The sequence below is a fragment of the Talpa occidentalis genome, unplaced genomic scaffold (genome assembly GCF_014898055.3).
Source record: "Talpa occidentalis isolate TD23 unplaced genomic scaffold, MPIMG_talOcc4v2.1 talOcc4.8, whole genome shotgun sequence".
Lineage (NCBI taxonomy): Eukaryota > Metazoa > Chordata > Mammalia > Eulipotyphla > Talpidae > Talpa > Talpa occidentalis.
The window spans coordinates 92,938,900-92,999,847 of NW_023605194.1; the positions used below are offsets into that span (position 1 = coordinate 92,938,900).

Consider the following 60,948-nt stretch of genomic DNA (forward strand, 5'->3'; position numbering starts at 1 on the left):
GAAGTCCTAAAACAGAAAAGTCAAAAAGTAAATTTCTACTAGACTAGAATGCTACAAAATATGGGAATATAGAGTATGTTTTATTGAATTAACATTGGATCATAATACTGTATAATTTTGGTATTATTAATAATAGGCTCTTTTTGTATTATGTTCTACAAAATAAAAAGTGTTCACACACATTGTATTGTCTTATTTGTGATTCAGCAAAACCCTGAGATAAAGTAGCCTCTGCCATTTGGATATTTGTTCCTACCTCCAGCCCTAGAAGCCAATGGGAATGGCCCACATAAATCAATGAGCAAACCTTTGCGGTCACGTGACCCTTGTGTGCATGGGAAGCAGCTATGGTCACATTTCCAATGCCATTCCTGGACCTGCGAGAAGTGACACACATTCTACAAATAAAAACTTGGGTCACTTGCAAACACGAGAAGATTAGAAAGACAATCTTATTTTCCCTTCATCCATCCCATCCCCCAAACTGGCATAACTTATCATCAAGAGGGAACTCCTCATTGAGAAAGAGTTCCCCTCACCCAGAAAGGAAGAGCAGAGAGCACAGCCACTTTATATTCCTGGGTCAGAAGAAATGATATTGTTAATGTCCATGCTACCTAAGGTCATCCACATGTTCAATGCAATTTCTATCAAAATCCAATTGTACTTTTTAATTAAAATATATTGACTTATAAATTATGTAAGTTTAAGATATACAATGGGTGTATATGATGCATTTTTACATTTAATAGGATTATACAGTGACATTAACACGCCTGTCATGTCACATATTTATCATCTTTTTTTATGGTAGGCACAACTATGATCTAATCTCCTAGCAACTTTGAAGTTTAAAATACAATATTGCTGACTAAAATCACTAAGCTGTGTAGTAGTTCTTCAGGATTTATTTATATGCTACTTCCCAGTTTATACTCTTAAACAACATTTCTCTAATGCACTTTGGCACTCCCATGCCCACAATTTGTGGTAACCACCATCCTCTGTTTCTGAGTTCAGTTTTTTTAACTTCCCCATATAAGTGATATTATATGGTATTTGTCTTTCTACGTGACTTATCTAACTTAACATAATGCAATTAGGTTCCATCTATCCATATTTGTGTGTGTGTGTCATAGCACACAAATATACCACAACTTTACCCCTTAATCTATAAACTTTGGTGTTTCTATCACTTGGTCATTGAGAATTAGAGGAGTGTGTATATCTCCTTGAATTCCTGTTTAAAGGCATATGAAAAAATGTTAAGGGCACCCTCATGTTTATTGCAACACTGTTTACAGCAGTCAAGACAAAGAAGCAAACTAAGTGTTTATCTGTGAATGAATGAATAATGTGATGTGTGTGTGTGTATTTGTGTATATCTCTGTGTGTGTCTGTGTCTGGTGCACGTGAATATTATTGAATCATTAAAAAAGAAGGAAATTTTGAAACAACCTGGATGAAACTTAAGGCATTCTATTAAGTAAAAAAATAAGTGTGAGAGAAAGACAAATACTATATCATCTACATGGAGAACCTATAGAAGACAAGCTTATGGAAACAGAGAGTGAAAAGTTGGTTACTAGAGACTAGGGAGTGAGAGAATTGGGAAATGTTGGCTAAAGCATACAACCTTCCAGTTATGAGTAAGTTCTGAGGAGGAGCTAAGATCCCCGTATATAATCCCTTGGTGACTACAGTCAATAAAGTTGTAATACTTAAAAATTCTTAAGAGATAAAATCTTAGTTCCTATGGCAATAGTGGGAATTATTTCTGTAATGTATGTGTATCACATCAATACATTGCACCTGTTAAATTTGCACAGTAATATCCTGATAAAGCTGTAAAATAATGATAAATACATGCCATACTTAAAAAAATTTTAAAAACCTGCAAAAAAAGTCCCTACTGTATACAGGCCCAGGCCAAGCATTACAGGTGCATCAAGGGTATGTTCCTTGACTCTGGATTTCATGGTCTAGAAAAAGAGGGGGAAAAAAAGGAAAGTTTTTTATGATCTACAAAGCCCCATAGGGCAGTCACACTTATTTAAGGGAGGTGGGACAGACTGACCTAGTTCAAATGTCAAAAGTGAGAAAAAAAGGAAGTGAATTCCCAAAGGTCCTGTCTTGGGGCCCTGACTCAGCTTCCTGTGTGTACTTGTCGCTCGAGTCCTAACTTGGACTTTCATGTGTAAAACAGCTGCAGAATTAGACGAATGATCACAAACATGTTATGTAATCGAGTTTTTATGTAAGTACAGTTCGAGCATTTTCCTACTTCAGTCATGTGAACTCTGGGGCAAGGCCCTCTGTGGTCCAGGGAATGAAGCAAGACCCATTATTCTCTACTCACAACACCATCCCCTCAGCTTTCCACAGAGTTGAGCTCAAAATGCTGGCTGAGAATGAGGTGTGCTGACGTGAAGATGAAACTGGCTCTGATCTCCCCCAGCATGTAAAGTTCTCACAATGCTCTACTCACACGTCAGACTTTTATAAATTTGTGGAGTGGAAACATGTAAGAGGAAACAGAGAAAAGAAGACATGTGGAAGTGGCTATAAAGGTGAAGAAATAAAGCAGAAGTTGAAACAAATACAGCAGCTTAGTACCTGTTTGTATCCATGGCAGGGTAGCTGCTGCACCGCTGGGCTCCAGGCCAGGCCTTGGAATGCGAAGCAGCTATGTGATTTGGTCACAGCACCAGGTACCTCCACCGTTGCTGTGCAGCAAACTGCCATGGTTTGGTAAAAAGATCAATAGAGTAAGAATCAGGAGACATGACTTTTAGCACAACACTGTCATTACCTTGGCAAGTACATGCACAGCTCGGGCCTTCACTTCCAAATGTGTAGAATGAGTGAGATGCAACAGATGATGTCCAGGAGTCCCTCTGGCTAGATAAGCTTCAGAAAGCTATGATTCAATCAACATAGAATTGTAATAAAATGTCACAACTCCCTAGTTTTATGGAAAATGTAGTAAGCTTTTATGACCCCTGGTTTCCTCATAGATAAAATGTGAATAATGGTTCCTGTCAGTGTATTGGAGGGATTAAGTGATAGAATGCATAAAAAGAATTAGCATAGCATTGGTAGCATAATAGGGGATAGTTCCATTTCCCTCTGAGGGTTCTTTGATGTATGTCCCTATTAAACATTGATTCAAACTCTCAGTGTATTCACAGGGGGCATTTCACAGAGGAGCCACGGTGCGAAATGGCTGGGGTTCTTGTTCAGTCACCCACTATGACCTCATGCAGTCCTGAGTACTGGAGAGCTTCTCTTTCTCCTCATGTAAAATAAAGATACTATTTATTACTTGTCCTATTTAATCTCTTGAAGCTATTGTGAGAGCAAAAAGAATGAACAGGGGATGTTTTATAAACTCTGAAGCACTACCCAGGTGTCAGAGGGAGAGTGGACAGGGAGCAGCATCCACACTTGCCAAACAACCTCTTGCTCACTGTGGGAAGCAGCTGCCCAGCGCCACCAGACTGCATTCATGCTCAGGTGTTGTGGAGCTAACTCAGACTTCTATGTCCTCTAATCCACTTAATTTTTGGATACTGAGCATATTTTTTTCTTTAATTCTCATCACACGAGACTCCTAAGAGCAGAGGTGCTCTTAGTGCTAGCTGTGGGAGGAAATTGCACCCAGGCTGCCTTCATTCTGCTTGGGCAAGTGACATAATTAGGCATCAAGAGTCACAGTTAGATTGCTTTGAACAGACCATGTTCCTGTGTACAAAGATTTTATGTGGTGATTACACTATGGTAGGCAGAGGTTTATGTTTATAACTATTGTCAAGGGTTAATAAAGAATATTTTTCATTATTTTCTTTTTCTGAGAGGCTGATTGTGTTTCTGACATGAAAAGTGTGTTCTAAGAAAATACAGTTTGTCCCATTCTGAGCTCCAGACCTTAATTCCACCCATTGTAGATTTTCCTCACCAGTCTTAACTCCATGGCTTCCTGATAATGTGCCTCACCAGTATGAAATCCATGGCATTCCTATGAGTGCCAATGCATTCTCCATGCATGATCCTTGGAAAAAGTTACTCATTAGGTCTAATCACGTACACACACAAAATTGCAAAGCAAGTCATCACATATACTTTCTATCAAAGATCAAACTTTCTAATTTTCTTTAGACACCAAAAAGAAAAGGACTATAGGAGTGGGGATGTAGTAAAAAAGTTTCAGAACCTTCAAAACTGGAGACAGTTACCTCACATACATTCTTAATCATATTAGGCAAGAAAATAGGCATCTGTTAGTGTAATTGAATATCTGGGATGACATAAAAAGGTCTATTCATAAAAATGAACCTAGAGCTAGATCAGAATTGATTCATTTATTTGATTGTCTTCTGGCTATTTTGAAACATCCTGCAGATACATATTTATACCTCAATGGCAATTATGTAATAATGATATGATGACAAAATATATAATTACAAATATATAATGTCTAGGGTTTCATCATGGAAAACTGATTATGTACTATGACATGTCTGTGTTATACAATTAGTCATCATCAGGTAGCAGGATTCTTTTTCTTTTTTTAAAGATTTATTTATTTATGTATACAAGAGCTGGGGTGCAGGACAGAGATACAGGGGGATGAAAGGATTCACCAGAGACAGAGCAGGGAACAGAACAGGCAGACTGACTGAAAGACACTGCTGAGGGGAGCAGCGGGCGACACAGGAGAGGTCTGCTACACCATGTGGGTTGCTCCCTGGCCGGCTGGGGGTCAAACTCATGCTGTAGAGGCTGCGGATTGCTTCATGGTGAGGTGCTCAACCCCTTGCGCCACCAGAGTGGCCCTGTTTTTATTCTATTATTTATACTGAGATAACAATGGTTTACAACTTTGCATATAATTCCAGGGGTGTATGCCCACACCTCTTCAGATATCTAACACCACATCCGCCAACAAAGCACCCAAAATCATTCACACTTTCCTCTCCTTCTCTTGTTTCCCTCCCTTGCTGGTAGCTTAAGTTTACAGGCAGGTTTCTAGGTTTTGTTTTGGTTTAGTTTATCTATTCCTTTTATTTTTCCCACTATATTTCACATATTAGTGAAATTGCCTGGAATTTGTCTTTCTCCTTCTGCCTTATTTTGCTCAGCATAACTTTCCTGTTCTATCCATGTTGTTGCAAATGTCAAGTTTTCAGTTTTTATACCTGAGGTGTATTCCACTGTGTACATATTCCAGTGGATAACTCATCTGTTGTTGTGCATTTAGTTCATGTCCATAACTTGGCTATTATAAATAGTGCTGCAGTGAATATAGGAGACCATCTGCCATCTGTCCTTTCATATTAATGTTTTTGGAGTGAGACTGCTGGGTAATAAGGTAGATCTGTGTTTTAAATTTTGAGAAACCTCCATCCTACTTTCCATGAGGCCTGGGCTAGCCTACATTTCCCACCAACTGTGTAAGAGGGTTCTTTTTTCTCCAATTTCACAAGCATGTGTTGTTTTGGGTCTTTTTGATATGGGCCATTCTTAGAGGTGTGAGTTGGTACTTCTTTGTAGGTTTTTATTTGCATTCCTGTGATGACAAGTAACGGTGAATTTTTTTTCATGTGTATGTTGGCTATTTGGATGTCTTCTTTGGAAAACTGTCTATTTAGCTCTTCTGGCCTATTTTTGATAAGGTTCTTTGTTTTTTTTTTGTTGAGTTGTATGAGTCTTTGTACATTTTGGATCTTAGAGCCTATTGTACATATAATATACTGATGTGCAATTATTTTTTCTGAGTCAGGAATGTGTTTTTCCACTTTTATGATACTTTATTTTATTATACAGAAACTTTTTTGTTTGATGTAGTTCTATTTGTTTATTTTTGCTTTTGTTTTCCTTTCCTGAAGACATCACTGAAATCAAAGTCATGGAGTGTTTTCTCCTATGTATTTTATTGTTTCAGGTCTTACCTCCAAGTCTTCAATCCAATTTTAAGTTAATTTTTTTAGATGGTGTGAGATAGTGATCTAGTTTCATTCTTTTTCACGTGGCTATCCAGTTTTCTCAGCACCATTTCTTAGAGAGCTTTCTCTATTGGACACTTGTGGCTCCTTTATCATACATTAACTGCCCAAATACGTGTAGATTTATTTATTTCTTATTTATTCCTAGGGTCTCAATTCTATTACATTGGTCAGTGTATCTATTTTCATTCTAATACCATATTTTTAGGTATTTTTTGGCATCTCTATTCTTTTGTCAGGATTGCTTTGGCTATTTAAGTTTTTTTGGTCATTCCATATGTGTGTTGTTTCCTCTATTTTTTTTGTAGAATACATTGAAAGTTCATAAGGGTTGCATTCAATCTTCTGTCAGTATTCTTGTATTGGGCTTATAGATAGCACAATGTGTCAGGATAAAAATTGGAAAAAAATTACCAGATTGCAAATATATGACTATTTGACTTTGTAAGACAACACATCTGAATAATATCTTGATATCATGTAGACAAACTAGAAATCATGAGGTACTATGCTACTGCAGAATTCTTTTAACTCGCAATTGCAAAACCAAGATAGTAACACAGAAAGTATTTCTTCTTATTGACACCAAGGCAATAAAATATATAATACAATTACAGTTATTCTTTGAATCTTTTTAGAGTACATCTTCCCAAAACAAGGGCTAAATTCCATTGAGATACAGTAAATTATAGAGACTTCCCTGATAATTTGCTCAATCCGTTAAGTCAAATCATGGTAAGTAGGTACTACATTTTTGCATCAAAAATTACAGCCATTAAAAAATAAACTCAAGGGCCTCCCTGGTGGCACAGTGTTTGAGCGCTGGTTTGTGAAGCTGCCCGCAGCCTCTGCAGTGCCGGTTCGATCCCCGGCCGCCAGGTGAGGGTCCCACAAGGCCGCAGACCTCTCCTGCTGCCCGCTGCTCCCCTCAGAAATGTAATTCGTCACTCTGCCTGTTCTGTTCCCTGCTCTGGCTCTGGTGAATTCTCTCACCCTCCCACGCTTCTGACTGTACCCAGTGCTTGTATAAATAAATAAATAAATAAATAAATAAATAAATAAATAAATAAATAAATAAATGAATGAATGAATCTTTAAAAAAAAATCAACTCAAGATAAAAAAACAAAATAAATATCAACTCAAATTCATAGCAGTTGTAAAAATTAATCCTATGTAATTAAATTTCCAAGTGCAAACATTTTCACAGTGAAATATTTCAAAGCATAGAATGACTCTATGGACACAGCAAAATAAATAAAATGGGCACTCTGAAAAATTCACAGAAAATCAGAACCAAAACTCAAAACAACAATAAATCTTACTATATTTCTAAATAAATTTATAACTTTAAGTTAATACCAACTTTGCTTTATAAAAATTTTAAGTGCACTTTGTTTTCAACTAATGTAGTTATTCTTCACTTTTTAAAAATGATTCCATATTTATAATACTGATATTCAACTAAAAAATTATTTCTTCTTCTCTAACATTGTCTTGTCTTATTGAAGATGATTAAAATGTTTTATTTTTAAGATAATTAAAAGGATATATAAGTACCCAACAGGAATATAATCGATGGAGAAATAAAAGGCTAGATTTGGGAATGGAGGGTATTTACATCTGTGGGAAAAAAAACTCCCAGCTCTTCTCTCCTGACTGAGCTTACATTCTAAGAATTTAGAGTTTGGATTATTTGTATTTTATATTTAGATTGCAAGGCAAAGCAGAAGAGAAAGGTGGAAGAAGTTTGGGTTATGTCCAGAATATGCCTCTTTGCCTATGATATCCTGGTATAGAGTTCAGACCAGTGAATTACATTTTCTAGACCAATGTATACTGAGTTGAGCTGCCTCCAAAATGAAGAGACAAAGGTCAGTGGTCACTGTTGACTACAAAGTTCTTTTGAAATCTTCACATTCTCAAATATACTTTAGCAGATGCCTTCTGAAAAGCTTAAATAATATTTCTTTGGAAGTTTAGGTGACAAAATAGACTTGTTTTCTAATTTACTCTTCGTAAAGGACATGAACACATCAAAGTATAAACAGAGAGATTCTGACCGCTTCAGACTCCAGTAGATTCAGGAGCACAGAAATCATGTAAGGACCTTAAGGAGTGACATTCAACACACAAAATACATTGTCTCCAGCATTTTTCCTGGTAAGCTCCATAAAGAGAAGTGGCCCTGGACTCTAGGTACCAAGGTTATTTCCTTATGCACTTATTAGAACTGTGACTTTTAAAGGGTAAAATTCTGAGAAATAGGAAAAAATATTGTGGTGCCAGAGTACTGGGTTAGAACAATTCTGAGTGAAATTTACTTTCCGCTCAGACATAAGCAGTTTCAGGAACACCATAAATTTGAGTAAACATAACTTACTATTGGTATTTTTAGCTATTTCTTATGATTTTCAATCTTTGGCATTGAAAGTTTACTTTTGGGGCGTAATATAACATTTCAAAATACTATTTCAACCTTAAAAAAAAGCAACATCAAGAAGCTACAAATTATACCTGTAAAACAATGCCTGAGACAAAAGCTTGCTCTTTCTTTATTGGGAGATGACACAAGTCATAAGAGTGAGAATGAAAAAAGGACGTGAGACTGGGAGGAGGAAAAGCAAATACAAGGAAATACATTATGTAACTGGCAGAACTGGTTGTTTAGTCTTGCCGGGTTGTTTAGTCTTGCCGGTATCTCCTGAGAATGACTTAGAACTCCTACATCCAGAAGTGTTCAGTCTAGGGGGAGTCGGGAAAGAAAAATTACCAATTTATGTGTGAGTTTCTTCCCGTTTTCCTCTTCCATTGGTTAATATCTTCCCAGTAGCACATTAGTTCCTGCCCAGAGGTGCAGAGGAACCAGTAGGTTACCTGGTTCCTTCAAGCATCTTCTGAGGTTTCGAACTAGCCTAAGCGAAACTATAGTGGTCTCTCCTTACCAGTGGTTCTCTGATCAAAACAATAACATGGGCTATATTCAGGACATTCCCCTAATCAATTTAGGGGCTGCCTGAAGAATCTGCTATCTGTTTCCCCTAACTCAGATCCCATGAAAGGGTCTCAGACAAAGACAGAGAAAGATTAAAATCCACAAATATCTGGAGCAAGAGATTAAAGATAAAGACATACAATAGAGCATCAAATGCAGCAGCCTAATTTCTGATCCCTCTTTCAAACTAAAAGGAGCAAAGAAATTGTACTTATTGTATTCTAACCTATCGGAGGTCTTGAAAGACTGATTTCAGTTCCACCGCACTCAGGCTCCAGTAGAACCAGAATCAGGTGCTGTTCAGGAATTTCAGGGGGACACACACAGATACACAGGGCAAGAGATTACAAAGGAAGACATGCAACAGAACGTTGAAGAAGAGAAACTGGAGTAATACTTTACGCACACTAGGATGGGTATTACTTGGGGGAAAAGGCAGAAAATAACTAGTGTTTGTGAAGAAGTTGAGAAATTAGTATCCCTGTGTATTGCTGGAGGGGGTGTCAAATGTTACAACTGCTGTGACAACAGAGTGGCAGTTACCCCACCCCCCACCCCAATAGCATATGATACCATATTATTGGGAACAGATGTTAATAATGCATAAGAGGCAGAAACCATTTAGATGTGAAGCACCTGTAAGATTAATTTCTAATAGGGAAGTATTAGCAATGTTTATAAAGTAGCCATGGGTTCTTCCACTAGGAAAGGAGAGAGCAATTATAGGGATGTCCTCATCAGTTTCACCACTGGAAATATATTTTAGTCTTAATGAGTATTGCCTATGAGGAAGCTTTACTTTCTCAAGGTTTTCACCAAGGTTTCTCAACTTCAGCCTGATTGACACTTGGATCCGAATAATTTATTATGTGGGTTTGTAGGAAGATATTTAGCAGCATTTCTAACTTCAACCCACTAGGTGGCACTAGCAACTCCTCACTCCTCCCACTTACAACCAGAAAAAAATGTTGCATACATTTTCCAATGTCACCTGTGAGCCTGGATCAGGCCACTAATTTATATATAGGCTTATCTAGAGTAGGAATAACTGGTATATTGATATATATTTAACAGCCACGTCTTGGGTAAACAAACTCTAGCTTCTGCTGTTTGCTGATTACCATGGTGTAAATAGTCCCTCAGGGGCTTATTTCAACCTGCTTGCCATCAACCTTGCCAAGTTTCTAAAATTTTAACAATCAGCTTTAATAAGCCAACATCAGCCTATTCATTATAGGTAAGGATTAACAGTACTTGATAAACCAAGTATTCCATCTTAGGGCCTCTGTGACTGCTGACATCACAGTGATCCCCCAGGACCAGAGTTCTCCTAACCAGGAATAAGCCAAGAACTCCAAGTTTTGTGGTCTCCTTCCCTTTTATTGTGGACCTTGCCACCTATTCTCAATATTCTCTGAGGTTCAGTGACACATACTTTCCTTGGAACGTTTAACTGAAACTGCCAGCACTGCACTGTGAGAAGATAAAGGCCACCTCATTCAGGCAGGACTGAGTTGATGAGACTGCCTATTTCCTAGCCAGTCAAGTAGACAAATTAGGCTCAAGGTCTCTAGAGAAAATTCTCAATTATGTAGACTCAAGGTCCTGGCAAATTTATGCCCCTCTTACATTGCTATTAGGTAATAAGTCAACTGGGTTGACCTTCTGTAGCCTAAAAGGATCCAAAGAGTACATCTAGGGTAGGGTAGGGTAAGTGCATTAGATTTGGGATGACTGTGTAGAGTTTTGGACAAGGTTTGACCCAACCCCTGTGTAGTGAAAGGAAATGTGTTAATTAACACGTGAAGTGAGAAAGCAGAACTTTTAGAAATAATTCTGAAAATCAATTTGTGTGCTGATTTTCCTGGGTGGTTCTTTGAGAATCATGACAGGTCCAGGAAAATTCTTAATGCTGAGTATATGTAAAGGGCTGCCTTTACAAGTCTGTCCACATGTGATTCATTGAATTATCATTAGGCTGTTCAAATAGCTCTAGTGAGAGATATTGGAGTTGGTACCAGACAAGCATATATTTTTTGATAAAATAGTACTCTAATTTCTCTAACTTTACCAGCAATGGCAAAGAATTCATAAAAAATGACAATTAGTAGGAGAATAAAATCACCTATAAAATATGTCAGTTCCTATGACATATCTAAGTCATATAATAAAAATAAAAGTCACTACTAACCATATACTCACCATAGTTCTAACAATTCAAGTTCAGATCTAGATGTCTTGACATGGTTCTGATTTCTTGCATTTACCTTTACTTCATTTGTGAATAGCATCACACTGTCATGTTTATTCATATGTAAATTATTGCTTTAATTCTAGCTCTATTATTTAACACTGTTGCCAAAAAAACCCTAGAAAACAAGTTGTAAGATAAATGTAAATACCTTGTATTATATCCTGACTTTTGGAACTTTCAAACTTTTCCTTCCATCTTTCTTCTAATCAATCATTTGTTGACATAAATGTTTGATTGCTTACTCTGGTATACAATTCTATGTTTGGTACAAAGACTGGGATTCTATCTCCAACTTTGTGAGACCATATTCTCATACAATAAACAGTGAATAATATCACAGTGAATAATAATATTCTGGGAAGCAGTCCTCCCTGGTCTTGCAGGCAAGAGAGAAAAGTCATCTGCCTAGATTTTAAGCCATAACTGGCTTATTTTTTAAAAGAGCTACGCAAAAATCTACTGCATATGGGTAAAAAAAAAAAAAAAAAAAAAACCACAAAAACTTTCAACCACCACTAATGACCAAGGAGTCAGATAAACATTTGAACAATGGAACCAAGCCTTTGCATCTCTCCAATGTGTTCTTTATAAACCTGGGAGGTGATGAAACCCCAACATTTGCCTTCTTTTTTTAAAAAAGATTTATTTATGTATGCCAGAACTAGGGTACAGGCCAGAGGTGTGGGGGGTGAGAGGATTCACCAGAGACAGAATGGGGAACAGAACAGGCAGACTGACTGAAATACACTGCTGAGGGGAACAGTGGGTGAGTCAGGAGAGGTCTGCTGCGCCATGTGGGCAGCTCCCTGGCTGGGGAGCCAACTCCTGCTGCAGTGGCTGCGGATAGCTTCCTAGGTTGCTTGTCTTAATCCCCTGTGCCACCAGGGAGGCCCAACATTTGCCTTCTTTTATGCAAAGATACCATCAACATATCTTCGGGTTCAAGGAACTTAAGGTCAGTATCCCCACTTCAAAAATACCTTCATTTTTATATTAAATGACTCACTGTTCCTATCTATGTAAACTAGACTCAAACTTGCAATTGTTACAACAGTTCTCATAGTAAACCTCATTTTGACACTCTTTAACTATTATTGAGACTTTTATTTTAAGTATAATAATCAAGACATGAACACTCTTTTCTTTGCAACACGTGGAGGTGGTAACAAATTCTCAGAGGGACTTCTGGGAAACTCAATCAAGAAAGAGGTACTTAGGGCCTCCCTGGTGGCGCAGTGGTTGAGCGCTGGGTTGCGAAGCTGCCCGCAGCCTCTGCGGCGCCGGTTCAATCCCCGGCTGCTCCCCGGCCACCAGAGGAGGGTCCCACATGGCGCGCAGACCTCTCCTGCCGCCCGCTGCTCCCCTCAGCAGTGTACTTCGGTCCTTCTGCCTGCTCTGCTCCCCGCTCTGGTGCTGGTGAATTCTCTCACCCTCCCGCGCTTCTGACTGTACCCAGTGCATGTATAAACCAAACAAACAAACAAACAAATAAATAAATAAAAACATGCCTCTATTAAGAAAAAAAAAAGAAAGAGGTACTTAGCATTTTGGAAGTTTCTCAAAGAATTAAACTTATAGTTACCATATAACTCTATGTATTTGTGAAAATTAAAAGCATATTGTTCCCACAAAAACTTGTAAATGAATGTTCATAGTAGCATTATTTATTCATGGTAGTCAAAGAGTAGAAACAACCCACATGTCCATCAAGTAACAAATGGATAAATTACATGAGCAATAGTCATACAATGGACATTATTTGGCAATAAAAATGATAGAAGTAACAAGTCATACATCAGCATGGATGGATCTTTAAAATATTAGGCTAAGGGAAAGAAGTCAGTCACAAAAGCCACATATGATTTCTTGTATAAAAATGTCTAGAATAGGTGAATCTCAACAAAAAGTAGCTTAAAGCTGAGGGTGAGGGAAAGAGGAATAGAGAGTGACAGCCAGTGGATACAGAACTTCTTTAGGCATGACCAATATGTGCCTTTGAATCATTTTAATACAACTCTATGAATATACACAAAACAATTTACTCGTTTACCCTAGAGGGATGAATTGTATGATATGTGATTCATATTTTAATAAAGTTGTTTTATATTACATTAGTCATATATGTAAAGCTCTTAGATTAATGCCTGGAACATAGAAAATGCTATGTAAGTTAGCAGTTATAATTATTTTATTGTTATTATTATTTAAAAGGAAAATTAAAACAAGAGGCTATTTGTATTTTCTAGGTTGGTAAAATTACATAGAGGATCAGTGGCTTTACTTTATTAGAATAATAAATAATCAAACTTTTGGCCTCAATAATATCAAAGAATTTTGTCTTTGTTCATGGTTTATATGACCAAAAGTCCAAATAAATATTAACAGATATCTGTTTTGATAACTAATGATACAATCATATAAGGAAGCTAACATGGCCAAGAAAAAAAAAAAAGATTCTTCATTTTGTCATCTCTAAGTTAGATTATTGGGTGAAAAAATGCAGAACAGTGCTTGTGGTATGCCAATGTTACTATGAAAATAAGTTGTATATGTATGGGTGAATATACACTCACACATGCACACATTTACAAACACATTTGCACTCTCAAATCCATAGATTTTTCTGGAAAGATACACAAGACAGAACTACTTTCTTCTGGAGAGACTAAAAGAGTAAAACATCTTAGGTCAAAGAAAAACTTTTGCTTAGTTGTACATACTTTCATGCTATTGAAATTTTGTCTTTTGTGGGGATTTTTTCATCAAGTGTATATGTCATTTTTAAAGTGTATATTTCATTGTGATCATAAACTTTTCTGGGGCCCCACACCCCCTTGGTCTAGCAGGCAAGACAGCAAAGCCATCTGCACAGACTCCATCCTGTCTTTAGGAATCCACTGCATGAAGAGAAAGCCAGTCTTTTTACAGCCACTGGCACCAAGAAGCCAAATAAGGAAGATTTAACAATGGGTACCCAGCCTTTGTGTCTCTGCATGCATTCTTTGGAGAGGAAGGAAAGAATAAAATCCTGCATTCCCTTCCATTAGATAATCACATTTGTAGGTCAGAAAAATTTAGAAGTCCCTCCCTTCAAGAATGCACATTCTTGATGTCAGTGACTCACTCCTACTCACATAAGCTAAATGTAAACTTGTGTGTATTGGAACACCTCTCACAGAGTAAAATCGGTCAGACTACATCTTGGGTTCAACTTTTTCTCTTTGATTATCAAATAAACTCTGTCTAACTATCGTTGAGACTATTTTTAGTTAACAAACTGAAAAGTTAATTAAAAGGAAGATATGAAATATATGAGGCCAGGGGGAATAAAACCACCCAGTTATATGAAGTTGTCCTCCATTTCCCTAAGCCATATTTCACCTACCTAGACTATAATATGACAAGGATGTGTGTGTGCATGTATGTGTGTGTGCGTGTATGTGTGTACGTGTGTGTTCAGTTTCATAGCTACTAAATCTAGTAAAAAATCTTAAATGAAAATATCCTGGTTTCTCCTCCAGTTAGCACTGGATCATTATTTTTAATCAGTGTTATTAAATCTTAGTGTGTGCTTCCCATACAATTTCACGCTAAGGACAGTACCACAGAGGTGAGAAAAACAAAATGCCACTTCATTCACGTGACATGTAATTTTACAAAAGAAATAAGAACAACTCAAAATAAATGCAAGATAGCAAAGACATCTTCACAGACTCCATCCTGTCTTCAGAAATCCACTGCATGAAGGGAAAGCCAGTCTTTTTACAGCCACTGGCACCAAGAAGCCAAATAAGGAAGATTTAGCAATGGGTACCCCGCCTTTGTGTCTCTGTATAATGCAGAGGAAGGAAAGAATAAGAGGAAGGAAAGAATAAAATCCTGCATTCCTTTCCATTAGATAATCACATTTGTAGGTCAGGAAAATTTAGAAGTCCCTCCCTTCAAATGGTTAATCCAGCTGATTCTGTTTCAAGCCTGTTAAAATGTGTTTTTTGAGAAGTTGCAGTGTCTTCAGGAAGGCAGCAGAGGGCACTTCAAACACGTCACTACTAAGTGCACCTCAGCTCATTTTCAATCTGGGGCTTTGCTGTCCTGTCTGAAGTTCTCTCTGAACATGAATCCCTCAGCAAAAAAAATTCACCATCCTGCATACTCAAACCATTAACCAGATCTCACACAAAGTTTCCTTTTATATCCTACATGGGGCTTAAGTTTTATTTTGTTGAAAGATGAAGATAGATTATAAATCCATTCAGTTATTCGTGGGACATTCTGCTTAGTTTGTTTGAGTTGCCTTCTAGGAAAGGCCCGTATCTTTCTCCCCCTTGGCCTGTCATAGTTTCTGTGACAGCATCTATTTTTCTGGCATGTTTCTATGGGTCCCTCTCACCATAAAAGCTTGTTCTAGGACAAGTCACAGCAAAGCATTGACTTTTTTATTTTTGATTCTTATTTTTAAATTATCTTTATTCTTTTTAACTTAGACAAATCATTTCATGCTAATTTTACAACTTAATATTTCCTATTTCTTGTTTCCTTTTGTTTTTGGAAGCAGAGAGGGGATGAGTATTCCCTTCTCAAGAAAACCAAAGTCCTTAAGATATGTCTAGATTATTTAACACCATGCCATTTTCAGAAGCAATTTCCCCCATACCCTACAATGACTTTGTCTGCAAAGAACAGAAAGTAACCTTAATTCCTTTCCTCAAGCAGTAGTAAATGGACCAAATATAACAGTCATCTGTACTTTAAATTTTGTACAACACAACACCCAACTTTGCCAGTGGAAAATTATGTTCTGTCTGAATTTAATCCTCCCTTGAAGTAAGCTACTTGGAATTTCTTCAACATAGCTTTGCTATGTTGTTAACATTTCTTATATTTATGATTTTTGTATTTGTAAATGAATAAAAGAGGGTAATGAATAAAAGAGATTCTGCAAGACCAGCATCTGTACTCAGCTGCCCAGCATGAGACCTCCAGCTTCCAATACCATACCCCAAAGCTAAGACCTCAACCTCATCCTCACAATCAGTGACATCACCAGCTCTGTTCAGACTCAGCGTGAGCTCCTTCCTACCAAGAGTTAGTGCTGTAATATGGGTGGGGACCAGCATAAAGGTTTTTTTATGGCAATTTTTAAGTACACATCTCTTTTTTAAAGATTTATTCATCTATGCATATAAGAACTGGGGTACAGGCCAGATGTGTGGGGGGCGAGAGGATTCACCAGAGACAGAGCAGGTAACAGAACAGGCAGATTGAAATACACTGCTGAGGGGAGCAGCCAGCCAGCCAGGAGAGGTCTGCTGCACCATGTAGGCAGCTCCGCCGATGTGGGCAGCTCCCTGGTGGCCGCTGCCCGGCGGCCGGGGATTGAACCGGTGCTGCAGAGGCTGTGGACAGCCTCGTAGGCTGCATCTTAACCCCTTGCACCATCAGGGAGGCCCTTTAAGTAAACATCTTGATTTTCTTATATTTATGATTTTTGTATTTGTAAATTTTATTTGTATTACTCATGTCTTCTACATTCCTATGATGATTCAAAGGAGACCAGAACCTCTTCAGTGCTGATGTTCTCCTAGAGTGCATTAGATATTTTGACATATTTCAGCAAAAAAAAAGTCACAAAACAAAATCTACACTGGTCTATATATGTACAAAAAGATCTGCTATCCAGACTTTTCCAGTCTACAGTTACACATTAAAATATAAATATCAAATACATTTTTCTTCCTTCATGAAATAGCCAAAGGAAAAAATACTTCATGATTGTGGTTACTATTATTTAATATTCCCCATGTTTCATTTTTTCTCATTTATACAGTGACAGTGGGGTTATTAAGCTGGCAACATATTTGTAATGATTAGATGTAGAAAGGGATGAAAATTATTCAGTGTGTACAAATAGTAGGCCCTCAATCAAAAAAAAAAAGGATAGATGATTAATAGATAGATAATAGGTAGAGAGATGACTGATAGATGATAGAGAAATGATAGATGTCAGTGGGAGGTAGGGAAGGGGAGAGAGAGGGAGGGAGAGAGAGAGAGAGAGAGAGCCATTTCCTTATGTATGGATGTGGAGTTCTGGAGTTTCTGATCATTTTCTTTAGGTATAACCATTTAACTTTTTACTTTCATCATTTAAATGTATACCAGGTGCAAGTGTCCTACCATAAGAGTACTGATTTTTTAAACGTTTATAAAACGCTTCTCTTGAATCTGATTTGTTACAAAGGAAATGTCAGTTAGGGAAAATGTTAGGCTTCACGTTATTTACGATCAAATAACCTTGCTGAAGTTCTGGAGGAGGCGCGTCTCTAATGCACATGCCTGTCTGTACAAGACTCAGGCACCTGATCTTCCCAAAGCAGCCAATCAGCAGAGTTCATTGCCACCACACCCACCGGCCCACCGGCTGCTCCCAGGGATTGGAGCCAATTTGTCTGCTTTCCTACCAAGTTGAGTTGCTGTGAATTAATTCTTCCTGGAAATTTCTGCAAATCGAATGGACATGCAACATGTCCATTGTGCAGACCACTCCCAAACCAGTTTCATATTAAAAACATAAAATAATGACTCTAACTCTTGATTATTTTGAATTTGATGTCTGTTAACCTGGGAAATCATTTTTAAATGATTATAAGCAGCAGCCTTCTCTTTAGCAATTACATAATTCTTTTTTTTTTTTGGCAGTTCTCTAGAAGGCACGAAAGTGCAGGTTGGCTTAGTTGTCTCAGCAACTGTTACTTATCTGTGAAAATAAGATGCATGTATTATACATAAGAATATTCTATGTAAGATAGTAGGAATTTTTGTACTATCATTTGTTTATATGTCATTTACACCTTGGTCACATCCAATGCAACTGTACTTCTCGTGCTATTTTTTTAAATTTAGAATTTACTACATAATTTCTGAAGGACTGCCAAATCATAGTCATTCACCCCCTATATCGTCTGTTTGGTCACTTCTAAATTTCTGAGCCATTTAATTTTGGGCAGGTTTCAAGATTCCTCTACGTGCTTTCTAGGATAGAATTAAGGTGTATAATTGTTTGATAATTGCACTAAAGATGATATATTGTGGCTGTAGCCTTTAATGCATAAACTTAAAGATAGAATTCTATCTATAAAGCAACAAACTTTGAATTATTGGGGTTTTAATAGGTGTCTTTCATTTTTGAGAAAAACTTAAAATGTAAGCCTACTTAAAATTGTATAGTTTTTCATCCTTCAAGCTACAAATGTAGATTTTGTGTGTGTGTGTGTGAGAGAGAGAGAGAGAGAGAGAGAGAGAGAGAGAGAGAGAGAGAAAGAAAGAGAGAGAGGTGAATAGAAGAGGGCATTAATGAAAGTAAGAGAAAGAATTCAACATAGAAAATGAATTAGAGGTTTTGATATAACTGTTTCTCAGATGTAAAGTGGAGAGTGATATACTTAGTCCTTCCTGGCTAATGCAAATTTTTAATATTTAAAAAGATATTTGAAAATATTATGAGAATTTTGGCAAAAACCAAATAGCTAATGTAATTTCATTCTTATTATTTATTATACTTGAATTCCTCAACACATTTAAAAAATATTTCACATCCCATAAAGCCTACCCATTTAGGGTGTACAAGTAAATATTTTTTTGCAATTTACCCTGTTGTACAACCATCACAATAATGTAATTTCAGGACACTTTCATCACAAACCCCCAAACACTTGTCCATTCTCTCCCTTCGCTAATTCCCAGTTCCAGGCAACCATGAATCTATGTTCTGTCTCTACAGATTTGACCATTTGTGGATATTTTATATAAGCAGAATCACACAATGTGTTTTCTGTGACTGGCTTTTCTCACTTAGCATAATAATGCAGTTTTAGATTATGTGACTTCCATTTTCTGCCTCTGAGGATACAAAGATATCTTTGCACTCCTTGATGAGTTTGAGTGTTGGGTAGAATATACTTGAGGCAAAAATCAGAAATTAGAGCAAGAAGCTTTCTCAACCACATTTTGCCAGTGTTAAAATACCAAATTGTGCAAGTACAAACTCCAGAACAATGTGTGCCTGTGAGTGTTTAAATGTGCACTGTCCAGGAGAATTTTTCATGGGGGGGGGGGGAGGCAGGGGCAAAGAGACAGGGGGGTGGAGGAGGAAGGTGGTCACTGCAAACAAGATCCATCAAAGCAGGAGAGGGTTTAAGCACCTCCTAAATGTGGTTTAACAGCTTAACTTTCCCTCCTTGGAAAACTGGTGATTGCAAACTATTTAACAGAAATCCAGCTAGTCCGTACTCGGGCGTGCACAGGGGGCCCTGGAGAACCAGCCTCTTCTGCAAAGCAAATAGGAGCCTCACAGTGAAAGGAAAATTTCCCTTCTGCCCTTTCCCTCTCTTCTCTTTGGCAGGGATTCTCATTACAGTTTGCTAAACATTTGGAAGTGAATTTAGGGCCCTCCCCCCAACTTGTGATTTTATAGCCAATAGGTGATGAGGGTTATTTGCATATTTCCAGTCACAAATGCGGTGGTGGGGTGGACGCTATCAGACTCCATTCGATTCCTCCACCTCCTCCGAGGAAACTTGCCCCTTAGAGTCGCCCGCCCGCCTCTTTCCAGGGCCGCTTTGCCCCCTGCTCCCCAGTCCTTCAGCCTGCTCCCTCCGCAGGCTGGTGCAGCCCCGGTGCCGGCGACTCCTGCCGAGGGACGCGCCCGGGATGGAGCGCAAAGCGCTGCTCCTGGCACTTCTGTGCGTGTGGTTCCCGAGTCTGACCGCCGACAGTAAGTTGTGGGTGCAAAGCCCCCTCCACCTGCAGACCCGGCCCTGGGGCACGTGCCCGCGTTCGGAGAATGGGCAGGAGGAAGCGGCGAGGGGCTGCGGGTGCCCGGGGGACTCCCGGGCGCTGCCCGCGCGCTCGCAGGTCCCCGCGCCGTGGCCCGGGCGCGGCTCTCCGCGGGGCAGGGCAGGGCTGGGGGGCCGCGGGAGCGGCGGGGGCGGGAGAGAGAGGGGGGAAGGCAGGACTCGGCGGGAGTAACCTTCCCGCTTTAGGGGTTCTGGAATGAAAGGCACGCGGGCCATTGTGACCCTGCTCGGCCGCGGCCTGGGCTCGGGCGCGCCGGGGAGGCCGCGGGCAGACCGTGGCCCCTTCTGGAGAAGTGGACCCCGGGCCGGGGACGGCACCTGAAGAGCGTGGGCACTGCCTCCGCGTCCAGGGCGGGTAGCGCGCGGGGATGCGTGGCGCGGAGTCTCGCAGACTTGAGGGCGCCGGGGAAGCCCTCCTGCTTCACTCTGTCCCAGGGTCCCGAAAACCCTGCAAAAGGTTGATTCCCCGGGAAACGAGACTCAGAGATAAGCAGACTCGGGCGGGGTTGGGGGGGGGGGTGCTGATTGCTGATTTGGTGTTGCCGGGTTTGCTCTTCGCTCCCCTTCGGGTCCTCTGGCGAGCAGACTCCGCCAGCCCAGCCCCACTACGGAGCGGGGAGTCCCCGCGCCTGGGGCTGCAGAACTGGGGTGCAGAGGGCGTCGGCAGGGGCGTGGAGACTGGGGGTTGCACTCCGGGCGCAGGCGGCTCGCGGGGTTAGGGGTTAGGGCTTCCGGACTGGGAGAATTTCTTTATTGCAGGAAAGATGAGCGCCCGGCCGGAGACCTGCCTGCAAGAGAGGCAGCCTCCGCAACTTGAATCTTGGTTCCACTGATAGACTATAGCACTGAAAAAGCAATTAAAGCAAGTCAGAAATCGAAGCAGCATTTTCTCTGCCTTCTCTAGGTGGGGCTGCAAATAGGGCCTTGGCGCTTATGTGTGGCAGCAGGGGCCGCAGGGGCTGAGTTTCCCAAGGCTTTGCTGCCTGAAGTTGGGAGTGGCGGGCAGGAAGGCATATTTTGCCACTGAATTGTAGAAGATCATTTTTGTTAGGTTAAAAAAAAAAAAAAAAGCAGGTTCCGCCATAGCTGAATTAGATAAAAAGACAAGTTTCTTTTTTTGTCGTATCAGTTTGAGAATACCAGAGTTTCCATCCTAAACTTAAGGAGTGGCCCTCGATAGTGTTTTACACCGTCCAAAAAGATGGTTGGAACAAAATTGAAATTATGATTTCAAAACGTATGTCATAGAATAATGTCATTTTTTGGCATAAAACACGCAAATCTATGTTGTCCAGTTTAAATTTTTGCCTCCGTCCTGTAGAAGTTCCTGACCCCGAGTATCTTGGACCTCTCTGATTTAGATTCCTCGACTCCTAAAATCGAGAGTTTGGACCAAACCAAGTTCTGTTAGGCCCCTTGAATTCTTATTCTTTTATTATTTCATGGACACAAAAGTGAGGAATAAAGTAAATTGGACCAACACAAGTTTTTCTGGCTGTAAATGTATTAAGAGAGGAGTAATTTTTTTTTTTTTTTTTTTTTTTTTTTTTTTTAAAGATTTATTTTATTTATTTATACAAGCACTGGGTACAGTCAGAAGCGCGGGAGGGTGAGAGAATTCACCAGAGCCAGAGCGGGGAGCAGAGCAGGCAGAAGGACCAAAGTACACTGCTGAGGGGAGCAGCGGGCGGCAGGAGAGGTCTGCGCGCCATGTGGGACCCTCCTCCGGTGGCCGGGGAGCAGCCGGGGATCGAACCGGCGCTGCAGAGGCAGCGGGCAGCTTCGCAACCCAGCGCTCAACCGCTGCGCCACCGGGGAGGCCCTAGAGAGAGGAGTAATTTTTAAGTAGACTTGAAATTAATCCCTCTCATCCTTCACCCTTATTGTACCACCCTCCTTCATATTATACCTCCGCCAACACAGCAACTTTTCACCTTGTTTTTATTCCTAATTGAGTTCATCTAGGCAGAATTTCCAAGCAGAAAAGTACAGGTGTGAGGGAACTATAAGCAGCACCTACTCTGAGCTCTGACAATTCTTATTCATTCTCAATTTCTTTCCAGGAAGAGTGTGAGGTTAGGAGGCAGTGCCCTCAGGCACTTTGTTCTTGGAGCTGCCACAATCTTGATGTGGCTCCACTATGATACCTGACCTAGGAGACAAGCGTGTGGTCAGGTCTATTTGACTGGTTTTAGGGATTTTCCAGTCTTACATTTGAGTTCCACATGATGGGTGATGACAGAAAACAGCAGATGCCCTTTGGAATGGAGCAGAGCTCAGCAAGGGAGTGATTGGTTAACAGCTGTATTGAAAGATGGCGTCACACACTAGGGAAGAGTTAGAATGGAAAATTTTCATTTTCTTTCAGTCATGTATTTTTGGCTCAGCCGCCAATTATTGCTTCATTTGAGGCAGAGAAAATTGGACTATACAATTTATTGCTCTATTTTTATTTATTTTTTGCTATTAAAATGGAAACTAAATCTGTTTGTCACATAAATTATTAGATTAGAAAATCTGAAAAGATCAATAGGGTCAGTAAGACAAATAAATGATATTTTTCCCCTCACCAAATTGACCATTTACCAATTCAACTTGTGTTTTGGCATTCCATAGAAACTAACGGAGTCAGTAACTATGACCTTCTGTCTCAGAGAGGACCTGGATTACTGATGAAGTCCTTTTGGAGTGGGGTGTGTGTGTGTGTGTGTGTGTGTGTGTGTGAAAGACAAAGAGAATGTAGAAACTTCAAAGAGAATTACAACATGATGGGACTCTTGTAGTTTGTGTCTCCATATAAATTTTAATCATATTTATCTAATAACTGTGAACTATATTTGGAATATCATTCCTAGGATGCTCAATGCTTCTTTCCATCAACAATAATGTACTTGATAAATTAACCTTTAAAGTGTATTGGCTTCTCAGTCTAATTTCTGTTGAGTTATCATCCACATGCAGATAAATCCCTTGTCTTTATTTATACACTTAGTTTTTTAGCTATCTGTTTGGGAATTTATGTCAGCAAATACATTAGGTTTTTATTTGCCTGGTACCCGAATATTTCTCCTTAGTGATAATGACATGTTTGATAGGACCAGGTTGTCATGGCGGCACTGATGGGTAAACAATATTTAGGATAGAGGTCCTTATGAAGAGTATACCTAGTTTTTTTTTAAATATTGTAATGTAGCTTTCATTTCTAGAGGGGCCTCATAAAAGGCCCTTCTTCCCTTTGAAGGAAAAGTGTGTAAGTGCAGAGTCACTAATATTTACATGCAGGGAAAGCAATAATTCCTTTTTTTTTTTTTTAACAAAGCAGTAATTTCTTAAGTAACAAGTCAGATCAGTTCATTGGCGAGCCAGGAGCAATCCCAAAGTACAATGGCACATCTAAGCATACTGACTACATAGTTAGGGTCCAACTTTCTCCTGTCTGTCTGTGACTTCAGTTAGCTTAGTACGCACTGGTAGAGGGTTGAACAACACATTCATCTTTAGGCTGCAGAGACATCCTTGAGGGCTTGCAAGCACCTGTGATATGAGCATTGCTAACATAACACCAGAGAGAAGGAAAGACTGATGAGGTGTTAAGAATATTTATGACTTTATAGCTTTGAAGTTACAGTTTCAAATTTTGCATTGTGAAAAGAGAGTATGTTTAGATCAAAGATTTATAAGTATCTCTACATAACCTCAGTTATTTATCTCTTGAAAGTTTTGAAAATTTAAATCTAAAATCTATAAGTTATTATCTTCTTATAGTGAATGGATAGGTTTGTCTTATTTTTTACTTTACAAGAAATTAAACAATGTTACTGAATGTAACTTCCTTCTGATCTGGCTTTGCTTCTTAAAAGTCTCATTTTATTTGCAATACAATTTAATCCAAGTGTTCACCATGATAGCACATGTACTGTCTGTCTACAGACACCCTGTGAAGATTTATCAACAATTGTATTTATTATCTAGAGAGTCAAAAGAAAGGCTAAACTTTTCTTTTTCTCCTTACTCATGCTGAGATAAACTATGAGGAACCAAAGTGAATTCTTTCTGAAACCAGCTTTGCAGTAGTTTTTAATTTTTGACTTTGTGTGGAAGATTGTAAAGACACATATGAGAAATATTTGAGGGGAAAAAATCATGGTTTATACATAAAAATGGTATTTTTGAACAGTACGTTAAATAATTTTTAAAATATTTTGAACTGGTATATTTTGCCGTGGGGCTGGGAACAATTCCATATAAAAGCTTTCTCATGCTTCCAACTTTTCTTGCTACTAATATATCTACAATTTATGCTACTGAAAAGGAAAGAACCTTCCCTGAAACAAGTCTTAGTGTACACTATTGTGGGAAAAGATTCCTTTGATGTAATCAGAAATTTAAAACATGTGAAGTAAGTGGAGCTACTGGCCATGAGCCAGTGTTTTCTAGGAGAATGAGTTTTGAACTGGAATAGGAGAAAAGGGCTCCGGTCCTTACTCCCTCGCTATTAGGAGCATAACCATTGCCAACATGTAAAGTCATATCTTGGGAGAAGACTGAATTAGCTAAGGAATTCCCGAATAGCAGCGTACTTACTTAAAATGGTGTGCATGAAAGACACACACACACACACACAGAAAGACCAAATATTTCTGAACTCATGGTGACTTAAGGTCATTTCTGTCAACTTTGATCACCAATAGAGGATCAGTCATTCTCTTGAAATCCACATTCACTTAAAAAAAAATAGAGATAAAAGTGGCTTTGGTAGTTGTTGCTTCTGAAGCTGAAACATATCATTTTAGCAAATTAAACAAACAACTACCCAATTAACCTTCTGTCCAACTTTCTTTCCTTCTCGGAATTACAGGAGGAAGAGATTTTATGGACATTGAAAGTAAATTTGCTCTACGGACTCCTGAAGATACAGCTGAGGACACCTGCCACCTTATTCCTGGAGTGACAGAATCGGTGGCTAATTGCCACTTCAACCACAGCAGCAAAACCTTTGTGGTGATCCATGGCTGGACAGTAAGAGACTCTTTAGGAAGAAACAGATGGCTGGGAACCCATGATGGGTCTCCCATCCTGTACTATTCCCTGCTTTCTTATGGCTTTGCTTTAAGCTTGACTAGAGGCAATGATAGGTCTGGGTGAGACTGTGGAATGTTAACATAACAGGTTCACGAGTAGCTCCTGAGACAGTGCCAGCCTTCCTTCCATCACTATGCTGGGTTGGTGCCTTTGAGTCAGCTATTCCTGTGAGGTGGGAAAACAAGGCTCTGTTCAACTACAGAGGAGAATATAGGTTACCACTGCAGGGAGCCGATGAAATCCTGGCACAAGCCTGATTTCAAAGATCCTTTCCTAAGGAAGACAGCCTCTAAGAGTGAGGAGAGGCCTGCAGTAGAGTGAGGAGATGTTGGTTCTGGTTCTGACTTTGTCATTCTCTATCTGTGATGTGGATCAAGTCACACCTCTGAGCCTCAGTTTACTGATTTGTAAAGCAAAGAAGTTGAACTAAACACCCCTTCAACATTTTCTAACTGTAAGCTTTTACTGAGTTTTTCTAGAAATAAAAGAGGGCTACCGAGGGAACAGCCAGGCAAGATGATTAGAAAAAGTGAAATCTATGGTCAAAATTACTTTTAAAGTATATGAAGTTGTTTTCTCCAAATACGCCAGGTAGTAACTTTACATGTTACAGTTCTTGCTTAACTATTTTACTTGTTTTGCTTTTTCAATTTTCAATCCCTAGTGAGCAGATTTCACTGTTCATTAAAAAAAGGACTTAAAGATAATGGATGATTAGAGATATTATTTTTCCATTATGTCAGAGTTTGTGAATATGGTAATAGATACTTCAATCTAATGAGATGAATTAGCAAATCATTGCTATATACCCAGTCCTAATTTCCTTTGCCACATAATTTAAGTGGCTTTGTTATTTATAGTATTGGACAATTCACACAACTTTTATGGAAATGATGTAACTACTATCAATTCACAGGAGTTTAATAAAATACATCTAGAGTTAACTGTAAATTTACTATCTTATAGTTGCATCTAATAAAAAATTAAATATTCACATTCTTAACATAAACCTTATAGCTTGAGAGATTTAAATGAAAAAAGTAATCTGTTGGTTTTGAAGATATTTTAATTGTGTATAAAACTTGGCTTTTAATACTTTAAAAAGTTTAATAAGCATTTATATGGCAGGGATAAATGCATTATTTCAGGCATCACCATCTTATTATCTTTGAGAGGATTTTATACTTTAGGAAATTTTGAAAAACATGTTTCTTTTTTAAACTAAGAGGATATAATATCTGTCTATAGTGCTGGTTTCCATCATGTATCCACTGCCCACCAAGCCCACTTGTATGCCTCACAGTGCCCTGGTAGTTTGTGCCTAAGCTCAGAGTCCCAGCTGCCTGAGGCTGTTTCATCACACGGAGCTGGCCGGTCTGAGCAATAGCTGATACAGCCAGGCCAGACGGACCACCGACCACAGCTCATGCCATGAGCTCCTTTGCTGGCTCAGCTGAACCACCTGGTGCAGGTAGTAAAGTGGACTTCAGTTCAGCTGTGGGTCTGAGAATCAAAGGTTTTAAAAGTTGGTACTGATTTAAGAAACCTCCAAAGATAACCTCAGAAGATAATACCTCTTCAGAGCTAAAGTAGGTGAATTTTTTGATTTTCCACCATGTTTAAAGTACAGCAGTATTTTGAATTGAATTGAAAAACAAAAATTGCTTAGTTGTTACGCAGCTAATAGAGGTATCAGTCCCTGGAAGAGTAAGCTGGGTCCCTTGACCTTTGACAGTCTGCCTAACTTAGAAACATGGATAGTACAGAAAAACACCAAAACTAAATGACTGGATCAAGAAGATGTGGTACATATACACAACAGAATATTACTCAGCAATCACAAAAGATAAACTCATGCAGTTTGCAGCAACATGAATGGAGCTAGAAGGGATCATGCTCAGCGAAATAAGCCAGAAAGAAAAAGAAAAATACTGGATGGTCTCACTCATAGCAGGAATTTAGAAAACCTAAATAAGGGACCAGGAAAGACTAATTAATACAAAGTAAAAATCAAAATCGACAAGCAACAATAAACTAGAGACACACTACGGCGGGGGTGGGGGGGTGGTGTCAGGGAGAGGAAGGATTAGAGTCAAAATAAGAGGGGGTGCAATTATATGGGGAATATAACCAAAATTAAAATGCATAACATACATTGTGCAAAAATGAAAAATGATGTAAGAATTATATAAAATAAAATATTAAAAAAATAGATTAAAAAAAACCTTATAGTAGGGGTTTAGAGCAAACGTTTTCCTGCCTTATCTGAGATAAGCTGCTCAGTGACTCAAGGGTATAAGATAAAAGGAAGTGAAGAGTGTTTTCAGTTTTGTCATGAGTAAGGCAGAAGAATGCTTAGCATATAGTGTGCATTCTAGGGAAGCAGCTTTAGACACCACTGTCCTAGAGCTGGGCCATCTGCTTGGGCTTCATGGGCCAGTATCTGATGTACAGGGTTCTCATTGTGATGCATGAGGACCTCACGCTAGGCAGGAAAAGGGAGTGATTATGTTTGCATTCTGAAGGAATTGTATCATCCTCCCTTGGAAGGCATCTGTGAAAGTGGCCAGTCCCCAACCTCAAAGAGAGAACAAACCACACAGGACTAATTTCTCAGCGTTTTGGGCTAGGTGGGGGTTATAGCTGGTTCCCTCAAAGACCCAGGATGCACTCAGACTTGAAGCAGTCTCACCAAGACATGTGCAAAGATATTTAAATAAGTTCCTAATGAGCTACTTCACCTTTGTACCTTTTCTTCTTTGTTTTCTGTTTGTGTTTGAAATAGTTAAAGAGCTGACATTTTAACACTGCAAGTAGTAGGTTGGGGACCAGAATGGTCACAAGAAGTAATTTACAAGGTGAAGGGTAACTTCAAGATCATCTGAATCTTTTGTTTACTTGGTGACCTAGTAAGGTTAAAGCAGTGCCTATGTTCCTAGAAGCAATTAGTGGAAAGCTGGGACTAGAAGAAACAACTCCTAAGTCACAGTCTTGCTTTTTCCCACCACAGAACACAGCAATGTCCTGAAGAGTTTGTTAGTGTCAGGAGTGAAGTGAGAGCTCATGTTTTGATAGTTTTGGTTTAGAAAATAGATAAAGATGGAAATAAATCTGAAAGAAATACCACTTAAGATGAAAGTTCCAATTCCCTTAGTGAGGGAATTCAACTTCCTTTTTATTGAATTACTCTAAGAATATAGGTTTTGCAGATCTCCCCCAAAAGCCAGCTTAAACATGGATTTCAGGATCTTGTTGTCCACTGAGTACACAAATTGGGTAACCTTTACTGACTACAATATGATCTTCTCTGAGGATATATTAGGGGTGGGTGAATTTGAGAATTTAAATCCGATTGTTGCCATAGCAAGATGGTATGGGATTTTATAATCTGCAGGTTTTAATGTGTTTAAATTATTTTACAGTGTGCATCTTTGTGAAGATGTTCAACGTCTCCTCTCTAAAAGCATGACTCAAAACTCAACATAAACAGAGTTGACTTAGCAACCTCATAGCTCTTTTGTTTTTGAATATGGGGGCCTTCAATGACAAGAAGCCAAGAATTATAGCTGGCAGTATGCATAATTCCAAACAAGACCAATATGGGAAATGCAACTATTAAAACTCATTAACTTTCACTCTGAAAGTTAAGAAATTTGAGAGAATTATGAAAAAACTCTAAGCTGAAGCTGATCATTTTCTTATGTATTGAGAAATTGCTAAGCAAACTTACTTTCTCTTACAATATGCTTAAAAATATTTTTTTGCCATTAGCACATCAAATGTATTAACATTGATATGCCCTCAAATAATTGTTAGGAAATTCGTAAGTCTAACTGAAAGTAATTAAATTAAATTTCTTTTCAAATAGTCTGTTATTCTGGTACAAAGTTTTATCCCATTCAGATTGATCTTTCTGTTTGATATTATGAATTACTGAAGTTTTACTACAATTATAAAATATATCCAGATGAACTAACAATTATTGCTACAAAATTTACAGAAATTAATTATTCTCTGAATCTAAGTTTCATTCCACTCTACTACTCCAAAATTTCTGTTTCTGTCCACCAATATAATAAAGAATAGTTTGTCAAGTGGAAACAAAGTATTGGATAAAACTATTCAAATTTTACAGCAAACCTTAGGTGGCACCAGGACTAAAAGAATTGAGGAAGTATAAAAGTACAATCAATCAGTGGCTTAAAGCACATACTAATCCAAAAAATTTTTGAACAAAAATAAAAAAATAAGGGCCTCCCCTGGTGGCGCAGCAGATGAGCGCTGGGTTGCGAGGCTGCCTGCAGCCTCTGCAGCGCCAGTTCGATCCCCGGCCACCAGCGAGGGTCCCACAAATGAATAAATAAATAAATAAATAAATAAATAAATAAATAAATAAATAAATAAATAAATAAAATAAAGTGCTAGAACTCATGCTAAAAGATCATGCTCAATTATGTGTTTTAAGTATTCTTTCTAATAATTACTGATTTTTGTTATTTTAAGATACTTTTAAAATGCAGCATCAACTATAGAATTATGTATTTTCAAAAATGATTACTATCAAGATCTTATTTTTACCAATTTCAATTCTTACCAATTAACAGAAGTATTTAAAGGAAGGATACAGAGTATAATATAAAATTATGTTTCTCTGAATATGATGAATACAGAATATTTTATCACTATTACTTCTGAATCATAATATAGTTTTTGAAAAAAAATTAAAAAGATAAAATTACAAGTGTGGTAAGCCCCAGTGTGCCATTTCTAAATTCAAGATCTTTTGCATAGCCAACTTGGCTTCAGAAGGAGCAAGCACAAGTCTCTTTGTGTTTAATTTTTGTGTCAATTAAAGGCCTTCCTTATGGACTTTTTTATTTTTCAATTTAATGTAGGTGTATTGGGTTGACAACTATAACAAGTTTGTAGATTGGTATTTTAAGAAATGTCTTGTTTACCACTCTTTTCAGGTAACAGGAATGTATGAGAGTTGGGTGCCAAAACTTGTGGCAGCCCTGTACAAGAGAGAACCAGACTCCAACGTCATTGTGGTGGATTGGCTGTCCCGGGCTCAGCAGCACTACCCTGTGTCTGCAGGGTACACCAAGCTGGTGGGAAATGATGTGGCAAGGTTTATCAACTGGATGGAGGTGAGGCTGGGGAAGGGCTCTTAACTGTCCAAGAGAGAACTCTCATCTAGAGCTGGGCAAATGACTGGTGGTCTTTGTTCCTTTTCACTTAGATACAGATATTTTCTGGAGCAATTCAACCCTTCAGAATGAGCATAGTCATTTTTTAGATGAAAGCACATTATGATAGAATGATTAAAATTATAAAATCCTGCCTTCCCTGTCTTTTGATATTTTCATAGTGAACAGATCCGCTGACCCCAAGAGTCAAGTAGGCAGAACAAGCAAAAGTTTGTTATTTCAGGACAGAGGGGAGATGTCATGTTCAGCCAAATACTTCCCAACCAGTTGATTAGCTCATGGAAGTTTTATCTTGACTTTGACCCTTGTTAGAAAACCAATCCTTTTGACAAAAGTATTAATAGTACTTATTCCTTAGTGTGTTTAAGGATCTAGATTTTTTGTTGAGGGTTGAGAGAAATGAGAGTTGAGCTAGGAAAGGAAGATCTATAAGATATGAGATTGGGACTCCCTGGTGGCACAGCATCTGAGCGCTGGGCTGCGAAGCTGCCTGCAGCCTCTGCAGCACCGGTTCGATCCCTGGCCACCTGCAAGTGTTCCACATGGTGTACAGATCTCTCCTGTCTTGCCTGCTGCTTCCCTCAGCAGTGTCCTCTATATGTCTGCCTGTTCTGCTCCCCACTCTGGCTCTGGTGAATTCTCTCACCCTCCCACGCTTCTTCTGACTGTACCCAGTGCTTGTATAAATAAATAATCTTTAAAAAAAAAAAAAGATATGAAGTTGCTGAAGGTCAGGTGTTCTGAATTTGGTGTCAGTTTTATCCACTTGTCAGCCTCTAGAAACTACCTTAGAAAGGTCTCTTAGAGTTGAAAGGAAGCTAGTATTCCGGCAGGGCCAAATAATTTAAACCAGATCCTCGGAGGAAAAGAGTAAGCTATGTTAATTGGACTAACTATTAAAGGATAAATGTTCTTGACTCTTGCTAGTCAAGAGAGTGAACTAGGGAAACTCAGATCTCCTTCTTGGGCCTCAGGCTTCTCATCTCTTGAATGAGGAGGTGGATCATATGTGCCTGCGGTCTCTTCCCACTGTAATATTTTCTCATTACAGAGGTTGCTTGGATAAACTTAGAGTAAAGTGACACAGTGAATTTAGAATATGGAATAATAGTTTAAAGTCAAATATGTTTGTATTTGTATATCTGTGCATCTCTGTATATGCTCTATATAAACTGGCATATATAATCTCGTGTTGATATTTTTTCTTTAACAACATATTTGAATTAGAAAGCTTTTTTACACATATGAAATTGTATTATGTAGAAATATATATTTATATGTATTTATGTTATATATGTATGAATATGTATATGTGTATATTTATCACTATATCTCAGTAGACACATATATCTATATAGAGATGTATCATATACACATATATATGTGTACATGAATAAATACATATGATATGATTTCAGACATGGAAAACTTAATTTAAAAATGTTCTAGAGGCCTCCCTGGTGGCACAGGGGTTAATGTCTCAGCACTATCAAGCTATTGCCAGCTACCGTGGCCTGAGTTCCATCCCCAGCCAGGGAGTTAACCCACATGGCGCAGAAGACCTCTCCTGTCTTGCCTGGTGCTCCCCTCAGCAGTGTATTTCTAGATCCACGTGTTCTGCTCCCCACTCTATCTCCAGTGAATCCTCTGAACCACTGCACCTCTGGCCTGCACTCCAGTTCTTCTATGCATAAATAAAAAAAGTTATGAAAGAGAAAAAATCAAAGTACATTTCTCTTGTTACACAAAATTAAAATAAGTAGTATTGATTTCAGTATTGCCTATATTTTGAAAACAATGTATGCATATTTGCATTCATTTTATTTCCTTTAGTTTTCATCTTTGGCAAAGAACTATAAGCACCCTTTTTCCTTTTTCTCTTCCAAAGGAGGAATTTAACTATCCTCTGGACAATGTCCATCTCTTGGGATACAGTCTTGGAGCCCATGCTGCTGGCATTGCAGGAAGTTTGACCAAAAAGAAAGTTAACAGAATTACAGGTAAGCAAATGGTCATTTGTCTTTTTTTAAAAAAAAGATTTATTTAGGGCCTCCCCTGGTGGTGCAGCGGTTGAGCTTTATTTATTTATTTATTTATTTTATAAATAAAATAAATATTTTTGAAAAAGATGTATTTATTTATACAAGCACTGGGTACAGTCAGAAGTGCGGGAGGGTGAGAGAATTCACCAGAACCAGAGCGGGGAACAGAACAGGCAGACTGACGAAATACACTGCTGAGGGGAGCAGCGGGCGGCAGGAGAGGTCTGTGCGCCATGTGGGACCCTCACCAGTGGCCGGGGATTGAACCGGCACTGCAGAGGCTGCGGGCAACTTCACAACCCAGTGCTCAACCACTGCGCCACCGGGTAGGCCCTAAATAAATCTTTATAAAAAAAGATTCATTTATTCATAAAGACTAATTATAATAAAGCAAAAATCAAAATCAACAAGCAACTATAAATCAGAGACACTCTACAGGAGAGGGAGGAGGGAGTAGGATCAAAACAAGGTGGGGTGGGAATTGTATGGGGACTATAACCAAGATGAAAATGCACATATTTTGCAAAAATGAAAAATGATGTAAAAAATATATAAAATTTAAAAATAATAAAAAAATTAAAAAAAATTATTTACTCATGTGTACAAGAACCAGGGTATAGGCCAGATGTGTGGGAGGGTGAGAGGATTCACCAGAGACAGAGCGGGGAACGGGGAACAGAACAGGCAGACTGACTAAACACACTGCTGAGGGGAGCAGCGGGTGTGACAGGAGAGGTCTGCTGCGCCATGTGGGTATCTCCCCGGCCGGCTGGGATCAAAACCATGCTGCAGAGGCTGCAGACAGCTTCACAGCACTGTGCTCAACTTCCTGCACCACCAATAGGCCCAGTCATTTGTCTTATCACAAAAGAATTGAGATGTTCATCGCTCTGAAAGAGAATCAGACTGTTTGTCAATACCTATATTCGTGTAGATCTTTTGGGTATGTCCAGTCACCTGATTATCTCACAGAGGACTCTTTCTAGAGTAAGATAAATATAAGGTTTTTGCTCCCATGGGCTTACTAGCTACGAGCAGTAAAACAGAAATAGAGCCAATAGTATCTCTGAGAAACCTGCTCCTCCCATACTTCTTTTTCGTGCTGTATTAGTGTAATGCATACAATACTTCTTACATCAGTGCCTGGAAACAAGAAAAAGGACCAATACAGAGACCATTTGGGAAAAACAAGAGTCATCTTGGCAGTGTAAATTAGATGGTTTGGCATCTACCAAGAGGAGAAGAAAAGAAATCTCCCACTGTTTAAAGGTCTTCTCACCAAGTTCAGAAATAATTTACAATGGGAAGTCAAGTCATCTTGAGTGAAAAATTGCTATATGGTCCTAGTTTAATGACTAAAATTTCATTTTTCAACTAAAATTTCATTTTAGAAGGATCACTAAACCTACTTTTGTGACACTTAGTAATTTAAAGATTCAATTGTTACAGGCTAAGAACTAATAAGAATCTCTGTGGCTTCCAGTTACATTCAAATAGTGAGAAATGCAATGCTAAGTGATACTTGTGAAGAATAAAACTAATGGAGATTGAAAAATCTATGAGACCTTTTTCTTTTTGTTTCATTTAGGCTTAGATCCAGCTGGACCTAACTTTGAGTATGCGGAGGCTCCAAGTCGTCTTTCTCCTGATGATGCAGATTTTGTAGATGTCTTACACACATTCACTAGAGGATCACCTGGAAGGAGCATTGGAATCCAGAAACCAGTGGGGCATGTTGACATTTATCCTAATGGAGGGACTTTCCAACCAGGATGTAACATTGGTGAAGCTATTCGTGTGATTGCAGAGAAAGGTCTTGGAGGTATATATGATTTAGAAGTTAATTGAATGTAAATTTTGTTAATTCTTACAAATCCAGTGTCCTACCTATTCTCCACAAGAACACAGTTTAAATATACATATTAGCCAAGATATGTTTCTGAAGAAGTCTGTCATATTCAACATGGTCACCTAAGAATCTAATCCTTTCCTGCGATCAGACAGTTTATCTTTTATGTACTGTATTATAGACTAAATTAACTACTTGCAATAATAAAAAAAAGAAAAGGTGAAATTTAAACAAAACTCTACTACCCCTGGTAAGAACAACATAAACTATTATTTTATTTTATTTTACTTATTTTAATTATTTTACTTTTAGTTGCAAAGCCAGGAGAATGATTTTGAATCTTACTGAAAGTAAAGGAGGTGTTACTTAGTTCAAATTTCCTTGTTAGCCTTTTAAAGAGACATGAACATCAAAAACAAATCACCATTCTCCAATAATAAATCCTCTAAAACTTTAAAGAAATATGATTTAACAATCTTTAATAATGTTAGTTGTGGTAAAATTATGATTTAAGGGACCTCTGTATACTTTGTAGACAATGGGACCTACCTGTATTCAGTATAGTCAGGTTTTTTGTGAACATGTTATGGAACTTAAAGAGAAATGTAATCATTTTCACTTGTCATAAAACTTTATCATAATAGATGCATTCCTTTTTTTTAAAGATTCATTTTATTTATTTATGCATACAAGAGCTGGGGTATAGGCCAGAGGGGTCGGGGGTGGTGAGAGGATTCACCAGAGACAGACTGGGAGCAGAACAAGCAGATCTATTGAAATACGAGACAGGAGAGGTCTCCTGTGCCATGTGGGTAGCTCCCTGGCCAGGGAACTCATGCTGCAGTGGCTGCTGATAGCTTCAGAGTGCTGAGACTTAACTCCTTATGCCAGCAGGGAGGACCAATAGATGTATTCTTATGAGATTACTGGCTATCTCTATGATTCATTTAATGTAAACATCACAACCCTCATTTAGACATAGTAACTGTAATAAAATACTGTTCCTTTAACAATGATACCTTTTACCATGTGGTTTCTAGTAGTACATTTCTAGGAGTATCTACAAGTATTCGATGCTTTCAATATAAGAGAAGGATGCAATAAATTGAAAGAAATCAGCCTTTACCTTGGATGCCTCTTGTTATAGCTTCATAAACATATTGAAGACCAAAGAAAAGTCAAAAGTACACTCTAAATTTGCACTTTTGACACTCTTAAATGTAGGTGAGCAGTTATCTTGGATCTATATTCAAGGATTAATAGGGCTAGATCATGAGGTCATTTTATTCTAACACCATAGTTAAACTAAGATGATTATTCATTATAGACTTACATGAGTTGGAATGTTCTTATCTCTCTGATTCCTCAGATGTGGACCAGCTTGTGAAGTGCTCTCACGAACGTTCCATCCACCTCTTTATCGACTCTCTGTTGAATGAAGAAAATCCCAGTAAGGCCTACAGGTGCAATTCCAAGGAAGCCTTTGAGAAAGGGCTGTGCCTGAGCTGCAGAAAAAACCGTTGCAACAACTTGGGCTATGAGATCAATAAAGTCAGAGCCAAAAGAAGCAGCAAAATGTACCTTAAGACTCGTTCTCAGATGCCCTACAAAGGTAAGTGGAGACTATTGGAAATGAGGAAAATCAGTTAGTCCTATTTTTTAAATCAGATTGTGTCACATCTAATATTTCTGTCTCTTGCAACAGAGATAATGAAATGAATGTTACTAAACAACAAGCCCTCACCTGGGTTTCTGTTGGTAGAGAGGGAACTGCACTGATCCATCTTACAGAAGTTCTTAATTCTTATTGTCAGTAAGACATAGCGCACAGCTCACACTGTTCTCTGCAGTGGTCCTGCTTGCCACCCTCTTCTGTAATTTTGACCTTTCACATGAACCAGACTATCAGCACCAAGCTTGGAGTAAATTTGAAGCCATCAACCAGGGTCAGCAAACTATGACCCTTCAGCCAAATTCATTCCACCACCTGCTTTTGCAAATAAAGTTTTCTTAGAACAGGGCCACCTGCAGTCATTTCTGTATTGTCTAAAACAGAGAGTTCAATAGTTGGAACAGAATTGTATGATCCACAAAGTCTAAAATATTTACTTTCCTGTCCATGACAAAAAGTTTGCCAATTCTTAAACTTTTCTTTAAGTGAAGGCAAGAATCATTTGCATTTTAAAGTGTGGCTATTCCTGGGAGAGTTGATTTCAAATTTGGTATCTGTTTAGAACAAGACCTAAAATAATCAAGGAGATGAGAAGAAATATTCAGATAAATCTGGCAGTGGGAACTAATATCAGAAAGGCTGGTTCATTTGGACTGCAGGTGGAATTCCCAGGGATGGGATGGTATTAAAGAACAATTTGCCAAGGTAAATTACTTCTGATAGAGGCACCCACTTAGGGGGAGATTTGCTAGTATCTGTAGATGTACATTCAGTGTCCCAGAGATTTGGAACACCTATAATTCAAGGAAATATTTTAGACAATGAGCGAACCCTTAGTTTCCCTGGTTCTTCAGAACCAGGAAATGTGTGTTTTGTACAGAGGAGACTATAGTCTTCTGAAGACCCAGGTGGGGCTCACTCATTCCCAGTCTCCCTTGTGGTGCCACTCTGTGCCCTCAGTGTGCTCTGGGGCACTTCTGCAGTCTCATCTAATCCCACTCTTGTTTGTGGTACTGACTGAAGGGTTCTGTTTAACCCCAAACTGTGCTTCTCTTTACCCTTTTATTTGCTGTGTCTATTTCCCCCAAACTCTGTTTTTTTTTTTATTGTGTCTTAAGCTTGCTGCCTTTCCTACCCCTGTAACCTTTCTCCCATCCCATCTACCTGGATTTTTGGTTGGGTGGGGTAAAGAAGGGGAGGGATGTAGAAGTTCAGGTACCTGCTTCCAGAGGTGGTCTTAAAACAGGAAAAATGATGGAAAAATATATCAAATTTAAAAATAATAAATAAAAATGGATTGTGAAATCAAAAAAATAAAACAGGACACTTCAGAAACTGACTTTGCAAGACAGTCCTTACAGCCTCACTGATGAGTCAGTGACATAAGTTTTATTGTGAGTCTACTACATACCTACTCTGTTCTAGGTAGTTGGGGAATGTAGGGAATGAACATGACCCTCTGATTTGAAGGAGATTACAAATAGAGTCGGAGATCAGGCATACCCATGTAACAAGTGCCAGATATGCTTGCTGCAGATGCTAAGGAACAAGAGAGCCAAGGAAGGGTAGAGCCCATGAAGAAGGAATCGTGTGTGTTTTGGTGTCTTGCTTTGATCTCCCTAGTAGTCCATCAAAGATGACTCCTTTCTAGGACTACTAGTTCAGATACATTTGCATTTTTCCTATCCACAAGAAAACCCTATGTTTCTGAAAGAGTAGAATTCAAGGTCTGAATTTTATAGTAACAAACCCTGTATAGACTTGAAAAAATACTTCCAAGCCACATCGATACTTGTGTGTTTGGTCACTAGTGAGATGAGGTCTGTGTTCTGAATTCCAGCTTGTTTGAGGGCTGTGTTGTTTCCATAGAGATTTATCAGCACTTGTTCTACTTTCACCCCTACAGTCTTCCATTACCAAGTGAAAATACATTTTTCTGGGACTGAGACTGATACACAGACTAACCAGGCCTTCACAATCTCTCTGTTTGGCACCGTGGCTGAGAGTGAGAACATTCATTTTACCCTGTGAGTAGCCACATGACATTACTCCTAGTGTCTGGGTTCATTGGGGGCATTGCTGCCTGCTGTCACCATTGATCTGAGGAGCAGAGGAGGAAGGGGATACCTACAAAAATAAATAATCAGTAGAAAAATTTTAAAAAGCTATACGCAAGTGATGGTCATTGCATTGGCACATGACACAGTCGGTATCCAGCATTGAGACAATGGATAACTGAATTGTAGTTCACTTAAATCATATGACCTCTAAAGCTGTAGTTATAGAAAACTAGGCAAAACATGGTAAAAGTAGAAGGCAAAATATGAAGTGAATAGTGCTCACTTCAGCAGCATATATATTAGAATTAGAGCAATACAGAGAAGATTAACACGGCTCCTGGGAAAGGATCACATCCAGATTCCTGAAGGATTCCATATTTTAAAAATCCAGTGAACAAAGAGAATTGTGTGTACATTATGACTACAACAAACTAAATATATGTTTGTATATTAAATACAAATTGAAATATAATGCATGCAAATGAAAATGTCTGAATTATTGCCTATGAATATTTTTCTTTTAAAAATTGTATTAGTTCATATTGTTACAAGTTGGAATAAATTAAAGAGTATAGATATCTTAAAAGATACTAGATACCGGGCCTACCTGGTGGCGCAGTGGTTGAGCGCCATTCTGTGAAGCTGCCCGCAGCCTCTGCAGCCCTGGTTCAATCCCTGGCCACTGGCAAGGGTCCCACATGGCATGCAGACCTCTCCTGCCATGCCCGCTGTTCCTCTCAGCAGTATACTTCCTCAGTCTGCCTGTTCTGCTCCCTGCTCTGGCTCTGATGAATTCTCTCACTGTCCCCCGCTTCGGACTCTACCCAGTGCTTGTATAAATGAATAAATCTTTAAAAAAAAAAAAAAGATACTAGATAGATACCATTGGTACCCTTCTTCAGTATTTTGTTGGAATTTTATTTTGCATTTTTTAAATATCCCCCAAATAATAAAGCTATCTATTGTGGGAGAAAGAAAAAAGAAAGAAAAAAAAAGAAAGAAAAACAAAAAGAAAAAAGGGGAAAAAAACCCTTATTTCAAGAACTAATTAAATGTTATCTTTTTTTTTATTCAGGCCTGAAGTTTCCACAAATAAGACATATTCTTTCCTGATTTACACAGAAATAGATATTGGAGAACTGTTAATGATGAAACTCAAATGGGAGAGTGATTCATATTTCAGCTGGTCAGACTGGTGGAGCACCCCTGGCTTTGCCATTGAGAAGATCAGAGTCAAAGCAGGAGAAACTCAAAAAAAGTAATTAAATGCATTTTTCTTCGTTCATTTTAGAGTCACCCTAATAGTATTTCTGGAGCCTTCAACATTCAGATGAAACTTTAGTAAGGTCTTTCCTTTCTTCCTTTCATTGATATTGAGTTACAAAACTGTATGGGATTCAAAGGCATGTGATCATACCTTCAATCCATAACTCTATCCTGGGGTATTTAGATTGTTTAAATAACTTGACTATTGTAAATTAGAGTGCAGTACTCATAAGGGATCATTATGTCCTTTTAATTAGTGTTTTTGCATTCTTTGGGTAGATAGCTAGGATTGAAATTGCTGAATCATATGGTAGATCTATATTTAATATTTTGAGAAACCACCATGCCTTCATCTATACCAGTGGGACTAGTCGACATCCCCACCGACAGTGTATGAGGGTTCCTTTTTCTCCACATCCTGACTAGCATTTGTTGTTTCTGGTGTTTTTGATACTGATCTTTCTCAAAGGAGATGGTATCTTGTGGTTTTGATTTACATTTCCATGGTGACAAGGGATGTAGAGCATTTTTAAATATGCCTGCTGGCCATCTGTATATTTTCTTCGGCAACATGTCTATTTAGTTCTTCTGCTCATATTTTGATTGTGTTCCTTGTTTTCTCTTGGCTCCTTTGTCATGGATTAACTGTCCATAGATGGGTGATTTATTTCTGGACTCTCAATTCTGTTCATTGGTCTATGTATCTGTTTTTGTTTCAGTATCATAATATGTATAGTTTGGAGTCTGGGAAAGTGATGTTGCCACTCTTGCCTCTTGCTTTGTCAGGATTGTTTTGGCTATTTGGGGTCGTTTGGACTCCATATGAATTTCAGAATGTCTGTTCTATTTCTTTGTAGAATGTCACTGAAACCTTGATTGGGATTGTATATTGAATCTGCATATTACTTTGTGCAAGATGGCCATTTTAACAATTTTCCAATCCTTGAGGGAATATTTTTCCATTTGTCTTTAATTTAATATCTTATGGTTTTCATTGTACAGGTCCTTTAATTCCTTTGTTAAGTTTACTCCTAGGTATTTAATTCTGTTGCCATTATGAATATGATTGTTTTCTTGATTCATTCTCCTCTAATTTGTTATTTGCATGTAGAAAAAAAAAGATTTTTGTCAATTGATTTTATAACCTGTCACTTTACTGTATTTATTTATTTATTTTTTTTAGTGGAGTCTTTAAGGTTGTCTATGTATCATCTCCAAATAGTGAGTGTTTTAAAATCTTTCCCAACTTAGGTTCCTTTTTATATCTTCTGTTGCCAGTCCTCTAGCTGGGACTTCCAATACTATATTGTATAGTAGTGGTTAAAACATCCCTGCCTTGGGCCTCCCCTGGTGGCGCAGGCTGTTGAGCACAGCGCTGTGAAGTTGTCCGCAGCCTCTGCGGCACTGGTTCCATCCCGGCCGGTGAGGGTCCCACATGGCATGGCAGACCTCTCCTGTCGCACCCGCTGCTCCCCATGGCAGTGTATTTAGTCAGTCTGCCTGTTCTGTTCCCCTCTCTGACTCTGGTGAATCCGCTCACCCTCCTGAGCATCTGGCCTGTACCCCGGTTCTTGTGTAAATGAATAAATCAATCTTAAAAAAAAAAAAAAAATCCCTGTCTTGTTCCAGATCTTAAAGGAAAAGCTTTAAATTTCTCACCATTGGGCCTCCCCGGTGGCGCAGCGGTTGAGCGCTGGGTTGCGAAGCTGCCCGCAGTCTCTGTGGCGCCAGTTCGATCCCCGGCTGCTCCCCGGCCACCAGAGGAGGGTCCCACATGGCACGCAGACCTCTCCAGCCGCCCGCTGCTCCCCTCAGCAGTGTACTTCGGTCCTTATGCCTGTTCTGTTCCCCGCTCTGGCTATGGTGAATTCTCTCACCCTCCCACGCTTCTGACTGTACCCAGTGCATGTATAAACAAACAAACAAACAAACAAAAAAATAAAAAAAAAATGCCTCTATTAAAAAAAATAAAATAAAATAAATTTCTCACCATTGAGTATGATGTTGGTCATGGGATTGTCATAAATTGCCTTCAGTGTGTTGAGGTATGTTCCCTTTAGCCTCGGTTTTTTGAGCTTTTTTTTTAATCACAGATGTTGAATCTTAAATGCTTTCCCTACATCTGTTGATATAATCACATGATTTTTATCTTCCCTTTTGTTGATGTGGTAATTTACATTGATTGATTTTCAGATGGAAGACCATCCCTGTGTATCTAGAATAAATCCCACTTGGTTGTGATATTTGATCCTCTTGATGTATTGTTTAACTTGGTTTATTAAGATTTTGTTGAGAATATTTTCATCTGTGTTCATCAAAGAAATGGCTTGTAATTTTCTTTTTGTGATCTTTTTGTCAGGTTTTGATAGAATGTGTTCAGAAGCATTCCTTCTTTCTCAATTTTTTTGTAAGAGTTTGAGAAAGTATTAGCTCACCTTTGAAAGTGTAGTAGAAGTCTCTAGTGAAACCATATGCACATGGGCTTTTGTATTTTGGGAGACTTTGATTACTGTTTCCATTTCCTTGCTCGTGATTGATTTGTTCAGGTTTTCTGTCTCTTCCTGATTCAGTTTTAGGGGGCTATCTATCGATTTCGAAGTATTTGTCCACTTTGTCAATTTGTTAACATATAGATGTTTATAGGAATTTCACATGCTCTAAAGTTCTGGAATGTTTGTTGTAACTTTCTTTCATTTCTGATTCTATTTATTGGCGTTTTCTCCCTTTTTATTCTTAGTGAGTCTAGTTAAAAGTTTACCTATTCTGTTTATTTTTACAAAAGCAAAACAAAACAACTTTTGGTTGCACTGATTCTTTAGACTCTCTTTTTATTTCTGTTTATTTTTCCAAATTGTTATTATTTCCTTCCTTCTACCACCTTTTGGTTTTATTTGTTCTTTTTCTAATGCCTTAAGGTAGGAGTTAAGGCTGATTATGTGAGCTCTTTCTTGTTACCTGATGTTGGCCTATATTGCTTTATATCTCCCTCTTAGTACTGCTTTTGTTCTTCTAATTGGTTGTGTCTTTCATTTTCATTCATCTCGAGGTATTTTTAAAAATTTCTTCCTGATTTTCTTTCTTACCTAATGGTCATTCAGTAGTGTTTATAGTCAGCATCCATATACTAAGGATTTTTCCTGCTTTCTTTTTGAGGTTTATTTGTCCTTTGATACCATTATGATACTTGATATGATTTCACGCGTCATGAATTTATTGACACTTGTTTTTTGATCCAGCATGTGGTCTATCCTGAATGTCCCATGTTAAGCTTTGTCTTTAAAACATATATGACATAATTAACCTATAATATTTTAGGAATTTTCTTTCATTATCATGCTAGAAAAGTAATAGTATTTAGGCATTTATTGGAAGGAAAACTAAGTCTTGAGTTGGTCAATTATTAAGTGATAGCTGAAATTAGAAGTCAGCTTCCAATTTAGTACTATTTTGTGTGAACACAAAGAAGTTATGGAAATAGCATCAGAGATCCACTTTGACATTGAAAGATTAAAGCTAACCTCTTTTAGACATGTGAGGTTATCCTTCCCAGAGAATCTCATCCTATCTCCCCAACCCTAACCCAACATATAACTATAAAATTTCATAGAAAGCCACTTAAGATTTAAACTTCAAAATAAATGTATAGGGATATTGCAGACTATCATATGTCATTTCATTAATAAAAATGACTCCTTAAATTATGATTAATCCATTATTTATTTTGGTAATTTTCTTTGATATGGAAAAAAACAGAAAAAGAAAAGGAGAATATGGATGATATAAAAACTGTGTAGGGCATTTGTTTCTCTTGCAGAGTCAGTTGGATTCCTGAACTCACAGTCTAAGGGTGGTAAAGCTGATAAGTTGATCTTGTTTCATTTCTTTGTAAAAGCCAAGACTTTGTGGCTGTGATTTTATGACAATTCCAGTTTTAAGTGTATCTTGTCTAGATTGATTAACTAGATTTATTGCTGGATTATGGGTTATACTCTCAAATAAACTTCTGATTCAGATGTATTGCTAACCAGGATGTCCTGTCAACAGTTAATAATTAATATCAACTAGTTAAATAGAATGATCAGGTAGGTTTTAAATAGTCCTGACTGAACAAACATTTTTGAACAGTAGTTCTCATTGTTCCATATGGCACTTTCATTTTCTTCCCCAGGGTGATCTTCTGTTCCAGGGAGAAAGTGTCCTATCTGCAGAAAGGAAAGGCATCTGTGGTATTTGTGAAATGCCATGACAAGTCTCTGAATAAAAAATCTGGCTGGTAAGCACCATGGGCTAAACTCTTTTGGTCTCCTGAGCTTACATTCCAAGTTTCTACTTAATAAGTTGCTCTTCACTCCATAAAGATCTGCACTGATTTTTGTGACCAAAACCTCCAGGTTGTCCTGAAGGTTCAACCTTCACTGATCCATTTGCTTTTGGTAGTACTTCCTCTGTTTTTGCTCTTTCTGCCAGCTCTACCCACATTCAGGTGCAATTTTTAGATTTTTTTTTTTTACTCCTTAAATTACCATATATATTCACTTCCTTTTTATCTGTATTATACACCCCTTCTCCCTTTACAAATTCTATGTTCAGAGGTTGTAGCATAAGTTAGCGGTAATCATTGTGGATGCATTTCTTCTCAGGATGTCTCCAGGGGAGCGAAACACCATGTAGTCCTCATTTCTCCAAATGCCAGCAGACTCCAGGCAGAGAGCCAAAGGGGCAGCCTGTAGACATGAATCTCAACACTGCCAAAGATGAACTAGTGAAGTTAGAGCATAGGGGACAGTTCTCTTTCCATCACAAAACAACTCCCTGGCTCTCTCCCACCTGACATTTAAAGCTAATCCACATGGCAGCTGCCAGCTGAATCTTTCCAGAGAGTCATTCCTAAGTACAGACTAAGCATGTGATTTTCCCTATCATGAACTCCCATAATACGTCATTCTCTTGCTCTAGCCATTCTCTTGGTTATTGTCAAGTGCCAATGGGTTACATATATAAAGAAGGGCAAGCATAGATCATGACATAAAAGCCAGTAATACAAGAAATGATGGGAAGGTTTGGTCATGAGACCATCCTTTGATTTTTCACTTGTCTTCTCCCAGTCATATATATATACATACACACACACACACACACACACACACAAAAGTACAGAATAAAAGTACAGAAGTATATTAAATGCTGTACTATGTGGAGTATCTCTTACTTTCAATTTCTATTTTATAATATAATTTACCCATGTTCACTGTGGATAGATTAAAAAAAATAGGCAAAAATATGTTTAGTTGTTTATATTTTTCATTTTTTACAAAAATGGAATTATGGCATATATACTTTGAATGACAAGATGAGGACATTTAAATTAAAAAAATTAATGTAAAAGCATTCAAGGTAAACTTGGATGGAGAACAGTTACTGGTATTGATGTTACTGTTTTGTTTTTTCCTTATCACAAATGTAAGGTAATTTCACATTTGCATCACTTTTAGGAAGGAATTCCTACATGCTGTTTCATACATAGACACATATGTTCTCCTAAAATCTTTCACAACTTTAAGCCTATACATGAACGTAAAAACTGAAACTCAAATATTTATGAAATAACTTTAGCATTTAGAAAATATTTCTGGTCATATTTATATAAGTTGCAAGGATCTGTTTAGGAAAATTTAAAGATACATTCCTCATGATTACAAATTACAACAGGTATTTCATCAGCTTTTTTAATGCATTGAATCATTGAATTTTATATAGGAGGTAATTATAAAACAGACTAATAACTGCAGTTTTTTTCTGTCATTAATCAAATAAAAGATTCTCTTGCTCTCACTTTTTGATAACTCCTAAGGAATCTCATATCACAAGGAAAGAAAAGATATAGACATTGCATTTGACAAGTTTTAGAAATAAAATCTTCCTAAATTTTGCAATCATTTGGCTCAGTTCTCTGAAAATGATACTCATTGGCACATGGATAAGTAGATATTAGTGTCTTTCATTCCTACCAGAGATAGAGACTTGTAAAATACCAAGCATATAATAAATTATCCTTTTTCCTGTTTTTTTTTTCCTCAGAAAGTGGGCAAATATATAAAGAGAAGAGCACATGAATTCTGTGAAGAATGAAGTAACTTTTACTAAAGATGTCCAGTGCTTTGGATGGTTAAAGGTGGATTTTCCTGAGTATTAACCCCAGCTATATCTGTGCTAGTTATTTTAGGAGACAGTCTCAAATACTAAACAGTGGTTAATTCAATTTGAGGAATATTGGTGGCTTAAATAATACAAATCTTCCAACATTGAAAGACTGTAGATATGAAAAAACACTGCATTTTGTCCTTTGAGAAAGAAATAAGAATTCATGGGCTCATGATAAAATAAGAAAGCTTCTTTATGAACTGTGCTTAGCTATACCCCAAAATTGATTAGAACCTCATAATTCAATTGGAATTTCTGCATTTTCCTGACTCAAGATTTTCTCCAACTCTAAATGTAGAAAATTATGTTTTGTGCCATGAACCATACTCATTCACATGCTAATCAAAACACCTGACTATTTCTTGGAATGGTTCTCTTTTGCCATTGGGTTAAGACCTTGTGGCATGGAGAGAGAATGGGAGAATGGAGTTGATAAAGAATGGAACCTTAAGTAAAACACTCCCTGTTAACAGTTACATCATAACTAAGTTACAAATTAAAGGAGATAAAATTCAGATTGTTAATAGGCTTTATTGTTTATTGTTTAATGCTTGCTTTGTTGGAAGATTATATTTTTTATTCTCTGGGTAGATGTTTTAAAAGAGCCTATAAATCCTCAGCGGACTTAATTTTTAACTATAAGGAATAGAAATGATATCATAATTTTATTATGAGATTTTCAAAATTATATTCATTGATTTCAAATCATTTACAACCCAATAGTTATTGTCACTTTCTGGTTTATCACCTATTCTTCAGTGACTTTGAGCAAGTGTCTTTCTTCCATGGTTTTGATAAGAAAATTTGTATTCAAGGTCAAATTTTACATCATGCAAATACCTATAAATTTTCGACAAATACCATTTTTACTATATAAAAATATGGAAAAGTTACTGGGCTATATTAAGAAATAGTACTTATAAACTATTGTGGGGATCTGAAGAATCCTCTATTGTGTTACATGAAATGCCAAGAGTTGTTTTTAACAACTAGTAAAAAGTGAGCAATTATTTATATAAACTAGATCTCATTTTCAGAATGCTTTTCTATATATTAGTATAAAATGATAAAGAAGTCAAATATCTTAGAGAGCATTGCTGAGCACCTGAGCTGTGAACATGTGTGGGTATCTGAACACACACTCACATATCAGGTCCACATGTACATTTATTATTTAGCCTGGCTTCAAAGGTAAACAATGAAGAGAAATATTAGAACATATCTGAGTAGAAAATGTTCTGGAATTGCCAGAAACTCAGCTCTTTGTCTGAGAAATATGGTTGTGCCTGTGCAATGTGGAACAAATGTTGTCATCAATATCAGCAGGCTTGGAATGCATTCTCTCTAAAAAATAAAATGATATGTGATTTGTTGTCGGCATCCCCCTTTATTCCTAATTGATTAATTTTCTGGATTTGGGTTTCGATCACGGTGCACAAATTTAAGAAAAGATTTTCAAATTAGTTCATGGCACTAAAGACTACCTATGTGTAGTTTGGGCTTTAAATGTTATTTATTAGCTGTAAATATATGTGTGTATGTGTAAAGGGAGATTGTGCATGTTGGAAAGGCTGTGGCTCTCTGCCTTTATAGTCGGTGGTGCTAACTCTGTACATGTCTTTATCAGTGATATTTCACTGAGCCAACTTACTTTTATGAAATATAAAAAGGCTTTAAAAAAGAAACTTAACTATGTGAAGAAATGGAATCTGCTTTTAATAAAATTGACAAAATTTTGTTACAAACACTAAGTCATTATTTTGTATCATTTAAGTCCCCTAAGAAATAAATTTATTCTGAGGGAAGATTCATTCAGCAAATTTTTACTGAGTAACCAATATGCTTAGTAAATAATTTATAATGTGCATTATATTTCATTTTTTGTTTACATTTGTAAAAATACTACGCAGGGCCTTTAAATTAACTCTAGAGGAAAATGATATTTTTCCTAATAAAATACACAGAATACACAGGATTTTTCTTGCCCGAAGTATACCTTTTCACAAGTAAAATGTTGGATTAATATAAAAAACACCTTTGACTACTTTCTGGAATACATTGCCTCTAAGATATAATTGTTAGCTACAAATGGCCTCCCTAGTGGCCCAGGGGTAAAGTCTCAGTGTTATCAAGCTATCGCCAGCTGCTGTGGCCTGAGTTTGATCCCTGGCCACGGAGCTGACCCAAATGGCACAGCACACCTCTCCTGTCTTGCCCTCTGCTCCCCTTAGCAGTATATTTCAGTAGATCCACCTGTTCTGCTCCCTACTCTGTCTCTGGTGAATTTTTTCACTCCCCACACCTTTGGCAAATACCCCAGTTCTTCTTTTTTTTTTTTTTTTTTTTTTTTAATCTTAAATTTTATTTTTATATTCCCCCATACAATTGCAAACGCCCCATTCTGACCCTAATCCTTCCCCCCCCCCCCCACCCCCAAAAAGTGTCTCTGGTTCATAGTTTTTTGTTGATTTTGATTTTCACTTTCTTATATTCATTTTCCTGGTCCCTTATTTAAGTTTTCTAGATTCCTGCTACGAGTGAGACCATCCGGTATTTTTCTTTTTCTTTTTGGCTTATTTCGCTGAGCATGATCCCTTCCAGCGCCATCCATGTTGCTGCAAATTGCATGTGTTTATCTTTTTTGAATGCTGAGTAATATTCCATGGTATATATGTACCACATCTTCTTGATCCAGTCATCTACTTTTGGGCATTTGGGTTGTTTCCAAAGCTTAGCTATTGTAAACAGTGCTGCTATAAACATAGGAAATACCCCAGTTCTTCTATGCAAAAACAAAACAAAACAAAATCTTTTTAAAAATTGTTAGCTACTAAATGAGTGGCATTGGTAAATGAACTATTTGAAATAGGTGGGTGTTTTTTTTAGTTTGGTTTGGGTAGTTTTGATAATAAAAAAAAAACCCCAACAATATACAGCCCATCTATGCAAATAAGTAGGGATTGTTTTTGGTTCAACGAGGTAGAATTTAGTTAGAAAACAGTTGTTACAATGACTACTAACACAAGACATTTTTGTCAGTACAGCATGGGATCTGGAACTGGGGTCCACTGGATAGAAGGTGACTCCCCAGTTTCCACTTAGCTCACTGCCCAGCAATGCCTGTGGCTGTAATTAAAAAGACAGACAGCAACAGCTGCTGGCCAGGATGGAGGAGAATGTGAACCTGCATATATTGCTGGTGGGAAAGTAAAATGGTACAGCAACTCTGGAACACAGTTTGACACTTTTTAATAAAAATGTAACCCATATAAGCAACTCCCCTACTAGGTATATACCCAGGAGAAATGAAAGCATATGTCTACAAAGATTTGTATGTATATGTTCACAGCAGAAATAGTCATGATAATCACTATAGGGAAGCAACCAAATGTCTATCAACAGGTAAAATGATAAGCAAAATGTGGTTTGTAATGCAAAGGAATGTTATGAAAAGAACAAACTGCTAAAACATACTACAACATGGATTACTTCAAATGCCTTTTCCTTTATGAAAGAACCAGATACAAAAGAATACATATGAAATTTTCAGAAAAGGCAAATTATAGACATAAAAAGTAGATTAATGGTTGCCTAGAAATGGGAGTCTGAAGGACAATTGACTATTAAGTGGTTGTAAGGAATCTTCTGGGGATGATGGAAATCAAATTGTGGTTTTTATTACAGAACTGTAATTTACTAAAAATCATTGAATTATTCTGAATTGCTGAATTATATGGCATGCAAATTGTGCCTCAATAAAGGTTTTAAGAATGTATACATATAGACCGATAGGCATAGACAACAGCAAACTGTATATATGACCCACAAAAACTAAATTTTGGGGACATCCTGCTCTTGTCCCTAAAAAAGGAATCTGTAGAGTTCATGCACCATCTTTTAAAACTAGCTTTCTCCTACCAGCAACCTAGCACTTATGTTATAAGTGAATGCTGTCACCACCTTATTTTATTAAAAATGTCTTGTTAGCCATGACTCAGTGAGACTGTTGGCCTATTTGTTATGAATTTCTCTTACTATGGAAGGGCTATGCAGATAATTATCTCCTGAAATGAAACTTATTGGGAATACCAAATTAATATAATTAGAATACCATCAAATAAACTGCTTTAGAAGTTGTAGCACTATTAGAAATCACCTACAACATCTTCATTTCTCAGCTGATATAATTAGTTCAAAAAGTTTAAGTGACCTGTCTGATGTTGAACTGCTAGTCACTGACACACATGAAACTAGAAATGAATCTTATTAACTGATTCTTGTTAACAATTCAGTATATCAGCCATGATTTATGGTTGATGTATGCCTTGCTTATATTTCCTGTATCCCAAATACATTATACACTATGTACTTAGTTACGAGTTTACTTCATATACAAAGGCAACACAATAAATTTACCAGTAGAAGATACAGGCCTTGGATGTCTAACGGGATAAAATGAATTTGCATTAGTGCCAGCTCCTTCTTATGACTAGTAACACAGTCTATGTGTGGTGGTGAGGCTTTCCAGTAAGTGCCATCTGTATCATGGATATCACTAGTTCATCACAGTGTTCTAGACAGAGAAACTATTATTGGAATTGTGTAGCCAGCAGTCATCAAGATGGTCCCTAAGATCCTTACCAATAGTATTCACATCCCATAGAACCCCCGCCGACACTGAGCTATATGACCAACAGCATGAAGTAGAAGTGATGGCATACCATGTCCAAAATTAGGTTACAGAAGGATAGCACCTTCCATTTTAGTTATTCTCTTATGCTGTCACTTTCTCTCAGAGAAACCATGTTGTGAGCAACCCTGCAGAGATGTTCCTGTAGGGAAGGACTGACACCTGGGTAAGCTTGAAGTCAGCCTGCAGAGACAAGAGTCCTGGCCAATAGTGTGAAAGTAAACTCATGAGAGTCCTAGGGATATACTTCAGATTTTTGACACATAGAAACTGTGAGAAACCCAGGGAAAGGCTGAGCCTCAGGCACTTGATTATCCAGGATCCTGGAGCAGCAAACTGGTGCTCTGGCAGGCTGGCTTTTCCCCAAGTGCATGTGCCTGCACTTCCGTAGCTCTAGCTCTGGTACCACTAAAGAGATCGCAGCATGTGTTCTGTTGCCGATGCAGAAAACTTACAGACTCCTCAGCCAATCTCTAGATCAGGGATTTTCCTCCTTGCATTTTACCATTGCATTACTACTGGTTTGATTCCCAGTCACACCTTCTTCATTTAAAGTGTTATGGAGCACATATTTTGGTTTCCTATCTTTAAGTAAAATACAGTTTTATACAATCCTAAGATATTTAGATACAGTTACTAATGTTCTAGACATACACCCTCTTATTCATTAAGAAAAGACTTAAGGGTCGGGGCCTCCCCGGTGGCGCAGCGGTTGAGCACTGGGTTGCGAAGCTGCCTGCGGCCTCTGCAGTGCTGGTTCGATCCCCGGCTGCTCCCTGGCCACTGGAGGAGAGTCCCACATGGCCACAGACCTCTCCTGCCGCCCACTGCTCCCCTCAGCAGTGTACTTCGGTCCTTCTGCCTGCTCTGCTCCCCGCTCTGGCTCTGGTGAATTCTCTCACCCTCCCGCACTTCTGACTGTACCCAGTGCTTGTATAAATAAATAAACAAAACTAAATAAATAAATAAATAAAACATGCCTCTATTAAAAAAAAAAAGACTTAAGGGAAACGTAATTATAACTGAATGACACACCCACACCACATACTTGTCAACACTGCTAGAATACCCCAAGTCACTAGCCTCTCTTATTAGCTTTCAAACCATACCCACTGAAATTAGGAAATGCAACATTTGTATCTGATTGTCTTCATTTCCACTCTTTAAACCACTGTGGCTGCTCTGGAACCCTAACTCATTCCGGTCTAAAATACTGAAATCTGGTCATTTGGTAATAAATTCCCAAATCAGGATTTCAACAGGAAAAAAGCTTGTTCCAATTGACTTTCTCAATCTTTTCATCCAAGAATGTATTGCAAGAAATTTTTAAATGAATAATTGTTCTGCAAGATGCACATAGGGATAAAGTTATCTTTAGCAAGAATAATCTTTGGTTTCAGAAACAAAAAGACTTGAAAACAACTTGCCTCAGCTATGTTTTCTAAAGCAAATTACTCAGTGGAAGCCAGTGTTTCACTTAAATTCAGGCCTTTAAATCTCAAATTCTGTTCTTTCTCACTACCTCTGAGGCAGTATAAAGACTGGTGATAATTTCAGGTGGTGGTGGTGGTGATGGTGGTGTGTGTGGCCAGCTAAGGGGTTCTGGAGGTGGCACTCCCAGCACACAAAGTCATCTTCCTAAAACTCAGAGAAAATTCAAGGGGTTAAAGTGAACAACAGCAGCCAATTTTTAAAAGATAAACTAAGAACATATAGATTGAGGGACACTGGAAAAGATCAAAGCAATGTGGGTATATTCTAAGCCCCTTTATCCACACTTTGCTGCTTCCCCTTCATTAATGTGAATGAAGGAAATACAGTAGATGAAATACTATTTATTTCTCCTCCTTATTTCATTTAGAGACAATCATTTAGGGTTCCAAATGTCTGACTGTCTATATGCCCAAACTCTTAATTTTATTTCTTCCTAGCATCCCATTTTCAAGTTAGGTGAGATCTAATGCCAAGATCTCTAGATTGAGAGTGATAAACAGAATTAATCAATTCTTAAGCTTCTTTTCTTGGGACAAGAAAAGAATTTAAAAAAAATAAACATCCTACCATAGACAAACATGATTTGTGAAGAAAATAGCCTGATGTCTGTTTATAAAGAATAATTTTCAAGATGACATGTCACTAGTATCTCAATGGTCAGTTTATTTTCTTTTTAATATAGCCTCGGTGATAGTGCTACTCCTTACTTTTCTGACTGATCAGAAGGTTTAGATCTCAAATATTAGATGATGACCCTGATGAATTCAGTAAACAACAGAATAGGAAGACAGAAAAAAAAAAGGAAGGAAGGAAGGAAGGAAGGAAGGAGGGAGGGACAAAGGAGAGATGAAAGGCAGAAAGATTTGTTGTAAGGTCAATTCTATTCTCAATAAAGAGTCTTCCATTTGGCCTCTTCAATAATTCACAATATTGAAGTTTCGGTAGGACTATAGTTACTTAGGGTTAGATACCAAATGTAGCCTAAATAACTGATTTTTATATATAAATAACTGATTTATATATATATATATAGCATAAGTAAAAAATATGGATTTGGGGAAAAGACACATTTGTATTTGAGTGGAATCTCTGTAATTTCTACTTGCATAACTTTAAGAAACTTAATTCATTTTTCTCATCCATAAAATCAAGACAGAGAGTGATTCTGAAGTATCATTGTGAGTCATGAATATCTTACTCAAGAAAACTGAGATTTGTTTATCAGAAATTCAAAGAAATGACTAAAAATAAGACAAGACAGGTTGAGTTAATAAACCAAGAAAAGGGAGATAAACTGATATTACAAAAATACTCCAAAAGAAGAAAAATTGAAAGAGACAACAGATGGGACAAATACAAAAAAATAACAATATACTTAAATCCAACCATGTCAATAATAGCATTTAATACAAATACCAAATAAAAAGAAGAGACCAACAGAAAGAATAATAACAATATTGAACAACTAGAACTCTCACATATTACTAGTGGGAATGGAAATGGTACACTCATTTTGGAAAACATTTTGGCAGCTTCTTAAAAAGTTAAGCATACACCTATTATTAAGTGAATCATTTTGTGTACTCCTAAGTATTTACCAAAGAGAAGTGAGAGCATATAGACTTGTATAGGAATGTTTGTATGGATTTATTTAAAATAGCTCAAAATTTGAATATCCCACATAGCTATCAACATGTGAACATATAAAATAGTGGACTATTGATATACTCACAACATGGATGACACAGCATAGTTATGGTGTGTGAAAGAAATGACACAAAATAAAACTACATACTGTATTATTTCATTTATATAAAATTCTAGAAATTTCAAATTAATCTATAGAATGACAGGTAGCAGATGAGTCATTTCCTGAAGATAGAAGAAGGAAGTCAGGAGAGAGGGATTATAAAGGAACATTGAGCAAACATTTTTGGGGACTAGATATTTTATTTTGATTGTGATGATGGTTTTATGATCACAATGGTATTAAATTATATACTTTAGAAATATAGTTACTGTATGTATTGGTATATACCTTAATAAACTGTTAAAAACAAAAGAGGAAAGAAGTTATATAATATTTACCTGTAGATAGAAGGATACATAGATCAGTTTATTTCCTACAGAGTACCCCATATTTCTGGAGCCAAAAAAGTCTATAGCTGAGGGCCTCCCTGGTGGTGCAGGTGGTTGAGCGCCGCACTGTGAAGCTGTCTGCAGCTTCTGCAGCTCAGGTGTGATCCTGGCCGGCCAGGAAGAAACCTACATGGTGCAGCCTACCTCTTCTGTCTCGCCTACTGCTCCCCTCAGCAGTGTATTTCTTCAGTCTACCTGTTCTATTCCCCACCCTGTCTCTGGTGAATCCTCTCACCCTCCTGTGCCTCTGGTCTGTACCCCGAATCTTGTATAAAAATAAACAAATCTTTAAAAAAAAAAAAGAGGTTATAGCTGAGAGGATCTCACAAAGCCCTATTTGCTCGAGCCTAATACCTGCAACTTTAATGAAACAACCTGTGTTAGAAGACCATCATGCCTTAATTCCATCATACTCAACAACTTTGTTTTCACTGTTCACCAAAGGAGGTCAAGAGTCCCAGGTCATCCATAATTTCCTGACTCTTGCTCCCTAATGGCTGTGTACTTTCAAATTCCCTTATCATACTCTATTTCCCACCCTTCCCCAACCCCCCACACACTTCCACAGTTTTCTCTAGAATTTTTGATTTGACATCATCAAAATTATATACACAACTTCTTGTCTGAACATATTATTCATCTTCTCTGAGACTAGCTGTAATTTGAAAATACCTCTATGTAGCTTTCACTAATGGCAGGTAGTGTCTTTCCTTTCTAATCAGTTGGCCTGAAGGTGGGGCTGATACCCTTCTTGATCTTCCTTACAACATTTAGTCTATTGTCTTTGCCTCTCCCCTTAAGCCCCTAGTTGACTAGGACTCATATCAATGAATCCATTATCTTCTATTTCTCTTTAGTGTACACACACACACATGATGTGTGTAAATATATTTGAGTGGTTCTTATTAATCATTATATAATTTGAAAAATTTTCAGTAAACTTTATTTTTATTACATTAGGCTTTTAAATGTATTATTTTCTTATTGAGGTAACTTTGGTTTACAACATTGGATTTTATTTAGGGGTATATGTTCACACCTCAAATATATGTCAACTTACCACACCTACCACCAAATTACTCATAGTCCTGTACCATAGACCACTGGGCTTCCTCTTTACTTTTTTTCCCCAAATTTCCCCTCCCTTCCCCTCCAGTAACTTCAATTCTGTAGTCATGGTTCTAGGGTTTGTTTTGGTTTAGTTTTTTTCATTTACTCTGTTTTGTTTCTAGATATTCCACATATGAGTGAAATCATATCATATTTTTCTTTCTCCTAATTACATTACTTAGCATAATTCCCTCCAGCTCCATCCATGTTGCAAATGGTAAGAGTTCATCTTTTTTTACAGCTGAATTATATTCCACTGTGTATACGAATGACATCTTCCAAATCTACTGCTCTGTCATTGGACACTTAGGTTGTTTACATAACTTGGATATTACAAACAGTGCTGCAATGATTCCTTGTATCACAGGTTACATTATGCCACTATTAATGACTCATAAACTCCATTTCAAGTTCAAACTCTTTGTCCCCCTCTTCCTGTCTTTCTACTTAACCAATCAAATGTTCCAATGCCAACAATGCCTCAATGCCCTGATAACTACAATTACTTGATCTATCCATTTCTTACTTCTTTTCATATCCTCATTTTGATCCTTACTCAGCTTAAATTCCAAGATTCTATGTCATTATTAACATGGTGACTACCATCATACTAAATTCAATGCTAAATTCTTTTTTTAATAAAAATTTATTTTATTTATTTATGCATACAACAACTGGGGTATAGCCCAGAGGTGCAGGGGGTAAGAGCATTCACTCGAGATAGAGTGGGGAGCAGAACAGGCAGGCTGGCTGAAATACACTGCTGAGGGGAGCAGCAGGCTGTGGATAGCTTCATAGCGCTAAGACTTATTCCCTTGTGCCACCAGAAAGGTCCTCTTCTTTCTCTTCTTACTTGACTACTCAGTATAACTTGGTGCAGCTCATTGCTGTTTTCTTGAAACTTTCTCTATTCTCCAGAGATACCCTCCTCTATGATTAGTTACTTCTTTTCAATCCCATTGACTCCTATTAATGTTCTTGACCTTTGAATTTGTTAATGCTCCAGTGCTCATTCTTTTTCATTTATATTTATTCACAAGGTGATCCAATTTAATTCCATGAATTTACATACCATGTATCTTCTGATAAATCCAAAATTTACAACTTCAGCTTAAATCTCTTTTCTAAATTCTAGACTTGTAAATATCTAATTGATTGTTAAATATGTCTATTTGGAATTTTCAATTATAAGAATTATAAGTTCTAAGGTTCTAATATACAAGACAGTGGGTACATTTAATAATAAAGTTTGGTGTACTTGAAAGTTTCTAAAGGTAGAAACACACACAAAAAAGGGTCAACTATGTTAATTAACTATATGATGAAATGGATGTGTTAATTATCTTGATTTTGATAATCATTCCACAATGTATATGCATATGATTACATTGTATACTTTAAATATATAGAATTATATTTGTCAATTATTCCTCAATAAAGTTTAAAAATTAATAAGTAATATATGCACTTGGCTTTTTAATAGGCATTTCAAGTCTAACATGTACAAAACATAGCTATTGAAAGTAAAACATGGCCTCCCTGGTGACACAGAGGTTAAAGACATAGCACTATAGGCTATCTCCAGCCACTGCAGCACAAGTTCAATCCCCGGCTAGCCAGGGAGCAACCCATAAAGCACAGCAGACCTCTCCTGTCTCGCCCACTGCTCCCCTCAGCAGTATATTTCAGCCAATCTGCCTATTTTGCTCCCCACACTGTCTCTGGTGAATCCTCTCACCCCCTGCACCTCTGGCCTATACACCAGCTCTTGTATGCATAAATAAATAAATCTTAAAAAAAAATGTGAAAACTGCTATGAAGTAAGTAAGATTAAGGAAAGTACCTGAATTTAAGTTACTTGTCTGACTTCCACCATTCCTCAGATCCATTATCTCCAGCAAATTTTTCAGGTGTAAAAACCTCCAAATTGCTAAGCTAATACAATTCCTATTAGCAAAGGTGAAACTCAAAGATTTCACAATCCAAATGAAACTCATGCTTAGGACACAGACAGCAAGAGTAATTTCTAAAGGGGATTAGACCAATGGTAAGATCTGCAAGATTTGACAAAACAAGCCAAGATGGTGAAATAATGTCATGGATGAGACAGTAAAGGCTGGCAAATTACCTGGACCTGAAATCCAGAAGCTATTGTTTCAGGCCCTCACATGTAGCTTCTTTTCTAATTCTTGTAAAAATCCCACAAGGTTAATATCATTGCCCCATTATAGATGAAGAAAGCTAATGTGAAAGTCTAGGCTCATACCACCAAAATATGGCAGCCTAGAAATGCAATCATAACAGAAATTTCTTAGTCAGGTTAAGATGTGTTAAAATTATGGATTCTTTAAGCCAAATCATGGCAATCCAAATTGCAAGGGTAGTGGATACATAAAGAGAGAATAAATAATTGTACTCCATATATTTCTCCAATTTAACCAAGCTATTTTTTATTCATGTCTTAGATGTGCAACCCCAGACAGTACAGCCTCTTACGCTTTCCCCCAACAAAGTTTCTTACTCTCACCTCTACATTTTCACTTGTTACCCTACTTGTTTAAATAAACGCTACTATGTGTTTGATGACTATACTCACATTTATAAACTCCCTTCATTACTCTTTTCTTACATTATGGCATGACTACTGGGATATCGCCAACCCAAGTGCAGCATGTATTTGCTCAGATGTTGTTTTAATAAAAGTAGCAGTGTGGACTTCTAGTGAGTCCTGACCCGCGATGGTGAAGGAAATCAGACATGGGGGACTGTCATGTCCAGCATGCAGCAAACCTTTATTGTCTTAGTGCTTATTATATACTATTTTAATGGTAGCAGGTGTAACATCAAAGCATACCACATAATGATAACACGTATGAATGATTAGTCTATTTTCTTACTATTATCTATTTACTTCAGACAGTAGGATACCAGGCGGTTAGTTCTCACACACATAATCTTATCGCCTCCTAGCCTGAGCCTGGGAAGTTCGCTCATTATTTTGTTGTTGTCAATCTGTGGAGATGTACGCAGTTCACTTGCAGGCTCTCAACACCAAGTCCTGTCACCCAGAGGTTTTCCTCCGAGACACATGTGTTTTCACATGCCTTAGGGACTCAGGTCAAGGCCCTTCTGCTTACTGCGCAGGATCTCTCCATTTTATTATTCTCAGGCTGTGGAGATGTACAAGCCCGACTCCACGCAGGTCACTTTCCAGGCTCTCAACACCAAGTCCTGTCACTCAGAGGTTTTCCTCCGAGACGCATGTGTTTTCACATGCCTTAGAGACTCGGGTCAAGGCCCTTCCGCTTACTACGCAGGGTGGCCGCCTCCAACATCTCCCCCTTTTGTCTTTAATAATTTAAGAATCAATTTAGCTGAGTCGAACCAGAGGCTTGTCCGTCGTCGGAGGCAGTAGTACCCTATTCCAAACAACAAAGTACATATTAGTATCGCTATAATTCCACTCCCAATACTATGAGTCAGACTTTGATTAAATGAACGAGGGTCCATACCCTTTAGAGCATTGGCAATACCCTCAGCCAATCCATCAATAGAATTTGTAGGCAATTTTTTAGAAAAGTATTGAAGTACTTGATTTTGCAAAGACTTTACATCCAAAGACAAATTACCGTGAACACAGTTAAGGTGATGCTGAATTTGAGACCATGAAGTAGAAACATCATTAAATTGCACAGGAGTTACACAATAAGTACTAACATTCCAATCACAATGTAACAATTTGTTGTTGCACAGTTATAAATTGATCACCCAATTATTGAATAGTTTGTTGTAACTCTCCCACTCGTTTTTGTAAATCTTCATCAATGCGGACTTGTTGTTGCCAGAGGAGTCGAGAGTCATGAGGCCAATTAGCAACAAAATCATGAGTCCGTACTGCAGTATGAAGTGCCGCTCCGGCAACCGCTGCCATAGTTGTGATTGCAATCAGTCCAAGTATGGCAAGCACAAGCCATTCCACAAAACATCTAGTGCGGCGGAGGAGTTTCCCAATCACCTTAAGTAATGTCCCAGTCACTGGAGACCCCTCCCAGGGTCGAGTCAGGTTCACAGGCAGCCACAAATGTGTTCTAGCTTTTAACACAATGAGAGTGTCGGCTAATCTTAAACTTAGCCGATGAGTTAACACAGGAGTATAAAGAGCAGTCATTACATGTTACAGTTTTAACTTTTTCATCAAAGGAAACAGTGCCAGTAGCTATTACATAAGGGAATCGAACACAGGCTTGTATATAGAAACTGGTATTATATATAAAGTGATAATGAGACACAGAATGTGATGTTCCCGAGAAGTTGCCTTTCCAAAATTGCATAAGGGTGGTGGCGACTATTAGCTTCCAAAAGTCCCATTGTTCAGGTCCCCACCATCCAGAAGCAAGCGACAAGCGAGGTCTCGGGGGTGCCATACCTCCATCATGCCAAGTCATGAGTCCATATTGGTGAAGACGACAGGCCCAATGTGTCCCCATTCCACCACCTGTAGCAATGGGGGGTGTGGAATGTATGCCCAATATACATATGTATAGTTGGCACCTACCGCAGAGGCGCACGTGATAACTGCCACCATAGCAAGGAACATATTTTCCGGGTTAATTGGAGCTCCCTGGTTGCGGAGAACTTGTTCACCGTGATTGCTGAGTGCTTTGACACTGCCCCATGTAATGGGTGCAACAGGACTATTGGTGGCCTTCCTTTTTCTTTTCATTGAAAGACGGGCCATGCCTTGGATCAATGGCTTCTGTGTCTCCCATTGTAGTGGCTGAGAAGTGGCCGGAGGGTCTCTCATGGTATTGTCATCCAGAGTCTGGGGTGGTCTCTTGGATGGCCGGGATCCGGGACCGGACAAGCCAAAGAGGTGTCCAAATTGTTTCACAGGATCCATCTAAAATGACAGAAGCATAGCCTTTTCCCTTTAAAATCATCACCCCCGCCTCCCACTCATTTGTTTCTGGGGTTTTTAACCATACTGGTTCTTGCACACTGCGTGCTGGTTGAGCGGCAAAATGCTTACTGCTGTGTGTTACAGGGTCCCCCTGTGGTAAATTCAGAAAGTTTAAAGTAAAAAGAGCTGATAACAGGGTTTCTTGTATCCAGTGATGTCATCCTCCCTGTGCTCCCCCTTTTCTGTTTATAATTAAAGAGGAAAGCAATGTTTTTAAAGTACGATGAGAACGTTAAACAACGGCTTGGCCACGAGGATTGTAAGGAATGCCTGTAAGATGAAGAATCTGCCATTCCCTGCAAAAATCAAAGAAACGACGCGAAGTGTAAGAAGGACCATTGTCTGTTTTGAGTTTCGTGGGAAGGCCCATAACAGCAAAGCAAGAAAATAAATGAGTTTGAACATGAACAAAGGCTTCCCCTGACTGGGCTGTTGCCCACAAAAACCCTGAAAAGGTATCAACAGTAACATGTAAATATGATAAAGGGCGAAAAGCAGGGAAATGGGTGACATCCATCTGCCAGATCTGATTAGGGCACAAACTGCGTGGGTTACTTCCAGCTGGAGAGGTCCGGCATAGATATGGTGCACAGGCAGAACATCTCTGGAGGATACAACGAGCTTGATGTAAAGGAATATGATAGGCAGAAGGTAACCGAAAAGCATTGGAGTGTAGAACAGCATGCTCTTTTTCTGGGGAAGAAAACACGGGAAAAATTTGTGTGGTTAATGCATCAGCTGTTTCATTGCCTCGAGATAGAGGTCCAGGGAGGCCAGAATGTGCACGAATATGTGCAATATGGAGAGGATAATCATAAGATCGCAGCGCTGATCGAAGCTGCTGTAACAAAGAGGTAAGAACAGGGTGTTTAGAATGTAAAGTACCTGTAACAAGACGAGGAACCAATTGGGCAACATATAAAGAGTCAGTAATAATGTTAGCTGGGCCAGGAGGCAGTTGCTGCAAAAGATGAAATATAGCAATTAATTCAACTTGTTGAGCCGATGAATAAGGGTGTGGACTGAAAATTAAATTTGTGGTCCCACAGCAGCTGCAAAACCAGAAGAA

General features: G+C 38.0%; 1 protein-coding gene and 1 non-coding gene across 2 annotated transcripts; both read left to right on the plus strand.

Annotated features, from left to right (window-relative positions):
* Nucleotides 1-19,767: 19,767 nt before the first annotated feature.
* On the plus strand, nt 19,768-47,242 carry LPL (lipoprotein lipase). The gene is made up of 10 exons (XM_037496230.2): nt 19,768-20,022; nt 24,963-25,123; nt 30,157-30,336; nt 32,285-32,396; nt 34,027-34,260; nt 35,657-35,899; nt 37,866-37,986; nt 39,095-39,277; nt 43,454-43,558; nt 45,364-47,242. Coding segments are annotated over exons 1-10 (1,404 nt in total). The 5' UTR covers nt 19,768-19,958; the 3' UTR covers nt 45,365-47,242.
* Nucleotides 38,295-38,401, plus strand: LOC119234937 (U6 spliceosomal RNA). Its single transcript, XR_005122714.1, has one exon. It is a non-coding gene; the product is annotated as a U6 spliceosomal RNA (small nuclear RNA).
* Nucleotides 47,243-60,948: the final 13,706 nt, after the last annotated feature.

What these genes read in the sequence shown, in the direction of transcription:
- LPL (XM_037496230.2), top strand. Translation starts at nt 19,959, where the DNA reads ATGGAGCGCAAAGCGCTGCTCCTGGCACTTCTGTGCGTGTGGTTCCCG. An exon ending in TTCTCAGATGCCCTACAAAG is followed by an intron (nt 35,900 to 37,865) that starts GTAAGTGGAGAC and finishes TCACCCCTACAG; the next exon opens with TCTTCCATTACCAAGTGAAA. An exon ending in GCAGGAGAAACTCAAAAAAA is followed by an intron (nt 39,278 to 43,453) that starts GTAATTAAATGC and finishes TTTCTTCCCCAG; the next exon opens with GGTGATCTTCTGTTCCAGGG.